Source organism: Tenrec ecaudatus, chromosome 11 (assembly GCF_050624435.1).
Source record: "Tenrec ecaudatus isolate mTenEca1 chromosome 11, mTenEca1.hap1, whole genome shotgun sequence".
Lineage (NCBI taxonomy): Eukaryota > Metazoa > Chordata > Mammalia > Afrosoricida > Tenrecidae > Tenrec > Tenrec ecaudatus.
This window is the reverse complement of record NC_134540.1, coordinates 55,019,766-55,091,854: the sequence shown is the minus strand read 5'-3', so window position 1 is coordinate 55,091,854 and position 72,089 is coordinate 55,019,766.

The following is a 72,089-nucleotide window of genomic DNA, read 5'->3' as shown; positions in this document are numbered from 1 at the left end:
AACTAACATAGTGACTCGAATTGATACTTTTGATACTTATACATCAGACTCAAGTAGATTTATTTAATGTATATGTGATATGCTTATTACATACTTAGTACAAGAGAAAATACTGTGATATACATTATATGTTATGCATATGTGTACTATGAGAACAGAAACTTTGTTATAATTACACATAGTAGGAGCTCCAAAAATATTTGTTCAATGAATTATAAATGAATTATGTAAGTTGAAAATATATTTAATTATATTTTATCTAGATAGAAAGAACAAGATAAATAGAAGAGATAAAGATGTTAAAGGATGGAGAAGGAGGAAGGAATGGAGGAAACAAAGATATCCCTAAGAAAGGAACAAAGCAAATTTGGAAGAGAGGAAAGCAATCAGTAGGTATCTATGCATTTGGACAAAAATGTACGAAGAAACAAAAAGATGGTGATTGAAAGAAAATACAATAATTTATTTGATTTATTTCAGTTATCAATAGTTCCTCAAAGAAATAATTCCCATACACACCAGAAAATATATTTTTTCCTCTTTGTTCTACTACTGCTTTTTATTTAAATTTGAAATTGACCTAGAAATATTGATGGCTGAAAGACTGAGAAACAATGTATTTGTGACATGAGCACGTCTTCCGGCCTTGAAGAGTGGACACAGCTTCATTTGGCAGACATGTCACAGTGTGGAGTCTTTAGTAAAAGTGGATCACTATTAGCATGAGAACATATATTTCTGAAAGCAGTCAGCTACACATAGTTCAAATATAGTCAATCTTCTATTACAGGAATTGTGTATACGAGTGTGATTTTCTAGACACATCGGCCCAGCAAGGAAACATACATCAACGATTTGGGTAAAGTGGGAACACTTATTCTGCCTTCCTTGGTGATTTACCATTAGTTTGATTTGTAGTGCGCTGGAGTGCAAACCATAGCAGTGCAATTTCGAACTATCATCAAAACCCCCACCTTCCTAAATCACCGTCATCAAATCTTTCTAAAACCTTTGATAGGATGATTTGATATCAATAGAATTTCAGACAGTATCTTGTCTTACTTCCTCATATTATGTGTGAAAATACAAGAGGAAAAAAAAGAAAAGAAAAAGCTACTGTAAATTGCCAGACCTCATCTTTTATTTTATTGTGTTTGAGAGACGGAGGGAGGAGAGAGGATGTGAATGGAAGACAGGAGTATTCACTTAGTGATCACATAGATCAATACACATGCAGTGTTTGCCATTGAACTCCACGTTACTGAAGTGACTTTGATCCCTCTCCCCAAGATTTTGTTTTCTTTCATAATGGGTCATAATAAAGCTCTCATAACTTGGAGGAATTATTTTTTTTAAATCAAATCTTTCCTAATGGAAAATTATGCTTAAGATCTTGCCCTTTTTAAGCGAATGGAATCCGTCAAGTTCTGCTGTGGGTTGAGTTATGACTGGTGAGAAAGCAAAGAGACCACTAGAGATTCAGGAGATCATGAGAGGTCTGAACAGGGCGCTTGAGGAAACCACGTAAGTGGCTAAGGAAGACCAGATTTGGAAAAATGGCGGAACCAGGGTCTCTGGGAAGGGATAATTGAACTTAGCAGATAATATTTTTACAGAACACTTCACATTTATATTTTCATAAAATATTCTAGAATAAATTATAGTTTTTCATGTATACGTGTCCATTTTCCTTTCAAATCAAAGATCTGGGTCTATTTGACTGTGTGTTCATAGCTCCTGGTAAACTAGATGGCCTTAGGATGGCCCAGCTCTTTGTTGATTGAAGAAAGGTAAGGAAGTAGAAAAATGAATGATGACAATACAAAATGAAAACAAAAACAAAACAACTTTGGCATATCATGTGGAATTAGGAACATTTCTTCTAAGGAAGTAGTTTCTTCTTTTTTCGCCTTCAAGTTTATTGTCAGTCGGGAGTGTTGTGATTATTTCCATATTTCCCTGACATAATGAAACAGATTTATAATACACTCTGTTTGAGGAAAGTCTCTGTGACATTTAATGAACAAGTTGCCTGTTGAGTAAGGTCAAGGATCCTAGTCATTCACAGCTGGGGATATCTCTTAGGGAATTATCACAACCCAGCATGTAATTAGAAAGAAATATTACCAATGTTTGCCTGGTGCTTACTAATTATGAAGCTTATTAGCTTATGAAGTCGTTATTAAAAGCAGTCTTAGTAAAGTTGATTCTGGCTCAGGGTGACCCTGAATATATCAGCATATAGTTGATCTCCATAGAGCTTTCAATGGCTAATTATTTAGGAAGTTGATCACCAAAATTTTTAACAAATGTGCCTCTTGGTGGACTTGAACCTCTCAACTTTCACTATAAATAGATCTATTCAATTGTTTGAACCACATAGAGATGCCAAAAGACATTTGAGTGTGTGTGTGGGTGTGGGTGTGTGGGTGGGTGGGTGTGTGTGCGCGTGCGTGTGCGCGTGTTGAAAGTGGGTTTGGTGATAGGAAATCTACGATGAACATTTGGGCTTTAACTTGTCAACCTCATTTCTCCTTCCTCCTAAATATGCTGTTGTTTGGCGCTGTGGGGTCGGTTCCTCCTCACAGTGTGCAACATAATTAAACACTGCCTGCCCCCGTGCCCTCCTCACAGTGGTCCTTAGGTTTGAGCCGATAACATTTGCAGCCACCTATGAACCCATCTTGTGGAGGGCCTCCCTCTTTGTCGCTGCCCCTCCCCTTTATTAAGCATGTTGGTCTTCTTAAGGGACTGTATTCTCCTGATAACATTCCCAAAGTACAGGCGAAGTTATCTTCCCATCCTTGCCTCTAAGGAACATCCTGGCTCTACTTCTTTCAGGATTTCTCTGTTCTTTTGGCAGGATCTGGTACTTTCAGGGATCTACACCCACAGCATAGTTCAAGTGCATCTATTTTTCCCTTTGGTCTTCCTCATTCAATATCCCACGTTCACATGTATATGAGAAGATTGAAATATCATGGTTTTGCTCAGACATATCTTAGCCCTCAGAGTTACATCCTTGGTTTTCAGCCCTCTAATGAGGTTTCATGCTCAGATTTACCTCGTTCAAGGTGTTTGATCTCTTCACTACTGTGATCTATCATTCCCTACTATAGATAGTTTCCCACATTTCCTGACAATATCACAGTACACTTATGTTTATGTGTAGGTGAAATTTTCACCAACACCATTGGGGTTAAACCAATTGGTGTACCCATCTCCCATCTATTATGCAAGTAAAGATAGTTCAAGGTAAGGGAAGTGAGATATTTTAAACCAAAAAGGTTGATGGAAGTCTTCACTTGGATTTTGAAATGGAAACCACTGGATTTAGAGGGATGGGTGGGTTTAAAAGGCTGGAGTTCCAGCAGCCAAGTGGCTGTCATCAAGGGATGCAGCTTGATAATGGAAGCCAGAGGCAGAGGAAAGGAAAGCAGGGGACCTAGTCAGAGCCTTGCCATCAACTTAAGTTGTTTCTATCCCCTTTCTTTGCAGTTCTGGGAACCAACAGATTTCTTTTTGTTCAAGCAAGCACGGGTCAGAGTTTCTCCCCATTACAGCCCCAAAGCCTCCTTAATGTTTCAGTGAGTGAAGTGGGAATTAGAACACCACGATTTAAGTCGATGGTCTTGCTACTGATGCACCGCACTTGTCAGCAATTCCAGCTGAGTACACTAACTCCAGAAAAGAGTGTTCTGCCTGCTTCAAAACAGGACGGTGAGTCTTCATAGAGAAATGTACTTGAAAATACCTTTTAAGTAGTTAATAAGCCACACATTAAGTAAGTTAATTATCAAGATACTATCTTATGAACCAAAAATAGGATGAGAGTCCCCCCACCCCACCCACTTACTGTTAGAAAAACTGAGGTACAAAAATTAGTTAGTGGAAAGTTAAATGAAGACTTTCACTTTTAGTTCCAAAATCTATACCGGGCATCCTGTGCTACTTATTCATTTTTGTATTATTTTAAAAGAATATTTTTCATCACTGGTAAATGTGAAATTATGTCTCAAAATTATATTTATTAATGTTGATAATTTTGGATCCAAGGGTATGTGCTGCTCTTTGTATTCCTGTGTCCTTACCGGCATCTGGTCCACAGGCGTGGCTTTGTGTTTTAAAATCGCCATGTCTTCAGTTACAGACGTACAGGGTTTGAAGCAGCCCATATCCTTTTTCACACACAGTAATTCACATTCAGGCTTTTGGGAATACTCTTGGGATTAGCACATCAAGAAGGCATTATCCCAAGATTAAACACTAGTAACTGCTTGCAAAATGCTTGCAAATATCGAATATTTGCTAGGAGGCTGAGCAGACGCATTTGTGGTATGCTTCAGAGATTTAAGGCACCCTTAGGAGTGGAACATGTTAAAAGAGGGTATTTCACTGCTAACTTCTGCCTGCCTTAGGTCAGAGTTAAATTTATTTATCAAATGACATCATGCTAGAATCTTGGCTATACTGTAAAACAAAAGGTTGGTTCCACATTTGGAGCTTGTACATTCTCGCCTTGTCCTCTCCACCCACTCACCTTTCATTACTTTTACTCTGGAGATAATCAAATATTGAGTGCATGGACCTATTTAAGAATAATATCAATGCAAAGGAGGATTTCTGCTTGTGAGATTCAGGGCCACATGGCCAGTCTCTAAAATGGTAAGTAGCAGACACTGTTATACTTAGGGAAGGACTGGAGTTGAGGCAAATGGTAGGGCTCACACCATGTGAACTTATTCTTAAAAAATATATCTATAAACGAAGAAATGCAAGGTGACAGCATAGCTTCCGGATCTTAACTGGTATCCCCTTGTCAGTAGTCAAGTGCTTTTAAAAGATAAAGATTTTTTTCCTTCAATTCAATCCTGTCTTTCAAGCATCCTGTTTCACCTGGTTGTGATTCTCCTATGGTTGCTTTAAGGAATGCATCACTAAAGTGGGTGTGTTGGAAACAATCGGAGAAAACAAGGCTCCATGATCAAATGGTCGTCTTAACCTGGGGCAAGGTGTAAACAAAAGTGGTATGGCTTTAAGTCTCCACTCTTCTTCCATTGTTAGGCTGACTCTGTTAGGGACACAATGACTATCAAGTTTGTAGGACAGACTTCCAATGGATACTTTCGTGAGGGCAAGGGCATGGAAGGTGAATAAAGAAAGGCCTGGACACAACCCTATTCCACCTTTTCTTAATATCCACTTCAAAAGTAATCTGTTTCCTGTGTCCTTGTAGCATTTTAATAACACACAGCAAGGTGTAGCTATCTGATAACGTGTTGCCCTGTGGGTCCAGCTCACCAGCTGATGTGTAAGAGAAGGATGAGGCTGTTTGCTCTCATCAAGAGTTCCAACATGCTGACCTCACTGCCACTGAGTTTTTCCACTCTCAGCAACCCCATTGTCTTGAAAACCATACACAGCAGCATTTCTATGAGTGGGGATCTGCTGGAAGGTAGTGCATTTTTATTTTGTTTTTTGGTTTTTGGCATGCTGTGATTTATACTTATTATGTGTATGCTTTATTTGCTGGTGGATTATAATATCTTTAAAAACAAGATTCATGTCTTGTCCATTTAGTACATAACACAAATATATTGCCACTCCATGTGATGATCACTCCACCTTGTAGGACTGAGTGATGTAGCCCTGTAGCACTTCTGGAAGCCCAGTATAATTTCTCCTACAGAGCAGCTGAGACATGCCTACCACCAGCCTTTTCGCTTCCAGTGAAATGTTTAACCACTGTGTCACCATGGATAAGTTATCTGACCATAGGGCTTTCCATGTAGTAAGTTGACAATGAATGGTTGTTGAGTAGGATTGAACCCAACACGAATACCTTGATGTGTTCTCCTTACTTATTTTTGAATAGTAAGGGTCTGAATAACAAAATCAACTTCAGAGATTATAAGAAATATACAGAACCAGTATATCCATTAGAGATTAAGACACAGTTTTTATAGTTCTCCAGATAACAATGATCTTTAGCCCTGGCCGAGAACCACTATCTCGTGAGTGGGGAAGAACGGTCTTACTTTATAACATCTATATCCCTACTATGAATACCAGTTTGACCAAATTTTTATGAGCTCCTGCCTTCTTAGTCAACATTTCTCTTCTTTTGCACACCCCCTGCTCAGTGGACCTTCCCAGAGGACCGATCGTCCTTAATTAGCTGCCTGCCAGATCGGAAAGCAATCCCGATCAGGTGTTAGTAGATGGCTCCTCTGGTGCCATCCTGGAAGCACTTTCAGTTTAATAGGGAAATGTGAGGACCACACTCTAGAGTTTAAGAGATCTAATAGGGGCGTCAAGTACTAGTGTGGGAGTCATTTCAGAGTAGGAAGATCTCTCTCATAGACCTTCAAATTCAAAAGAGAAGTGGTTCCTTGTTCTTGTGGCCTATGGCTGGACCCAGTTCCCAAAATATCAGACCTCAGTGAATCTGACCTGAAAACGTGTCTGGGGACTACAATTCTATTCATTTTAAAGTTAAAAACATGCACTTTTGCATAACTCTTTTATCTAATAGCTTTTTAAATCTATGGGAATGATAGTATGTTATTGAATCATTTTATCTATATACATATTATTTTATAAGTAACTACAAAAATCACAATGTATGAAAGAAGTTTAGTGGTGAGAGGCTGATTAATTCAAGCAGTATCCTTACAGGAAGCGAGTATAGTTTTCTTTGTGGGGAAGCTTGCCTTCTTTCCTTGCTATGGGGTGGAACGGGACAGGAGGGGCAGGCTGGCCCTCACGAAATAAGGACTGCACCAGGAGGATACAGAAATACTTTTCTCCCTCTGTTTCACTCAGGGAGAGATTCTTCTTCTTCTTCTTCTTTAACATTTACATCCAACTCTAATTTAGAATTGCTGTAGAAAAGGGGTAAAATGGAGCTAGGTCAGGAGAATAGTTTATGAAGCTTGGGATATCATTTTGAAGTCTACTAGATCTTCCTTAAAATAGTTTTACCATTTTCCCCCCTTATGTATAGGCATTTGATTGTGTGGATCATATCAAATTATGGATAACATTACAAAGGATGGAGATTCTAGAATTGTGCTCATTCAGATCCTGCAACTAGAGTCAATGGACTCCACAGGGTTTCCTAGGCTGGAACTGTTATGGGTTCAGATTTCCAGATATCTCCCTGACAGCTTTGCAGAGTGGCTGGTAGTTTTCAACTGTAGCTTTGTATAGGCAGCTGGGTGCCTAACTGTCATGGCACCAATGAACTTTCTATTATATATCTATCTATCTACCTATCATATATCTGTCATCTATATATCTATAATATATTTCCATATATATACATAAACACACATATACCCAAACATACAAATATGTTCACCTTATGAAAATATGGAACCAAATACAAATATTGCTACCAAATAATTCAAACATTTTCAATTAAAAACATCCAGATGTACAATTGTTATTTCACAACTTATCTTCCACCTAGGTGTATATATTCTGAAGGCAGTGCGTCCCTTCCGGGAAGCAGTCCTGGAAGGAATCTGTGCTGTCACTGTAGACCCGGGGAAATGACGTTGTGCATCTTCTTGACGAACTCTAATTGTGTTCCTTTTCAATGTGCTTTAAATTTGCCGATTCAAAAGCATTCAGAAGGGGCAAGATGAGAGTTGTGGGGTAAGATTCCCATAAGAAATTCTCTTAGGACATCCCCTCCTACCTAGAAAATATGAGCAGGTGCATTGTCATGGGGTAAAATAACAACAACAACAAACAAACTTAGAAACACCATTCTGGGTTCATTTTCACCATAAGTGCAGTTTCTGATTTTCTTAAAGCATTGTCTTAATAATTTTATTCCCTGTCATTCAAGAAAATCCATGATTTCCCCTTGGGAATCAGAGAACAGTCACTGTCACCTTCTGAACTAACCGCTTGGTCTTGAATTTAAATGGCTTCTCAGCAGAGCTTCTCCAAAGTCTATGGCTTTGTTTTAAAAAGGTACCTCATGATAGTTCATCGCCTTGTCTTGAGTCAGGAAGAAGCCTTGGTGACATCATGGATTTCAAATTGAGTTGCTAATCACTAGCTCAACAGTTCAAAACCACCAGTCGGAGAAATATAGGACTTTGTATTTCTATAAAGATTTTCAGTTCCTAGGAAGGACACCATGCTTGGTAAAGTAGAGGAATGGCACAAATAGAGGAAGACCTTAGACAAGATGGATGGACACATTGGCTCTGAAAAGAGGCTTAACTACAACAACAATTGTGAGGATGGCCCATGTCCCTTCTGTTGTGTATATTGGGCCCTCTGCGTAGGCACTGACTTGATGGTCCCTAAGGAGAGCAACAATTATCCATCTGGGAAACCCACCGGGGAAGTCCTACCTTCCCTTGTAAGGCCATTGTGACTGAATTGAGTTGATGGCAGTGAGTATTTTTGGAGTTTAACAAAGATAAGAGAAACATGTTTGCAACAGAATTGTCTTCACCCATACACTGATAGCAGAGACATATTTAAGCAGGTTTATTTTGGAAAATACTTATGCATATAGCAATACTTTTTATATCCAATCAAATGTCCTATATATGAGGGGGCTTCAAAAATACGTGAAAAGTTCATTGCTTTTTAATTCTCCTTTTCCACAAATTCTATTAGATATTCTTGGACTTATAATCAGTTTATTCTGGGGGAGACTTTTAGGTTTACACAAACAGGGCTCACAAAGTACAGAATTCTCCCCTGCACCATTAGAGGGTTAGTGATTCATTATGTCCTTCCTCATTGCAGTATATTAATTGTAATGGATGAAACAATGTTGATATGTCATAACTTACTCATCGTAGTTTACATTTGGGCCATTATCTGGTCCTGATTGCAGGGTGGCGTTTGAAAATTGCATGTGTGCGTGCCCATCTTACATTACTTTGCAGAAGACTTCACATATGGCCCGTGTCTCTGGGATTCATCCCTCTCACCGTCCCCAAACCTCTAGAATATACTGATATTGTTTCTTTCTCTTACCATAGCCACTTATCTTAATAATAAGCATTTGAGATCCCTCATGTCATTTTGTAACATGATAGCTCAATTATTTTTCTTATTGATTGATATCTGATGGTTTAGATGTAACATCAATTTTCTTATTCAAAGGCATCTTGAATGCATTTATCTATCTATCTGTCTATCTATCTAAATTTTAAGAGTAAAGACAGAAGACATTATTTTCTAATAATAATTTAAAAAATCTAGGTGGTACTGTTACTTTATATCAGAGACTCTTAATATACAAGGAAAATACTAAACCAAACTCATTGTCACCTAGTCAACACCAACTCATAGGAGCCCTGCGGGACAGAGTAGAATTGCTTCTGTGGGTTTCCTAGACTGTAACCCTTTAAGAGAGTAAACGGCCTGGTCTTTCACCCTTGGAGTGGCTGGTGGTTTCAAACTGCCGAATTTGCTGCTAGCAGCCCAGTGCATTACCACGAAGCCACCAGGGCTTCGGGTTCACATGCACAGCTCACCTTGAAAACCTTGTCGGAAAGTTTCATTATCTTTTCATTCAATTATTCCAGGAAATTACTGCATTTAATTTAACTTTTAAACAAAATATTTTGGCTTTTATGTTTCCTTAATTACCTTTATAAAAATGCAACAGTATGTTTTAATAAAGAAAACCAAAAAAATCCAAAATATTTGGTAGAAAATTATATTTAAATGGTTAGATGGAAACAAGTCTACTTTTTAGGTAGAAAATTGTTCAATTATAATTTATTCTTAAGAAGTGAAATTTACTAGTAAACACATGCAATTTATTATATATTTTATTAAGTGGTTATTTAATTGATATTCTTTTTAATCAAAATATTTATGAAGCATATTCTATAGAGTTTCTATGACTTGAAATGGACTCAATAGACATTTTGAAATATAATGTCTGCATTGGAAATCAGTTGCTAGCATACATGAAATATGTTTTGTTTTTTAAATAGTTTCATTCTAATGATGTATGTGGAGAAAGAACACCTTGCTATGCCTGGGATGTTTAGAGGATTCTGGAAATACAGGAAACTAATGGTTAATTAGGATAGAAATGATAATCAGTAGGTTGGTAATTGTAATTACATATTTTTACGTGCAAACACACAATGAGAATTATTTCTGAACAGATTTTAGGAAATTGAGAAAAAAATTTTATTGTATTTCTTTGGGATTAAATTCTAAATTTAACAGATAGATAAAACCTTAATTAGTGGGAGCACCAGTGAATCACCAAATTCATATTGGGATTTATGTCTTGATTTTATCTATAAAAATTAAAATCTGGGTAAATAGTTCAATCATGGTAAATATTGAGTGATTAACAAAGATTGTTAACTTGGGGAATGAGCCTCAGTGGCAGATGTGCTAGAGGACTATCCATAGTGTGCACTGCAGCGGCTGCACTCTGAAAAAACAACCGAAGACAGCAGAAGATCATTCCCATGGGGGCTGGATTAACAAATTCAAATAGAAAACATTAGAGATAAAAATGGACTTTTAAGAGAGAAAATGTTTACTGGAAATTACCTTTGCTAATAAGAATGAATACATTTCTGAATGCTTATTGCCAAAGAGATCTATGTGTGCCTTTTCAATGGTTTGCAAATTTCCTTCCAAAATTCTTCTTAAAATAATGGGAAAGGCCATGGGTTTGGACCAAAATGAAATAAAACAAAAAACCAAAATATGAAACAAAAACAAACAACAACAATAGAACAACCCGAGTGTTAGTCATTATTCTCTCCCCCATGCCCTTCTATGGTCAGTTGCACTGGCGGCATAGTGGACTTCCCATTAAACTGCTGACAGTTCTAACCCATCAGTCACTTTGCAGGAGAACCAGGGGTGTGTCTGATTCTTTAAAGATTTACAATGTTGCTATGAGTCTGAATTGACTTAATAGCAGTAGATTTGTTTCTTGGTGTTGGCGTCTTCAAAAGCTATATCCAGATACAAAATAATTCATTAAAGCACAATCTAGAAAGGGTTTGGGTAAGAATGTTCAAAGATCATTTTAGGTATGTAAATAGCCTTATGAGTGATAATTGGGGAGAATTGTATTTAACTATGAATGCTACCACTGCCAAAATCTTTACTAACAGATGACTGAAAGACTGAATGAACAAATAAACTAATAAACAGGCCAAACAAAACACATAAGAATGAAAACTGAAAAAAAATTCCTTCAATTTTGTACAAAACTTAATCTCCAGCCTCCAGAGTATTTTGAGTTTAGAATCAATGCATGCAGTTATTAGTTCTTACGTTCTTCAGTGCTCACAAATCACTTCCAACTCAGAGTGATCTTATGAACAACCAAATAAAACATTACACAGCCTTCCATCATCCTCACGTTCAGTGTCATGTTTGAGAACCTTGTTGGAGACACTGCATCAGTCCTTCTCCACGAGAGTCTTTCTCTCTCTCTCTTTTTAAAACTTTTATTGGGGGCTCTTACATCTCTTATACCAATCCATACATTTATGCAGTGTGTCCGTCACATTTTCACATATGCCACCATCATCATTGTCAAAGCATTCTCTTCCCACTTGAACCCCTGAGACCGGCGCCCCATTTCTTCTCCCTCCCTCCCAACCCACCATCCCTCATGAATCCTTGATAAGTTATAGATTATTTCTTCCATATCTTACATTGCCCTCTGTCACCCCTCACCCACTTTTCTGTTATTCTTCCCCCTGGGAGGGGGTTCTAATTAAACCTTGTGATCGATTTCCCCTTTCTCTTGTGGCTGCACCTCTACTTTACTAAGGAGCTCTGGTGACACTATGGATGGACGTTGGGCTGCTAACTTTTAAGTTGGGAATTCAAACCCACCAGTCTTTCTATGGGAGAATGATGTGGCCATCAGTTACTATAAACATTGACAGCCTCAGAAACCTTACACAGGTTTATTACATGTCAGAATTGACTCAATGGTACTGGGTTTGCTGGGTTTGTTTGTTTGTTTTTGGCTTAGATATCCTTCTCCAAGGACTGTCATTGTTTTTAAGTGGTATCAAGTTGGTGGGGACTCAGAGTGCCCCGATATATAACAGAACAAACACTTTCTGATCTGTGTCAATCCCACAACTGTTCTTATCTTTGATCCCATCAATGTAGCTGCTGTGCCAATCTTAAGACTAGTAATTCCTAATAACATGCCCAAAGACCTGAGATAGTCTTACAGCCTCATATGTAGTGAGCCTCATGCTGTGCTGCTTTCAAGACAAAATTATGATATCTTCTTAAACACCACAAATATCATAATTTAAAATGATCAATTTTGGTACTCTCTTCTTTGTTCCTTGTCCAGCGTTCTCTTGCCTAGGAGGCAATTGACAACATCCTCATTTGAGTCAGGAATAACTCTATCTTTGCATAAGACAAAATGAGTTATTTGATTTATATAGCCTTTTATTTTTCTTTTCCACTTAAGGTTGTCCTGGTGACTTCCTCAATTGCTCTTAAATAGTGCCACAGAATATCAACCTACATATATATTTTTCCATGATGAATACCCAAAAGCAAGCAGGACGAATTCAATTCTGTGTGAGATTTTCTTGGTAGGATTTACTCTTAATTACAAGTGAATTCAATAATACAGGTCTAAGGAATAAATTCTTCCTCTACAATTAGAAATTATCTATTTAAAAGATTGGCTTTATTGACCAACTTTACAGTATTTAACTTCTTTGGATATGCATCAGCAACCTGCTCAAGGAAAATTTATTTCTCCCTAGGCAAAAGGCAGTATGTTTTCGTTGCTATTTCCTATTAGAAAGGAAAAGCCTATTCATGGATAATCATAGGTTTTTTGTTTTTGTTTTAAATACAAGAGTATACTATTCTAGAATAAAACAACAAGAGCAAAATACAACAACCAAAACCTCATTGTCATTGAATCAATTACAACTCATCGTGACCCTGTAAGTCTAGGTAGAACTGCCCCTCTGAATTTCCCAGACTGTAACTCTTTATAAAAGTTGAAAGCCTCATCCTTCTTCCAAAGCAACACTAGTGGGCTCAAAGCTGACCTTGTGGTTACTACCCCAACATGTAACCACTATACCACATCTCATACATAATCTGTGACTTTAGAGCATGGGGAATTTTTCTGTTGTATTTTATTTCACCTAAAGTTAAAATGGTCCTTCAAGACACTGCTGGAGTTTAATTAATATACTGACCATCAGCAGTCACAATGATCATTGTATTATTATTTAATGGTAATGTTTGCTTTGTTACTAGCCTTAAATAACATTACAAGCATCTATGTATGAAAGGCCTTACTAAAGAACCTTGTCTATATTAACTGGTTGGTGTAGTAATAGGCTAATAGAGTCTCCCAGTTTTATTTTTGGTCCCAAATATAGACCTTAATTATAGATAGATAACTGTTTTCTGATTTCCTTGACTTTTTTTTCTTTGTTTGCCAGTAGAGGCAAAAAGATACTATGGCATATATCAGTTTAATCAAACATGAGCTATATTGTTAATATATCATTGTTCATTAATGTCTTCTTCCATGTCCTCATCTATTTTCATTTGGGACTGCACATGTTTTGTTATAAAGAAGTCATGGAAATATGGTAGAAATAAGTATTGAAAAAAACAATGGAAACAAATCAAGAAGAGGAACGTGTTAACGAGGGTGAAACTTATATAAAGGAATAGTCTTGTTCATTCCTTCTGTTGAATAATCCTAGGAGCGCCATGGGAGACAGGCTAGATAGGTGAGAGTGGAACTTGAAGCCCTGACAAACTGTCAAATACCCCTTCCCCACCTTAGGTCTACTTACCAAGTACAGCTGCCAGTAAGTCCCCTGTGTCCCAGGCGCAGTTCCAGGAGAACATTGCTGAAAGTGTGTAACTGTGCACTAACTATCTAACAGAAACAGGTGCTAGGTAAATGAAGAATAAAAGGAAGGAATTTGAGGAAATGGCATTGGAAATGACAGGTGATGTTGATGAAAAAAGAGCATTCCCCTGTTTCACATTGTAGTGATGTTCAAAGTCTCAGTGATAAGCTACATTCCTTGAAATTTATGCTGTGTAGGTCAACATGGTTTTGTAGGGTTAGATGGTAAGAGGTGGATCCCTTCACTAAAAGCCTTGATCTTTACCAGGTTCAGGAGCTTGCCCCAGCCTCCAAACCAGGCTTGATTGGTACAGAGGTAATGTTTTTACTGGGCTTTATATAATTCCCAGACGGGAAGCCAAATCAAAATGAGCATTTTGGCCATAAATCAAAGTAAATTGTATTAATTTCGCTGCAATTAGAGTGAGACTGATAAGTGGAAGCTTTCAGCTTCAACATCTGTGAAAGCTGAGTTTTTATATGACTTTTTAAATTGCATTCTAAGTGTAATTTGAATCCTGGCTTACACCTGCTATTTAGTACAGTTGATTGCAGTGTGTTTAAAAAAGTTTATAAATTTCCCTTAAAAAATGATACTATCACATTCACTAAGAGTGTAAAAGTTCAATCATCTAAAAAGAGGGGAGGAAAGGGTTATTAAAATGAATTAGAAACATTCTATTCTGGCTAACAACATTTCCAAATAGTGAACTAAAATGCTATTTATTTATTAATGTATTACTTATAGTCCATGCAGTTACCTATTTAGACACCCCCTGTTGCCATTTTAATTAGTTTTCTCACTATTCCTGTGAGATCGGCAGATAACAACATTTAAAGTTAGCTGAATAGGCCTGTGGCTTACCTGATTTTCCTAGGCATCAGGAGATTGTGATGGGGTTGAAAGAAAATTCTAAAGCCCTCCAGTCCATTTGCTAACTCACTAAGTGGAGGCACTCAGAGGGCAACCTGGTACTGTGATATACACAGGCAGCTGAAAAACCTGCTCCTATATACTCCCAGCGCTTTCTGCCCTTCAAAGCCTTTTTTATTTCCCTCTTTAAGCACACTTAAATGCATTAAATATTTTTCTTGTTCTTAAAAGATTTAAATGCATCTGGGTTACACATAATTTTCTGAAATGTAATGCTCAATAGGGAAAAAACCTCTAAGCATAAAAAATTAAAAAAATAAATAAAGGATTATAGTATTACCAAAGTAAAATGCTGAAACATCAAATTGAATGAAACTCGTTGCTTATATTAAATAGCAGCAGCTGTGAGAAAGAGCGAGCTGATGGGGAAATTAGAGATGGGAACAACTGAAGAGCATACATTCTCTCCCAGCACACAATTACAATATGTTTCAGATTTGCTTTTCATTCCTATAAATTAGTTATGTGACTATATTTCAGGGTTTATTGTTAGATAAGAAACAGAGTTATCATCTTGCATGTTCTCCAAACAAAAGCTGATCTAAGGAGCATTCTGGTATATAAAACAATAAGTTAGCACAAGAAGAGTATTGTCTTATTTATCCAGGAAAACCAAACTATGATCGAACTGATTCATGTCAAATATCAAGATGGAGCCTTTAAGACAATAGCAATAAAGCAGTTGAATTTTATTTGTCTACAATATATTAAAGTTATTTTAAAAACTCATAGAAAAATAGGATATTTCTCCATCATATTGGGTATAAAATAAAATCTTTCCACCAAAGAATGAAATGTTTTCATTCTTTTCAAATATATCTGTTTTTCATATACGTGGAAGGAAACAATGACATAATGGGCTACTGTGATGAAATTTTAAATAGAATGTTCGAAAAAAGGTTTACCAAGCACTGAGATACTTTGATAGTTAAGAGAATTGACCATTCAAATATTGTAGAACAGTAGTTCTCAAATATCAATGTGCATGAAAATGTATTGAAGAACTTCTTAAATCACATGTTCTTGAGTACAATCCCCAGAAGTTCTGATTTTGGAGATTAGAGACTGAGTCCAAGTGTTTGTACATAGATAATTCAAGAACTCAACCACCATCGAGGCAAATGTCCCCATAGGATGGGGAAGAAGCATTTCTATCAGTTTCTGAAGCTGTGACCTCACGGGAGAAGAAAGCCTGTCATTCTCCCACAGATTGGCTGGTGGATACATAGTGCTGATCTTGCAGTTAGCAGCCAATGCCAACAGGAACAAGAATGAAGAAAATGTTCTAAACTGATTGTGGTATTGAATGCACAACACTATAAACCATGGTTTAAATATATCGAAAATAATTATTTAATTGTTAGATATATAAAATATATTTTAAAGGGTTATATTTAGCTTCCTATTACCCCTCAACCTCCCTTGCCATAACCCTAAAGAACTATTAATCTACTCTATCTATAGATTTACCTATCCTAGATTTGACCGAAACCAAATCATACAAAAGTCTCCAACAAGGAAAACAAATTAAAACAGAGGAACCGCAATCTAAGAGAAAGTCAAAGATAATAGAAAGTAGAACCAATTAAACCTTAGTCAAAAATAAAACAAATCATAACATGTTAATTTTAACCCTACTATATCTGCAGTAATCTACTTTCAGTGCACTCTGAAGGCAAGACTCTTCACATAGCTGGTTGATGGTCTCAGCAAAGGCAACGGAGGCTTTGTCCTCATGGGACTATGAAAATGGGATTTGGATTTACACCGTCCTCCATAAATACCAAGAGCGTGTCCAGGGGCCAGAGAACGCATTTGAAGACTTGCACTAAACCACCAAGTCAGTCAACTTCATCTTTAAAAGTCCAGCAAGGGAAGTTCAACAGTGGTGAGACATGCAGGCGTCATTGCTGTACGCTCCACTCTTTGTGCTATTGTAGAACAGCAGCAGTCGTGCGTGACGTGTAAACAAATGGCCTAATAAGGTTTTATATATGCATAGTGAAATTTCAGATGTGTGTAATTTTAATGCATCATAAAATATTATTCCTTTGAATTTTCCTACCATAAAATATCTTAAAACCACTTTAGCTCCAAAGCCATGAAAAAAGCAGGCACAAAACTACTATTTAAAAGATTCTTTGCAAGAAGAATGGAACAGAAGAAAGGAAGATCCCTGCAGAAGGACTCATTTGTTATGGTCTAACTCTGGGGCCAAGTTCAGAGAGATGAGGAAGGATTAAAGTAGAACACTAAACTAATTTTGTATTCGCAGACTGTGTTCTAATGACAGGTAAACAAATCACCAGATTTTTGGCAGGGAAATGGCATGATTTGATATATGTTTTCAACTCCCTCCCGGGTGCTCTGTAAACATGAGACTAAACAATGGGGAATTTGGCAAAAGCAAAAATCAAGGTGACTATGCAGAGACCTCCTATTATCCAACAGAACACTGTGATATGTAAATTCAGACAGTGGGACACAACTGGTAGAAAATGGTCCACTAGGATATTTTAATCACTCCGATACACTGAATTACCCCTGGCGGTGCAGTGGTTAACGGGTCCGGCTGCTCACTGAAAGGCTGGCAATTCAAACTAATGAGTCCAGTACTAGAGACAGATGTGGCCATCTCTTAAGACTGTAGTTGTTCAGTGTTATCCGGGCAGTCTGACCTCATAGTGAGCCTGCACCCAACAGGACAAACCACTACCAACTCCTACACCATCCGCATGCTCATTCTCCCTTTGAGCTCCTTGTCCCAGCTACTGGGTCAGTATATCTCATTGGGAATCTTTGTCTGTCACCAGAGCCTCCGTGTTACCAAGCAGGATGTCCTCCTTCAGAGACCGGTCCCTCTCGAGGACATGTCCAAAGAGCAGGGCACTAAGTCTCAGGACGTTCACTTCTCATGAGCATTCTGGTTGACCCTCTTCCAAGACCGATCTCCATTCTTTTGGCAACCATAGTATGTTTAATATTCCTCACCCAAACTCAAATGCATCTATATTTCTTTGGTCATCCGAATTCATCATCCAGCGTTTGTAGCATATGAGGCCATTGAGAAAACATAGTCAGGTGCACTGTAGTCCTTAAAGTGATATTAAAAAACTAACAAACACATTTTTAAAGATACCTTTGCAACAGTTTTTCCCAGTGCCGCATATCTCATGATTTTGCAGTATGTCACTTGCTGCTTCTATTGATTGTAGAGTCCAGTAAAATGAACTCCTTGACAACTTCAACTTTTCTCTGGTTATCCTGGTCAATTGGTAAGGACTTTTGCTTCTGTTCTGTTGAGCATTACTTACCTAAATCCTCGTCATTAGTGGTTCAAGTCCACTCTTGAAGTAAGCAGTATTGTGCCGTCTACATATGGAAGATTGGTAAAGCGTCTTACTCCAATTCTGACGCTGCCATCTACTCTGTATGGTCCACCGTCTCATGTTGTTGCATACAGATTGAATAAGTCTGCTGAAAGGATACATCCAATCATACCTTTCTTGATTTTAAAGCATGCAGTATCACTTTTGTTTTTAAATGGATATCTCTTGATCTAGGGATGAGTTCACCATGAGCACCATGAAATTATGATTATCTGCAATATTATTTATTATTCATTATGATCACTCCATTTGAATGTCTCTGCATACTTAATATAATTCAGGTAAACATTTTTCCTCCTTAGAGTAGACTCTGCTTTTAGCCAAGATGCATCTGACTGTAAGACTAACTCTCATTCCATGTCCCCTTCTGAATCTGGCGTGGGTTACTGGCAGCCCTCTGTCAATGTACTGCTATAAAAATGCAAAGCTCCCTGTCTTAGAAATGCTAGGTGCAGTCTGCTCTGCTCTAATGGGCTCCTAGCTGAGCTGATTGGGAAAGCGGTAGATTTGGAATTTGGGTTATATATACACTGATAAATGATCAAGAAAAAAAAATACACGTATGACTGTTACCTGTTTCATTTTTATATTTAAAATTTTACTGGCATATAAGTCATATAGCATACATTCAATAATTCAATAATATTAAAAAAGTGTTGTGCATTCACCACCACTGTCGGTGTTACACTATTTTTTTCTCCCACTTGCAGTTGTTGTTAGCCAACGCCCAACCCCATCTCCAACTTCCTGTGCCACATGCCTAGGTAATTATTTATCCAGTTACTGACTCTATAGATTGTCCTTTCATGGGTTTAATATACAGGGAAAAACATAAAATATAAAATCAACAACCAAACAAAACAACAATGATAAAAAAGCAGAGAGGAACCTCAGTTAAAATCAGAAAATAGTAAAAACTAGAACAAATTTTAAAATGAGTAAAATGGAAGATCAAATGATGAGTTTTACATTTTGACCTAATTGCACCTGAGATTTTGTATCTTACAGTGCTCACTGCCACAGAGCAAGGCTACTTATATCCCTGGACTCTAGTCAAATGTTTACGCCCTCCTGGTCCCAGCAAAAGGATTTTAGAAGTCAATTGTAATTCGTAGCCTGATGTAAACTGAGTATTCAAAATTTAAGCCCTGAGACCATTTACTCCTCCAGATTTGGATTGTATTATTTATAACTTTGAATCACACAAGCTGATGTGCTTCTTCCTTGTTAATTCCATAGATGCAAGTATTACAGTACTTAGAGTGTAGGAAGAGAAGTGATGGATACATGCACACCTAGACGTGCACAAACTTTTGTCAAAAGGAGGAATGGCTAGTTATGCTAGTAGAAAACATTTTCACGTAGCAAAGGTAGAAAAGTATTTTAAAGTTGATGGGATTAATATGCTGAAAGAAAACATAAAGACGATTAAACTTTGGGAATTGAAGATTAACAAAACATTGATCATTCTAGTGGAATCATGGTGCTGGAATGTGATATTGTGGTTTAATTGTACAGGAAATGGAGTATTGTGCTCTCATGAGTCCCGAAGAAATTTGTTAAACAGAGCAGACAATCAGGAATTACAGGGAAAGGTGTTGCAGTGAAGTGGAATTCCTTGGTGTGGCTCTTTTATCCATAGTCTGTATGATCCCCTCCAAAATTGTAGGTAGGACCATTCAAATAGGTTGTGAAACCTTAATAGAGGGTATTCATCAGTCTTGTCATGCTACTGAATATAAAAAGAGCCATTTCAGAAGCAAGACCAGGAAATTCCCTGACCATCAAGGAAAAAGAAGCGGGAGTGAACCCCGTGGGAGATTCCCGCCTGGAGAAGTGTCAGCGAAGCTGTGCGGAGGCTCTCCCACAGAGCACTAGGCTTCTAGGTCCACTGAATGAGTAAACCGAGTGGCTTGCAGAGCGTGGTGCCCTCTGAGCATCACTGAAGGAGTGTTGTAATGCTTGTCCAAAGAGGACTGAGGACTGAAAGATTGACAAACTGAGGACCAGAGAAAGATGTGGCTCCAGCATTGCTGAGAAGAGGCACTGCACACAAACACCCTGTATCTTTAGCACTTTATCGCATGTAAGCTTCCCTAAGAAATCCCATCATCTTGTCTATAATCTGTTAGTTCTGTGGGACCATTGACACACATTATCAAACCCATAGGAGTTGTGGCGTGTCCTGGGAGGGACAGCAGCTCTCAGAATAGGATAAAGGAAGCAGGAGGGTGGAGGCATGTCTGACTTTGCCTCCTCGGCATTACTCTTGGGCAGATGTGGAGCTGGATTCTCTGTGCCCTTTCTGTAGCCAGAGGAAACGATATGTGGCTTCCATGTTATTTCTTTATGTGTAAAGAAAAGGGCTTCCCTCATTTCAATGCAGATTGGGAATATTGCACTGTGTTTCTGTGATCAGGTGGATGAAGCTCGCCAATGGAGAAGAGTTGTTAGCACAGAAATCCTACGAGTGGGTGGTTTTAACAAAGAGATTTGTCTTGTAACGGGTTAGGAGGCTAGAAATCTGGATCTATGGCCCTAGAGCTAGAAGAAGGCTTTCTCATTGTGTCGAATAAGGAGACAATCCTGGTCCTGTTTCTTGATGCCTCATCTTGGCAATGTTTGCATGACGTGGCTTCTCTCCTCCCCCCCCCCACCCCACCCCCCGTCTCTGCTTGTCTCACTAGGTTGTTTAATCTCTTTTATAGCACCAACAAAACCAAATAAAGACTAATCACTACATTGACCTTGTCTCCTTAAGATAAACAAACAAACAAAAAAAACCCATGTGTGATTATAGGCACAGAACAGAGGGTAGATTCCAAAATATGGGGAGGGGCACAATTCAACCCATGAAAATGAAAGTGGTTGAAGTTTAGTTCTGTTTTTGTTAGAATGGATGACCTTGTGTTCATGGACTGAGGCTGGTGTCCTAGAAGAGGATGGCTCATGTGGCAAAGCAGGAGCGAAGTGAGAGTAACGGGTACAGATGTGACTGTGGTTGATGTCACGATGAGAGGATATGCATGTTCTTTTCTGATTGCTTCTATTTTATGTTGTCTGAAATTGGCAAAGAGAAACAGGTCTATCATTCATTGAGTAAGAGAAAATAAAGGAAGACAGCTGGTTCTTAAAAAGATCCGAGGAATTAATTTTATTCAAGGGCAGACTGATTTCATGAAGGAGATATTCAGCAAAGGAATTGAGGAAGTAGTTGATGACATATTTTGAGATCTACATTAAGCTTCTGGAAGAAGGCTCAAGTTAAGCAGTGCATTATGAGACTGTGTACAATTTCAAAGCATTCTTGAGATTTGGGAGTCTGAGGTGGTGACCTTGCGGACGGAGCAAAGAATTGGGCAGCGTTAGCTGCGGTCTCTCGAGTCAGCGCTGAGGTTGGTTCAGGGACTGAGTTCCACTCAGTTTTGTCATCTCCTTTTGAAAACTTACTAAGGGCAGTATCCTGGCAAGCAATGGGCTCTTATGATTATGCTCTGTGTCTGATTGTAAAACCCCTACTCTTTTTAAGAACAATTTTATTGGCATATAATTCATGTAAAATACAATTCCCATTTGTCGATCATTTCCTAGATTAGTATCAGGGAGGTGATATCTTATCCAAATGTTCCGAGATCTGTTCCAATCAAGGCGTCTGACGTAATGGTGTGCACGTTCAATGACTTCTGAGTGCTCACCATAAGGACACGTGACACTTAGAATTTCCAAGGCCCCTTTTAGAGTTAGTGTGTTATCATGCTACAGAGCTGGGACTGTGGTTCAATTTGTGTCTGAGGAACTTGCAAAGTTCAAGTATAGGACTGTAGGAAAGTTACAGAGGTATTTGAGTGTTTGGTTCCTCCATTGTACATGCGTCATAGGATTGAAAAATATAATGAGCACTTAATAACTGACCTAACATTTTGTATAGAACTCTAAAATCCAAACTCTCTGAAAATTGAAACCTATTTCATAATGTCTCATTCAACCTTGACTTGATCTTACATGAGGTACATTTTAACTTTACTTCATTTTTCTCTAAATAATTATGTATACCCCCAAAAAACACTCTGTGTTGATTATAGGTTGTATCTCAGATATATCTAAAGTATAATGCACAATATGTGGGATATGTTTACTTCTATGAAATCTAAAATATTCTGACTTCCTAAACATATCTGCACACACACATTTTAGTGAAGATAATATAGATCTTTTTTCTCATTAAAATGTATTAGTCATATGATATACACGGTGAACTGATGTGATCATATGAAATGACTGCCCTCTTTTTGCAAAAAAATATATATGTTTAAACTATAATACTGGTAAAACATGACAATCACTTCTGTGGGAGTGTTTAGGGTGAAGAAGCAGAGGTTTAAAGAAGGATTCAGTAAAATAGAAGATGCTTCTTTTTCAGTTGATCTCACTGTCTCCCGTGAAGCCTGTATGCACCACACCAGGAATTTGCTGCATTCTGGAGTTGGCCTTGAGCCTTGCAGGCTTAAAACCAGTCAGCACCTCACACTGGGACTTGATTCACCTTAATGAAGCTCATGCGGCTGGTGTGTAAACTACAGTGCCAGTCTGTGCGTTTCCAATGGAGCGATCACTGCCAAGGAAATCACACATCCTTCACACAGCATCTTCCTATAAGCAAGGTCATTGAGAACCCAATTATGTTCTAGTAGGAAAAAAGCCACACAAGCCAATCCCACTGCTACGGGGCTGTTTCTGACTCGTAGAAGTCCTACATAGGGTTTCTGAAGCTGTGTATCTTTTTAGGGACAGAATGCCTTTTCTATCTCCTAGAACAGCCAGTAGGTATGAACAGCAAGCCTTGTGGGTAATAGTGCAATACTCACCTACAGTGACAGAGAATCATATTAGTGACAGATAACAGATCAAATAATTTGGCCGGAACACATCACAAATGAAATGAGCCTGGTAAGGTGTGTCTCCTTTGTACTCTGTGTTCTGTGAACTGCCACCTCCACTTAGATCAATGCGTTTTTCTTTAGAGATGATTTCATCAGGTAATTATTTCATCAAGTGATACTCAGCCTCTTCTGGCCAGTGAGCAATTATCTATTTTAAAAATACCTTTACTTATCACTTTGCTTCTTCATTGTCTTTGGATGTTGACACTTACTACCAAGTGGGAGTTTCAGAGGATTTCCTGCTCCCCCTTTTTCAAAATGTCAAAGGTCAGTACTTCCAGGGTTGACCACATAAGGATTGGCCATAGCAATTGGAGTTAGGGGAGCTGACTTGTAATCTCAATTGTTTTCAGGAGTCTGAGATAGGAGTTTCTCATGCACTTGTTGCACGATAACTATACAAATGGAAATATTTTAGTTATGATATCCCATACTTGGTTTGATAATCATTAAGATAATATATGTAAAACAGACATGGGAAATGAAAAAAAACAGCTTTTTCTGTGTTTGTTATTATTAGCTCCCCACACAGCGTCTTATACACTCTCTACACTATGCCAAGCTCATCTGAATAAATAGGCAAATCCGTTAGTCTATCCGTCTGTCAATCATTCTGCCTGCTGGTTTCGGGGCACAGGTTGAAAGTTCCTGTCACACATTACTGCCTTGAAAGCAAAGGAACGCCTAGCAATGAGAAGATGGCAGCCTGGTACTCTCGACATCCTTTCCTGTTTCCTCTGAGCCATACATAGCCTTTCCTTAGGAAGCATATATTCCCACATTAGTTTCAATTGACCTTGCTGCTCACCATGGTAGCAGCAACAATGCTGCTGAATCACTGTGCTGTTCTTGTTTGTTGCTCAGGAAAACAACTGTTCAGATGGCTCCCGGTCTCATTGGTAAATAGGCTTTTCTGTCAGCAGCGTCACCAGAGAGAAAGCTCTGACACTACTTTTCCTTACATTCTCATAATTTATTATATGTTGTTCTGGCCCGGTATGCAAAAACACAAGGAAACACACTGTAATCTGCCGTATATACTCGAGTGTAAGCCAACCCGAATATCAGCTGAGGCACCTAATATTACCACAAAAACTATGTGAAAAAATGTGCTGGAAAACTCGGCTTATCCACGAGTATATAGAGTATATATGGTAACTTGTAGTTGAAGTGGAGTGAAGGCTTTTTTTTTTCCAGTCGTCTGTATAGACACCACAGTTTGACCAAATTAAGCAGCTTAATTTTTTAAAACTACTCAGTGCTCTGATTTCCAGAAAGGATGAAAATGTTAACTAGGCCAGTCATTTATAAAAGTATAGTTCCAGCATATTTCTGTGTTCTAAACGTGTAAGGCAGGCAAACTGTGGACAGACCAAAATGATGATCACATTTTTAATCAGGAGTGTTTAATTTTACCTGCATCCTCCAGCATCGTCCTATACTGCCAGTGAAGTGTGATATTAATAGGGAAATGACACTTTATGTATATTTGAGATTAAATTCAGATGATTGTTTTATCTTGCCTTAGTCACTAAAGAGAGTGGAAATTAGCTAAACCAAAAAACTATACTGCCTGGGAATATTTGAGCTGACAAATGTTTTTTATTGAGAAATTGTTTTTTTAAAAAAATCATGTACCTACATGCTAGTCTTAGTTTGAAATGGCTTTTTTGTGACAAAGACAGTATCTGATCTGGAAACAAATTCATTAGGGTATAATTTTCACAACAACATATATATATATATAATTTTTTTAAAGAAATGGAGCCTTGGTGCTGGACCGATTATAAGTAGTTCTTGGACATGCAAGGTCACAGGATGAAACCACCAGCTCTTCCGCAGGAGAAAAACAAGAAACTCACAGGAGCCATTCTATGCTGTCATATAGGGCTGCTATGAGTTGGAATCCACCCAATGTAATGAGTTTAGAATTTTATGTAATTTAAAGAAATAAAATAATAATATTTTATTTAGCTCAATAAATAATTTAGTTCATTTTGAATGCTTCAAAAATGAACGTGCCACCCAGAGACCCAGAGGAAGCAACTTTGTTGTGTGTGACATAGTCGGAGATACTGAAAGAGTTTCCGAAGACTGAACTCCGACCTTCTCAGTGGCAACAAAGGGGGCTTTTTCTGTTTTCGGCTTTCCATTCAAGGACTGAAGTGGCAGACAAAAGACTTTTCTGCCCACTCGGTTACTTTCAGCTGTCTTTGTTTTCCCCTTGAAGTCAGGACAAACTATGTTATAAGAATTGTGAGCACTCAGGTATTAAACAGGCCCATTTGGTCACACTTGACTCCAACCTTCTAGTGCGCTGACCATGATTCTTAAGAAGTTTGACAGTAATTGTGCTTATTCTCCCTGGGGAGGAAAACGCGCCACTTTGTGATTTCACTGTCTCACAACAATCAAGGTGCAAGGCAAGATTTAACCTTTTTAATAGAAGGTAAGATTGTAAGTTGAAAAAGAAAGTAAATCTAGTTTTGTCCTTTAACATCAATGCAGAGAGAAGCAAAACATCTTTTTTTTCTATTGTGCATCATATTGTGCTCTGCTAAACTGTTTTGGTTTTTTTATCCAAGAAGGCAGGCTATAATTTTCCATTAAATTAATAAATCACAAATTTGGAAGTAAGCATGAGTCTATAGGTGCATTTATTAGCACACCATAGCATAGTATGTTATAATGAAGAAAATATTATTAAGGTTGTCAAGGCTTTCTACTACTTGGATCCACATTCGATGATCGTGTTGTAGTTGTTGTTTTCAGGTGCCCTTGAGCCGTACACAGCAGAAGGACACACTGCCCAGTCCTGTACCACCTTGCTAGTGGTTCTGAGTCCTGAGCCACTTTGTCAGTGCATCTCGTGGAGGACCTTCCTCGTTCACTGCCCCTCCACTGTCAGAGCACGATGCCATCCTCCAGGGGCTAGTCTATCCTGACAGGATGTCCAGAGTATGTCAAACACAGTCTTGCCTTTCTTGACTCCAAGCTTGTCTTCTGGCATTATGTAAGAAAAGGTTCTGCTTTATTAGTAAGATTTTCAGTGACAATCATTAGAAGCATACAGCCCCCTTTTTATTCCTAATCTTTCTCAATATGTTTAGTAAACTCTGCTAAAACCAGTCTGCCTTGGTTGATCTTGCTGGCATTTAAAATACCAGAAGTAGAGTTTCCAGCATCACAGCCACATGCAAACCACCACAGTTAAGCAAATCAGAAGCTGAAACAATATTGAAAAACCCTTCTATATGTTTCTGTGTCCCCTGAGCTTCTTCACCTATGTTGCTCTTCACACTGTATTTCCCCAATCTGTGTCATGTCTATGTCATACACTACAATTTTCATCAGGTTTACATTTTATTCTATCTCTGGCACAGAGATTTAAAATTGCTTACAGCATGTGCGCTGGTAAACGATGAGCAAGACTACAAACCAGTATGGATTACAACTAAACACCACCAGAAATCCTCAAATTGGACCAATAGACAGCAAAATAGGACACAGATAAAGTGTTGAAATAGTAATAATATAAATTTATTTTAATCAAAAATCAGCACTAATAGATTAATTGTCTTACACTGGGTAAACATGCTATGAGAATTTGTCTTAAATTGCTAAAAATAAAACGGGGAGCCAATTTTAGGACTAAAGTATGCACAGACAGAGCAGTTTGTCATTTTAGCAGTCCATGGTATTTCAATATTTTTCTTCAGCATTATAATTCAAATGTATCAATGCTTCTCATGTCTTCCTTAATCAATGCATACGCATAGGAAGCCATGTAAAATACTGTGACTTGGGTCAGGTTCAACTTAGTCCTCAAGGTAACATCCACACTTTTCAATATTCAGCAAAGGCCTTGTGTAGCAAAGTTACCTAACTCCAAGCATCTTCTGATATCTTCTTGACTGCTGCAGGCATGTGCATTGATGTGGATCCAAGTCAAACAACATCCTTGACAACTTCAACCTTTCTTCATTTATCATGATCTTACCTATTGGTCCAGTTGTGAGGATTTTGGTCTTCTTCCATTTGAGTTGTACTCCATCCTGAAGCTGCAAAACTTGATTTTCCTCAGCAATGCTTCAAGTCCTCCTCACTTTCAGCAAGCAAGGCTGTTTCATCTGCATACTGCAGGTTGTTATTAAGCCTCCCGCCAATCCCGATGCCACATTCTTCTTCATGTAATTTACTCAACATACAGATTTAATAAGTATGGTGAGAGGCTGCAACCCTGGCACATACCTTTCCTGATTTTTAAACCAGGAAGGAATCCCTTGTTCTGTTCTCAAAACTGCCTCTTAATCCATGCACATGTTCTACTTGAGCACAGTGACATGTTCTGTTATCTCCGTTCTTCTCAAGAACTTATCCATAGTGTCTTATGATCCACACAGTGGAATGCCTTGGCATAGTCAATAAGACACAAGTAAACAGCTTTCTGATTTGTCTGCTTTCAGTCAAGATCCATGTGACCTCAGCTGCTACACGGGCTCCACACTCTCTGTGGTATGTAGCCTGAACCCTTGTCAATGTACTACTGCAACTGATGTTGGCTGAGCTTCAGAACATGTTACTCTCCTGTGATAGCAATGATAGAGTGCGACAGTCTGAGCGTTTTGTGGGGTCATCTTCCTTACCCTTCAAGAAACCCAAGGGCATATTGCATGATGCACTTTGACACTAGGCTCCATATGGCCTACGAGTGGCATTTCTGGATGCCTATGAAAGTTGGGCAATTAATCAGATAATAAATGTGGACTAGAGAATGATACCTCTGGAGTCTGGTATTGGTGAGGAATGTTGCATATCACATGGTATGCAGGAAGAAGGACAAAAAATTCTGTAATGGAAGAGGTTCAGAGAGAATAATTCTTAGAAGCAATGTTGGTAATATTTAATCTCAATATTTTAAACATGTTTTGGGAAAGGCCATGTTTGGCAAACATTGGCAGGGATGAAAACCATCTGTGAGATGAATTGACAGAGTGGGTGAAAATTAGGAAGAAAACTATCGAGGATTGTAAAGATGGCTTGGGCCTGGCAGTGCATCAGGTTAGCCCAGGACCTATCTTGCATAAGGTTGCTATGTGATGGGACTGACTTAAGGGCACTTATCAATAATTCTATTTTATGTTGAATTCTGTCTTGATTGCCTTTCTGCTTCTAAAAAATTCAGGGATTCATTTTCCTTTTATTTACAAATTAAAAAGGAAAATAATCAGTATGGCTTTAGTTTTCACTCCAAAATAATGTGTGTGGGTGTATGTGTTTAAAGGTATTTGCTTTTAATGAATATATTGTTAGAATATTCCCTTTGGAGGAGATATGGATAGTTGAGTGATAACAGTGACATAGGTTAGTCCAATTATTTCCATGGGCAACCCCAGAAAGAATCGAGTCAAGGATGTTTCTTCTTCCTAGCTATTTTATCCCATTGCTCCGAGCTCCCTGAATATGGAGTGATTGTGCCTTGCTACCTTCTCGGTGGCATTTCCAGAAACATCCAAAGAGAGATCTAGAACTTTGAGGACATCCCTCACCAAACAGAATCTTAACTGATTTCAGTTGGATGTGGCCACAATTTTTCTTACTCTTCCATTTACTGGATCAGGTGGTTCTAAAATAGACTTGATACAGATTATATTAAGGGGTTCCTAACAAGGTAATTCCATTCTCTCTCTCTTGTTTTCCCCTCTAAATGAAAGTATGTCTGAGGAGTGTATTTGAATTCTTTTCTATTTATTTAGTCAGCAGCACCATACACTGCTTTTTTTGTTGTTGAAAGCATATGGCTACTTTTCCATAAAGTTCCATTTCAATTGAATTAAGCAGAGATCCCCTGGACTTTCAAAACATGATGTTCTCCTTCCCTACTAATGGTGTGGGTATACATTTTCTCCGATTTTCTTTTTTTTTCACTTTTATATTTCTTTATTTTAGTCAGCCTCTAATTGGGGGCGGGGAAGGAGGGAACACAGTTGTAGATGCTTACTCTGAAATCATCACGATCCTCTGAAAATCCACCAGTATGATATGCAGTTAAGTTACTATATCCGGAATGGTCATACTAGTAGTTAAGTGTCAGTAGCCAATACAGAAGAATTGAATAATCAAAAGGTGTAGTATACTAAACCCCCGGTTTTATTTATTTTTACTTTAATTCCATTTTAACATCATTCTGGGGATATAAAATGGTCCATTATTGGTTAAAAAAATAAGACAACTTTTAGGAAGTAAAATACATGAATAAGAAATAAATATCTTGGGAAAAGAGGAATTGATTTATTGGATTTTAATAAATACAGCTTATAAGGGAATGCATTTACTGCATTGCATGTTTTCTAGAGTAAAGGGGGTTATATAAACTACATTTACTTATTCTGTCATTCACTTAACAAACATTTAACAGCTACAGTATGCTGAGCTGTGTGTAGGCATTCTGGGAGATATAGAGATGAATTAAGCACGGCTCTACCTGTAAAAATCTTAGGAGAGACCAGAAATGAGCACAAATAGCTAGAGTGCAAGCTTGAAAAATGATGAATTCCACATAGGACAGATTAATATACTTCTATGGATTTTTGCATCTATGAGAATATTATTCTTTCTAGGGGCAAAGTGGAATTCACATGCATAGATGCCTGCACTGATGGGTGTATTACAAAACCTACCGAGCCCAATTGGACTGACAAACAAGGGGGAAGCCATGAGTTAGAATTGATTAGACAGCAACGGGTTTGCATTAGTGGTTTTAATATAACCACACATTCAGAGATATACGTGGTATGCTAATCAGTCTTTAAAATGGATAAAGTATACTGGCGCTTTTAACAAATGAACCAACAAAATGAAGCATGATTTGATAATAAAATCTAAGTCTTTAAAAACAGTGTCTTCATTTTGTTGTGCATAGAAGTGTTTACAGATATTAACTAGAAGACATAAAACATATGAAATGATTGATAATGAGCTAAATTAACTCCTTTTCTCTTGGCAAATGTTATAAGACGCATCTATTTTATATTTCATATTTGAAAAATGGGAAAATATGAAAACTAAATATGTAAGGGAATAATTTGAGAACAGCTGATGTAATACTAAAATGAATATTAAAAGAATGCTGAAGTATCAAATGCTTTGCAATTTAAAATTTAGATTAAAATGAACCCATCTCCAATGAACCTGAAGCCCAGTGCCTTTTTGGAAATGACTGGTCCCGTATGTCTGTATGTTGTGAATTAGTACTGGGGAAATGGTGGGGAGCCCTTTGACTGCTTACTGCAAAATGAGTGGTTCAACCCCAAAGCTTCTCCAAAGGACAAGGATGAGACTTACTGTTCTTGGAAAGATTTGAAGTCTTAGAAACCCTACAAAATGTCATCATGCTCAGAATCGACTTGAGAGCAATGGGTCTGACATTTTCTTTTGATATCTCTATAGAAACCTATATTTATTTTATTTAAATAATTATTTTATTTAAAATTGTACTGTATTTAAAATTATATTAAAATTGAACTAACATAATTCGACAAACAAGAATCTCTATGAATCATAATTATCTAGACAGTATCTCAGGCCATTAACTCTCCCCTCAAAGCAAAACCATAACCTAAAACTTGCATACATGTATATAAAGTATACACCAATATACATAAAACAAAAATGATGCCAACAGGGGTAAAAAGCATATATATATCCATATATATGAATATAGTTATATTACTGGAGATATATATGCATTTATACTTCTAAAAGACAGTCATGTACTACTATATGTGTATTATATTTAGAGGTATATATATATATGCAAATGTATATATGTTTGTATACACACATATATAATTATGTTTATATACAATTCCAAAAAATAAAATAAAACCCATGATTGTGCTGGGAAGAAAGGAGCTTTTGTAGTATACACTTTTCCCACTAGGTTAGCAACAAGCAACTCGCTCTTTGTGCACCCAGTGGTATTGCCTGGGAAGGTTCTCTCTGATTACAAGGATTCTTTTCATAAAACCTCATATTTTGTGATGGCCCATTTAAGAGAATAGCATGAGACTGTGAATCTTTGTTGAATTCTTGAGAAAAATGCTGCAGAAACCGTTGTGATATTGAACACAGTTTACAAGGACATCGCTATGGGAAAATTCAAGTGTATGAGTGGTTTTCTGATTTCAGAAAAAGTGAATGTTGATTGAGAACAAATCTAGTTCTGGACGCCTGTCAATTTCCTGAATGGACAAAATGTCAACTCGCTGTCTGTTTGTTCCACTTGCTCAGAATGTTAATCAAGCTTTCTATTTAGAAGTCTGAAAATTGCTTAACTGTGTGTGACCAAAAGGGCCTGATTAGATGGAGGACAGGTTTTTGCCACCATGACAGTACAGCTGCTCAGGCAGTCATCTGAGTGCACCAGTTTTGGACAAAAAACCAGCATGCCTCTCTTGTTCCATGCACCTTACTCATCTGATCTTACACAGTGCGACTTCTTTTTTCGTTCTCACAAATTAAGGGGACATGCAGGAGAAGACGGTGATTTGAAGATGTAGAAGAGCTGAAAAAAAATGAGAGCGATGCTGTCAGCCATCCAAGCAGATGAGTTTGAAAAGTTTTTCCAATAAAGGAGTCACAGATTTGACAAATGTGTTAAGTGTAATGGAGAGTACTTTGAATGTGATAAGGTTATTTTTTAATAAATGTGTAGCTTTGAAAAAAAATGATCCTTTTTTGGGCGGGCACCTTTCTCGTATATACACTTCTAATCGTGTGGTTGTTTACTTAACTCCACGAGAAGCTGTTTGCAAAGTGTTAAAACAAAATGAAGACAAAATAAATTTACACTAAATTAAAAAAAAATTTGATGTCATTCTGGATGTAAATTTACATCTGTTTTTTCTTGATTTAAACTTTTTCAGTTATATTATATCAAATATACTCCTATATAAGCGGGTTTATAATGCAAATATAATGGAATTTTTCCAGGAACTTTTTGTCTTCTTGGCTTTCACCAAGAAAGAATGTGTCACTTACCTACTGCAGAATCTTTTATTAATTTTTCAATGGATGTTGAAAATGACTTTTGAGGAAAATCATATATTCTGTGCAGTTTCAAATCGAGTGACATCAGAAAGCAAAAATGATATGCCTCCCCCTAATCCTAGAAACAAAAAGGTTATAAAATTCCTTTTGAATTTTTGACACATAGACGTTTGGCACCAGCATCCAAAATGAACAAATAAGGGGATAAAAGCATTTACTGTGTATTACAGAAGCCTTTAGTTGGGGTTCCCCCCTTCTCCTACTGATCTTTCTTCTTTCAGTCCACGGTAACACAATAGTGAAAACCAGAAGATAGATAGATAGATAGATAGATAGATAGATAGATAGATAGATAGATAGATAGATAGATAGATAGATAGATAGACAGACCGACCTAGTGGGGGCTGTAAGTGGGAAGGTGCCTCCGTTTTCTCCTGTGCAGGTATTCCTAGAATCTGTTTGCTGAAAAAATCGCTGACATTTTCCTTTCGCACACACTCCAGAATCTTAATGAGCTTTCTAGAATTGGAACCACGTTCTACTTTATATAGTACACTTCATCAGGTTATTTTCTCAGTTTACAAGTGGAATAAGCATGGTGAAAGAATGCAACACAGACACACACCAGTCCTGATTGTATAGCATGAAATTTCTTCTTGATTATTGGAACAACCTACGTAGAGGTCCTGCATGGGTACAATTAAGTGTCCTGAAATCCTCATCATTCATAATAATGTCCGCAGTTTATTACAATCCAAATAGTGAATACTTTTGTATAGATAATAAGACATAACTATTTCTGTTATTTTCTCTACATGGCAGCCAAATCCATCTGAAGTAGGCAGTGGTGTCCCTCAGACCATGTCCTCTTCTGCATTCAGCATGACCTTCAGGCAGCTTCCCATTAGTGCACTCCTGAATTCTTTTAAAAAGTATAATCAACAAAAATCATGTGGTATTCATTGTACATGGCATTAATGATTTTCTTACATAATTTCCAAATTATTGGGGTCACCTTTCTCTGGATTAGGCACCTTTCTCTGGATTACCAAGTATCTATTTGCCAACGGTCATGGCATAGACCTCTGGGTGCTTCCCAGGCTAGAACCATTTTTGAAACATTTAACAGGTTTAGTGCATTCCTGCATTCCTGCAGCTATGGTTATTCACTAATGTCTTAATAGAGCTGGGCTTGTTCCTTCAGGATCATGTTCTTGATCTTACACTACCTCTTAAAGTGTTGGAAAAATGAACCAATTATTTTTGGTAAAATGACTGTGTAGTCCTTCCATTTCCCCATTTTTTCCCTTTTTTTCCTTTCCATCTTATCCCAATGCTTCCTGCATTTTCTAGTATTTTGTTCATAGAATTGGTCAGTATTGCAGCTCATGACTTGAATAAATAAAGGTCACTCAGTTAAATTAGACTTTGACATAATAAATGATGGTTTTATTATAATTAGTTTACATTTCTGTTCATTATATATACTAATTGTCTGTAATATATTTGTATTAAAGAAAATTCTGTATTTATCTGAAGTTGAAAGTGACCTGGCTCTACTGAATTTTAATTTGCTAAATTTTCAGGTGTAGATCTTAGAGATCACCCAATGTCCCCAAACAGAAGCGAGCTAACTAATCATGCAACAAGGACATGCTACTTTTTCCCTTCCCTTACTCATCCCCGCATTAATTGCCACTTCTCAGTGTTTCCCAACATGAGGGTAACTGTCCCTTGGGGTGCACTGGAATGATTCCCATGTTGGGCAAAAGCAGGCGCCTTCACTCTATTTTGGTTTGGGGCTATAGTACAAAGGTTTTAATTGCTGGGGGGGGTAGTATATTTTTTTTTCTGGAGATGGGAGCTGAAGTGGGCTGGAGGTAGGCCAAATAAGCATAGGTTTCCAAATGTATGTGTTCAACTGCCCTCTTTCTGACCCTAATATTTACAAATTACTCCCAAATACTCCCTGTTTTATTTTTAATCTAAATCTTCTAATGTAACAATGTAGTTGTTTCAAGCAGTCTGATCACAGCAACTTGCCTGGTTAAAAAAATCATTAATAGCTACTCAGAGTCCTATGGATAGAATGGAAATGCTTCCAGAATTAATGTAAGGAAAGCTTGCTTGCTCTGGTATCCGCCTTGCACCCTTTTTATAGGCTGTAATTAAACACCAGCTATAGGGAGGCTCATTCTATCTCGACTGAACTCAAAAAATCTACTCAAATCACATCTACCTCTTCCCATTGCTAAGGCATCATTTTGAGTTAGTTTCCTTTTTGATTATTTTCCTTTTCTTGGATCACAGAATGTGATTCTTTAGAATTTTATAACATTTATTACATAATACAGCAATAGCTTTTAGTCTTCCATCTAATAGATTGCTCTTGGAGGAAAGGGACTGTATCTTAGTAATTTTATAACAAACACTTTGGCATATGTATATTTTAAAAAATCAGTTAGTAAGTAAAAAGGATGTCCTTATTGTACTTAGACAACAAAATGAGAGTACCTAATAATTTTGATACTTAATAAGATAAAATTAAAGTTTATTTATAAAAATATAGCAAGAAAACTAAATTAAGACTTAGCCAGCATATACATAGACAAGTAAATGCGTGCAAACAGGTGTGTTTGGATGGATAATTAAATATTGAACCTATTAAATGATAAAACTTTCATCTGAACTATGCAAGCAGTGGATATCAAGAGAATATAGTTTTATCTTGTTTTCAGAGTGTTTATCTGTAAGTTATACATTAATGTCAAGAGATATTGGAATAGTTTTTATTGCACATTTCAAGGTGTCTTTTATTTTAGCAGACTGCCTCTTAAAATTTATATTTTCCCTTTTTCAGCTTTATAAAACTTTTTGAGTTGCAATTATTTTAATTTCTCTAACAATCTTTGTATTTACTCTCAAAATTCAGATTAGTAAAAACTAAAATAGAATAGTTTTGAAGGCATGGAGAGAATATACATTAATTAAAATAGTAACATATACAAATTCATTTCTGCAAACATGACAATTATTTTCCTTGTACAAGATGCAAAATTGTATCTCCTAATAGACAATTTGTCTTTTTAATTTAAAAATCATATTTCTATAATTTACTTGATTTAAAATATATATCATTTATGAGGTATTTTTAACTTATTGAAACTGTTTGTACTTCAAAGTTTTTAATATGTAAAGAGTATTATAAGTCCTGATATATACAATAGGGATCAAAGACAATGCATGTCATATTGGAACATGTATGTTTATGCATGTGGGCATGTATATTATTTAAATAATATGAAGACCCAGGATTGCAGCCTTAAATGTGGATTGCAACTCGGTGTAAAGGAAAATAAAATCCTTACAACTGGATCCATAGGTAACATTACGATACATGGAAAAATATTGAAGTTGTCAAGGATTTTTTTGGATCCACAATCAATGCTCCTGTAAACAGCAGGAAACAGATCAAAGGGCACAGCATTTGGGTAAACCTGTTGCACAATATCGCTTCAAAATGTTGAAGCCTCAGGTACATTTGACTCAAGCCTGGTATTTCCAGTTGCCTCCTGTGCATGTGAAATTTGAACCCTGAATCAGAAAGGCCGAAGAAGAATCTGGCAAAGTATTAAAAAGACCACGGACTGACAAAAGAAAAAAACAGCTGTTTTCAGTGAAGTACAACCAGAACGCTCCTCAGAAAAGAGGGTGGTGAGTCTCTTCTCATGCACTTTGGTTTCCTGGAAAGGACATCAGGCTTGGTGAAATATAAGGACAGTGAGAAAAACAAATAGGAAGAGCCTTGATGAAATGCATTGACACACTGGCTTCAACAATGGACTGAAGTGTAAAAACTGAATGGCTCAGTACAGGCAGTGCTGAGAGGGTCTCTACATAGCTGAACTGACTGGAAGCACCTCACAAGACGAAGAACAACAAATATGCATTATTTCACACAGCAACATTCTGGAGGTGTTATATGCAACTTATATGAAAACAGCACAAATATGAGTAAATATTAAATAAGAGATACCTTTTGAAGAGAAGATGTTCAGAGTCTAAGAACTAATAGTTTTACTACACAATATTGCTTTTTACTAAAGTATTTTATAACAATATTGCATATTAATTAGTTTCTCGTTTTCTTTCTTTTTCTATCTGTAGTCAACAGCTTATACACATTTTGTTTGGTGACACTGATTGCAATTTTTCAATTTAACAGCCCTCATTTCACTTCCTCCCAAATTTCCCCATTTCCATTTATCTTTCTTTCCTTTTATACTGCCTTCTGAAATTCGTTTTAGGCCAATGCTGCTTTGAGATCTCATAATACGTGAGTGTAAGGCATCCTGTAGACAGTTTTTTTGCATTGGGTCACTAACAGCAAGGTCAGAGGTTTGAGAAAGACAGGCCTTTCTCGTCCTTAAATTCCAGAAACTACTGAGGGAGAGCCTCCGCTGCCCTAGAGGGTGCTAAGTGTTAGCATGGTGCTAGATCGCATTAATTTAGGAGTGCATCTCTCCACTTTACAAGTCTAGCTTTTGTTTGACCGAAAGACCATTCTTTTACGTGGGTTCAGTTTTAGGCTTCAAGGATGTTTCAGGCCCCAGCCTTGTGGCTTCCACCAATCTCTATAAACTAGGAAACTAACTAACTAACTAACCAACAAAGCAGAGCAAAACTAACAACAAAACAAAGCAAAACAAAACAAGACATAAATCCACTGGCATAGAGTTCATATCAACCCATGGTCCCTGTGAGTTTCTAAGACTGTAATTATTTTCAAGAGCAAAAAGGCCCATTTTTCTCTAGATTGGACAAATAGGTCTTATTCATTCTTATTTTGAATTATGTATATTCCACAATTTTTACCCGTGCTCTAAGATTTTATACTGTGATCAAGAAAATAATGACTGGTAGTAGTGGTCAGGTAATATCTACATTTCCTGGTCCCACGGCAGTACAGCTGTGGATCATGTGCTCCATTAGTTCTTTGGACATGTTGTTGCTGCTGTTGTTTTCCCACTTCTATTGTTCATTACACTTTGTTCTGGATAAGGAGAGGCTAAGAGTTGTATCTTAGATAACTAATATCAAGTTTTAGAAACCCCTGTCATGACTTGGCAAAGTAGTATATAAAATATTACCTTTGTGTAATAGGTTTTGAAAATTGATTTAGACATCCCTTCAGATTGTGGTCTTAAGTCCAAAGTACAGCTACTCATCCCTTCAAAATGTTAAGTTATAGTCAGGACGCTTCCAGAACTTTCCTGCCCCACCCCCTCCCCATTGTGCGCTGCAATCTCTTTGGCTATATGGGGATGCCTCAAATCTTGGAAAGTTTCTGTCCTTGTCTGTGACCAGGTAAGACCCCTGACAGTGTAATGAGTATTTGTTGGCTTGATAACCACAAGGTCAAAGAATTTTTTCTCCCATAAATATTTACCTTCAGTCAGCAGAGATCAATCCATGGACAATGACATCGTTTGTGCTTGATAAAGTAATTGAGCATCCAAAAAATGGAAGACCTTTGTGCTAACCTGGGTAGACTAGAGAAACAAATTCATTGACACTCATGTATATAAGAGAGAGTTTTATATAAAGGATAATTGTACATTAAAAAACTTCCCAACACAATCTAATCTAAACCCGTAAATCTGACATTAGCCCACATGTACTATACTAATCTATAAAGTCCTCTCCAGACTCACGAAATGCATGCAATGATGCCGAATGCAGAAGAATCACAGGCCAGTGGATACAAAGTCTTTGGGATCCAGTAGCTATAGAAGCATCTCAGTGCAGACAGGATTTTCCATGTGGTTCCTCCAGTTACCAGGACATGTGGTCTATCAGCATAGCGACACCTGTTTTATCAGTAGAGTGTCTCTTAGGGAGTGAACCGAGAGTCTCTCCTGTCTCCAAGGAGGGAAAAAATAGATTTCCCAGAATTCTCAGGAGAAAGACATGCTCACACAGAGGCCTCATTGGCTATGATCTGATTGATAGACTAGACTCCACCCCTTCACTCTTAATCCTCAAATTGACAAATGATTATATAACTGCCACAACCTTCAAAAGATGGATTGACACAAGGTCTGCATCAACGGGATCAATCCAAAGAACAATTTCAATCGTGGTACAGTGACTCAACAACATCTATCAACAATAGAGATTTAATTCCAATATTTTGTACAAGATCGTTGTAAGTCAGAATCAACTTGATGGTAGTGAGTGTGCAGTTTTGAGTCTTTATTCCTGATTTTTCTTCTATATTTTATAGTTACTGGTTTTATATTTAGGTATTTCCTTTTGAGTTAGTATTAGTGTATTTTCAAGTATGTGTTGTGTCATTTTTATGCAAACAGATATCCAGTTTTATCAACTTTAATTCTTTTTTTAAATCATTTTATTAGGGGCTCATACAACTCTTATCACAATCCATACATACGTCAACTGTGTCCATCACATATGTTGCCATAATCATTCTCAAAACACCTGCTTTCTACTTGAGCCCTTGGTATCAGCTCCCCCTTATTTTTAACCTCCCTTCCCACTCCCCCTTCCCCTGAACCCTTAATAATTTATAAATTATTATTATTTTGTCATATCTTATAAAGTGACTATGTATTTCCATTGGTTTAAATGTTTTTCACAGTACTATTTTGATTATTATGTTGATGGCTAGTTTTTGCGTCTCTTTAAAGAATGACAACAAGTAGGGTTTTATAGTTGCATTATGTTTATAAATTGCTTTGGGTAGCATTGTCATTTTTACAATATTAAGTCTTCCTATCCATAAGCATAGCATGTTCTTTCAATTATATAGGTCTCAGTTTCATGTAGTACTATTTTGTAATTTTCTTTGTATAAATCTTTTGTACTTCTAGTTAAGTTTCAGCCTGTGTGTTATACTTTTTGTATACCTATTGTAAATTATATTCTCCTGAGTTCCTTTCCAGAGTTCTCTTTGTTAATGTACATAAGTCAAAATGATTTTTACATATTGATTTTGTACTCTATCACTTTGTGTGTTAATATTGTACTCTGCTGCATCTTTCTAATTAGTTTCAATGGCGTCATATTATATGCATAGTATTTTCTATGTCAAGTATGATATCATCTATAAATAAATATAATTTTACTTATTCCTTAAAAATTTAATTGTATTTTATTTTCCTTTATTGCCTCATTGCTTTGACTAGCACATCTAATAAAATACTGAATAGGACTGAGGACAAAGGACGTGCTTGTCTGGCTCCCATTGCAAGGAGGTTGATTTCAATCTCTTCCATATAGATTAATGGTTTATTGTATCTTGTATGTAAATCCATCCTCTGCCTTATTCTCACTACATTGTCTGAAGTATAGCCTACCTTAAAGAATAAAACAAAATAAGAAGATTATGATAAACACAGTTTTGTGCATTCAGTTGTATTTGCCTTTGAATTGAAAGTATTTGCACAAACAACAGGGGGATGCGTTTCCCTGTGAACTATAACCTTAATATTAAAATGAATGTTTAAGATTATTGTTATTCTTTGCTGTAAAACAACATCGTGTCTTAACTATTGTCCCTTACCTTTATATCTAAGTTATAATAGTCATTGCAATGGTTTCACAGAACTCAAAGACAAAATTCATGAATAAAGAAGTGGTTTATGAAGGAAGTTAACTTGTTATGTAAATGAGAAGTGATCAGGATACAGTTGTTCAATAGAACATATTTCAAAGTTTTTTTTCAGGGCTTCTAGTCAGTGTCCAAAGGTCAGACCACTCTGTTGTAAGTCTCAATCTGCAGGCCTTCAGCTCCAGCTCCATAGGTCATCAAACCCAGATCCCTGAATTAAGTGCCCAGTTGACCTATTCCAGGAAGTCTCATTCTAAAGACACTAATCTCTACTCATATTTCACTGTGTCAGCATGCACCATTTCTTCAACTGAGTGCCCAGAAGCATCCCACTCCACAAGTTAGCCTCATCTTTGCCGACTCCATGGGCTGGGAAGTCCATCACTCTACTCCATGCTCTGGATTCCAATTGTGCTGCTGCTCCTCTAGCGTTACAGCTGCTTTCTGGGCCCAGCAGTTTTACTGCCCAGGATTCTAAGGATCCAGAGGGCACACTCCATGCCTGGCTTTGCTAGTAGTGAAATCCACCCTCCTGCTTCTTAGAGACTCATTTTTTTTCCAGCAGGACAGTGTTCCACTGTTAATAAGTCCAGATGAATTCTTTCAGTAGCTTTCCCCACTTTCTTACCAGACCCTGAGAGGAAAGGGTTGTCTTGGGGGAGTTGGCAACTTTGGCAAGAAGAACCACATGAAATAACGAATGCCCCGGCAATGATTGCACAATTCTTTCTATGTGGTAAGCTTGCCATGTGCTCTGTATTGAATGACTCCTATGTATTTGTGACATATAAGGAGCCCTCCTGATCAGGCAATGGAGAGAATAAATAAAGTTATTGCATTTTATGGCTTTCCTCCTAAACTGTGTGCCACATAAACTCATCACTGGGTTCACAGACCTAGACCTGTCCCTAGAACAGGGGTTATCAAACTTTTAAAAGAGGGGGCCAGTTCACTGTCCCTCAGACCCGTTGGAGTGCCGGACTATAGTAAAAAAAACTATGGAAAAACTCCTATGCACAGTGCACATATCTTATTTTGAAGTAAAAAAAATGGGGCAAAACCCCCCAGTAGGCTGGATAAATGTCCTCAGCGGTCCGCATGTGGCCTGCAGGCCATAGTTTGAGGATGCCTGCAAGTCTAGAACATATAAAGGGATTGAGAAATACGAGGAAAAAAATAGTTGGAAATCATTTCTTTAACTCCTGATTTCTGGGTGATGGTTTAAAGGAGGGTTTGTGCCTCATTGGGATCAATTCACCTCAACTCAGTGTGGTTGGGTCCCTTCCAACTTGAAGTGACTTGGTCATACTTGGTTACGTGCCTAAGCCCTTTCCTGCTGACTGAAAGGTCAGCACTACCAACCCACCAACTACTATGTGGGGAAAGATTTACAGCCTTGGGAAGTTTATGAGGGCATTCAACTCTATCTTAAAGTGTCATTATGACTCAGAATTGATTCCTATAGTGGACTTGATATTGTTTATCACAAACCACAAAAGTGTCTTTTGACATAGATATTTTGTGAATAAAGTACTATAATTCCCCTTGTCATGGTACTCCAGGAGATAAATTTATATTATCAATTCATTTTGGCAACCTGAAAACATGTTCACATTTATCAGTATAAAAATATCACATATTTAAAAATATTTCCCCTATATAAACAAGAAGCTGATGAATAAATAATTATCTGATAATCACCTCTCTGAAATGACCCACTTATTTTTATAAATTTGTAAAATTTTATCAATGTATAACATTTTATGGCCATTACAGGAAATATTTATTTTCCAATATCTAATTTTTTATAAAATCTAAATTTCCATGGGGCTGCTTAATATGTTTTTATTTATAGGAAAGTGGGTATCTTAATTGGTGTTTATAACACAAAAATTATAATTTATGAGATTTTTCCATTCACAATGGCACTTTAAATTCGAAAAATCTGAGATGGGTTTTACTTCAATCAAAGAAACTCTGACTACCTTTGGTATGTCAGTCACAGTTTTGAATATCTCATATAGAGAAATATGCCAGGCTTATCATTATGATATCTGTGTGCCATCTAATATACTTTGTGACCTTGAAAAAGTGACCAAATATTTCTACACTTGAACTAGATAATATTTATGCTCCAATCTCACTTCAACATTCTATATCAAATCTTTCCGGTGAAGATTAATTTGATTCACCTTTCTATACACACAGATCCTGCATGACTGTTTGCTTTGAGCAGACCCTGACATTATTTTGTTTTTGAAGACTGAAGTTGCAAATCTGACTTTTCCATTCCTGAGGCTGGTCATGTCCCTTACTCTTCCATTACAGTGTCTGGGAGATCAATTTACCGTGCAGCTCTGACCATGGCAGTAACATTAAGTGTGCACCCAGTGATTTGACCAGAGAAAGAACAAAAATCTGATCTTATGCCTGCTCATGAGGAAGAACAAAAACAACTCACAAATACTGTATCATATTTATTTTTGCCCTGTCAGTGAAGTGGTGCATAATAAAAGCTTATGGTCATTTAACATTAGTGATTCCCTATTTAAAAATTCAAGGTGAAGTAATTTTATAACTCTTAGCTCTATGACTTTACTCTTAGACTTTACGTCATTTTTCTTATCAAGTGTAAGTGACTGCCCTCATGGAAAATAGCTTGTCTAGAATTGTGAAGAACCTGAGACATAACCCTGCTTGCAGATAACAGACTGGCCATCCAAGCTGTCACAGATGCCAGCACAAGGGGTCCAAGGAAACTTAAAGAACAGCCAGTAGCTTGAGCTTTCTGTTCGAGCCTGAGTTCTTCTTGCTAACTGCCCCCCCCCCCACCCCACACCACCTCCCTCATCCCCAACACTCCACCAACCCAGGGGTGATGTAGAGCTGTCCAGATTGACAATGGGTTTAACAACTATGGTGCCTTGAGCTTAGAAATCTAAGAAATGCAAGAATTGGTGAGCTTTATGGGAAAAGGTCAGATGCATGGAACATAATCCCAAAGAAGTACTAAAAATTAAACACAAGACAACCAAACACCAACATCTTTGATGCTAGTGTGCTCCTAGAGTTTTTCTACTTTCCTACAGAAGAAGCATACAATTGCTAGGATTAAGCAACTCAAGTTGTTTCTTAGCATCTTTTAGAGGCCTAGCAAATGGCAAGCTTTGAGTAGATGTCAGTGAGTTGTTTTTATTTTAATTGCTCAAGATAGCACCATGTTTTTGTTCGTTGTTATCAGACACATTTGGGTTCAGAACAACCTTCTGTAGAACAAAACAAAACATTGCCTGCTATTGAGTCATTTTTTATTATCATTGGTATGTTCAGTTATTATTTTTGAAGCTATTGAATTTATTCTCAATAGAAAATATAAAAGAACTGATACTTATAAAAAGAATATAACATATCTTGGTAAAAAATCTGTTCTCTGGAAATACTAGCATTTAAATCACATACTTTTTAATGCATTCTGAGGCCTCATATTCTACCACAGTTCATATGTGGCTTTAAAAGAGTGAAAATAATAAACTTTTTGATCATAACACTTCCTTTTGTTTTATTCACTTAGTAAATGTACTGGATATATGTAATCAACTTGTCAAGATGCAGTGATGTTCATTATATAAACGTACTAATATAAAATCCTGTAGAGTCAGGCACGTATGAAATTAGTCACTGTTATTCATTCTACTAAGCTTGCTCATCTCCGATCTCTAAGCATACTTGATTTTCTTCTTGGTTTTTAGTCTTAAACAGCAGTCACCCGTAAGTCAATTTGATGTGGAATCATAACCTGAAACTTTGTCTTAGAAATAATCTGTTTATCCTCCACATCAGATGTTCTAAAATTGTACTGTGCAACATATTGTAAATATATGCTAGATCTTTATTTTTAAAAAGAAAAGAGAATAAAGGAGAATGAAATGTGGTTATTACCTTTATACAGCTGGTATCATTAATGGATGGAAAAAGGTTGAGATTCATATAGTTCCAAAATATGGTTTAATGTTTGTGTTTTGATCACGTGAAGGTATCCGAAAATGTGTTCATTTAATAGCGAGTTCTCAGAAGATGACTCCTATTTTAGCATTCATCAATGCCGCCAGTCAGAGGACAGTGTAATCAGGGAACACAGAATTATACTGCACAAGCGTTTCTAAAGCCAATGGCAGGTAAGAGGATTTGGACTTTAGCAGTGAATCTGCTTTGGAAATCTCTTTGGAGCCACAGTAAACATGACTCTGTTCTCTTGTCTATTGTTAATGTTGTAGCTAGTTGACTGAATGTTGGCTAAGCTCTAAGGATAAAAGGCTGAGAAATATACAGATTGAGTTATTAATAGAGTTTATAAAATCAAATGGGTCATTAAAGTGCAATCTAGGATAGTCTTTTTGAAAAAGTCTATCCTTTATTATCTCTTGATCTGTAGCTCAGGCTTAATTTTTATCCTATGAAGATCCTGCTGTGATTGTTAACTGCTATAAAGCATAGACCAACAATCTAATTTGTTATCTTCCTTAGAGTGTTTCTATTATTTCCTTAAAATTTCTTATCTACACACTCTTCACTCCCTGTGGAATTGAGAGGATTAAATGAATTCCAATAGCGCTGGGAGAGTTATTGGCTCTTTGTAAGTGCATACCACATAAGTATTATGGTTTATGCAATTTTGGCATAGGATATATTATTGTATACATAGCTGTCAACATTAGTACAGATAAATTCCAGTTTCTAACATGATAAAGTCCCAATGCATTCTCTTTAAATCTCAACGTGAGCCTATGAGCTTTAGCTATTTTCCTTCACAAGTGTTTTACCCTATCAAAACGGACTCATTTGCCACAAATAATTCTGTAATTTCTTTCTTTCTTTTGCTGATTTATTTCCCCTTAAACCAATGAAAGCTAAAGACAGATGCTGTTGCTTTTTACTTTAAATTTTATTTTAACTCCTCATTCCTCAGTAATCATTGAATTACTTGAACTAATCGGCTAGTGTTTTAGCAGATCCTTATGTTCTTAACATAATCCTATTTCTGACACTAGTAATAGTCATAGTACAAGAAGTCGTGGTGAGAGAACAACATTTATCAGGAGCTTGATATAGGTCAGATATTGTACAAAATAGATGTATTAGCATATATCCTCAGAACCTTATAATAAGTTATGCCATTTTAAGAACTGTGAGACTGTTTACTTGGACAGTCAAATCGCTTGGACAAGGTCACATGCCTTATCAATGCTGAACTGAGGAAACAAGCCCAGTCTTGTTTGTTTGTTTTTTCCCGATTCCAAAGCTCACATTCTAAACCATCAAACTATTTGTGATATTTTTAGGATGCTTTTATTCTTATTATTATATTAAAGCTTTTCTTAGGAAATAGCTTACACATTTCCAGCTATTTCACTGAATCTTGTACACTTAGGGAAGGATTTTGAGATGTACAGCCTTGGAAATCCCATAGGGGTCACTCTACCTCTGCTCCTAGGGTCACTCTGAGTCAGAATCAGCTCAATTGTAGGGACCCTTTACAGTTTTGGGTAAACATAAGAACATAGATCTTTATTCATTACAGCCATGTATCTATGATATTTCTGTTTGAGCACAACAGAGCAACATTCATTCTCATATGCTAATCACATTGAAAAACATAGGAAACTAATAATAATAATCTGTCTATGTTACCAAAATAATGTGATCCCAATGATATGAAGAGCAGAGACAGCCGTGGTCTGATTTGCAGTTTCTATAGGTCATTACAAGTTCCCTCTTTTGAGGTTATGTTACTTAGAATAATAGAAGGTGATCCTTTAATTTATGTTAAGTGAAATTTTAAACAGAAAATTAAGTTATTTTTTCTATCACAATTTTTATTATTCATTATATTGATTACATTTTTACACTGTATTTCCATTTTATGCATACAATATCAAGAACTATAATTCTTCTATCCTCTTGCTTTTTCACATCCACTCATTCCTTTCTACACAAATGGTTAGGGGAACATCTATCTACCTGCTGCAACAGTACATTGACAGGGAGCTACAGAAGGTTCAGGATCAATTCCAACGAGAATAAGAAACAAAGGATATTATTAATGACATCAGATGGGTGTGGCTTGAAAGAAGAGAACACCAGAAAAAATGTATACTTATGTTTTATTGACAATAGAGGACCATTTGTGCCTCCTTTGGTATCCTTCATTACCTATCCTGATACCAATGGTACCTCCGTGTCACCTTACATCTATGGTAGGTTCCATCATGCATCGACATGATCATACAGAGCTCACAGACAATAAGCACAATTAATGGGAATTATTAGGAAAGCTAATAGGCTACCGCAAGTCAGGATCAACAAATATTAAAGATGTAGTCATTGGTTTCCTAAGCCAGCAGGCAAGTCACTCTTTGGTTCTCTGTCTCTCAGCCTTTGTGTAATCAAGTCTCTCTAGTTTTTAGATTCTTAACCATATGGCCCCATGTCTTTTGCCTCCATGGGCCGGGAAGCCAGCCCACCTGTTACTTGGTCCCACAGTTGGGTAGTCTTGGGCCAGTAAAGATAAAGTTTCCCATAAACTCAGCACTGCTCTCTGAGCATCCTTGCTACAGTTAGTGATGCATCTGGTCTTGGTGGCTATGCCACTTCAGACAGAGATCTTGAACTTGCTTTTCTAAAGTCTTCCAGGTTGTTCCTTTCTGTGCTGCTTCAAAGATATCTTCTTCTTATCTCAGGGGGTGTTGTGAAGCAAGCTGACCCATTCCCTCATGTAGTAATATGAATGCTACATTTTCAGAGTCTAACCCAAGCATTTGTTGGGGTTTTAGGAACTTGGGAAGAAACCCAATGTTAACAATTGTACTCCACCATCACTTACATATATGTAGAAGAGTGTGGTGTCCAGATTGCAGGAAGGCTTATTAACCACCTGCTATGTGCAGATGATACAATCTTGTTTGCTGACTGTGAGGAGGACTTGAGGCACTTGATGATGAAGATCAAAGATTGCAGCTTTCATTATGGATTACAAATCAATGTAAATAAAACAAAGATCCTCAAATGGGCTGGCAGGTCACATCAGGATTAATGGAGAACAGATTGAAGTTGTCAAGAACTTCAGCTTGTTTGGATCCATAGTCAGTGTTCACGGAAGCAGCAGGCAAGAGATCAAAGGATACCTTGCACTGGGGAAAGCTGTTGCACACGAATTCTTTCAAGTGTTGCAAAGCAAGGACCTTACTCTGAGGACTGAGCCGCACCCGACCCAAGCCATTATTCTTTAATTGCTTCATGCGCACGTGGAAGCTGTGCACTGCTAAGGAAGGCTGAAGAATACTTGATGCAATTGACTGACTGTGGTGGTGAAAAATATTGAAAGGACAATGGACTGCCAAGGAACAAACAAATCTGTCTCGGAAGAAGTAAAGAAAAACCCAAACTTTACTATGAGATTACAATGAGGCCAGTTGTAGGTGGACACATGGAAATAGACAGTGACTACACTAAACATAACAAAAGAACATATGCTAACCAAATGGGTAATAAGATGTAAAGAGCAAACATTCTTACAAGGTGATCAATAGCTAAGTGTTGGAAACATTGCAGTTGTCCAAGATGTCTTTGTATTTGAAGCGACTGTTCACATGTGTGGGAAGGAATGCTCCAAACTGGAGAACAGAAAAAGAAACTTCATAAGGGAAATCACATCAATTCAGAGATGACCCACTTCCACCAAGTTGATTTCAAGTCAGCCTTGCGTAAAATTTTAATCATTACATGATCCGAGAGTTTTGTCTTTTTCCCAAGGAGAAGCTGGTGAGCTTGAAGCCTGAAGTGCCATTGGCAGTGCAATGCTAACCCAGCAGCAGCACGGGGGCTGGTGGAGGCAAAGAGCAAGTAGGAGTGAGAAAGATGGAGACAGAGCCCTTGTCATTAAAATAAAAAAATCAAGCGTCAGTTCCCTTTGGCCCATTTTAATGTTGCTCTAGTTTTTAATATTTTCTGTTTTCTTTCCAACTGCTCTTTTGTTCTATTTTATTTTGTTATGGTTGTGAGATATTTTGTCTCCTTGTTTTGTATTTTTCTATGTTTAGTAGTATATTAATTCCAAGATGGGTTAATCTGTAAAAATAGTGAATGGATTAAGGATTCCTTTGTGGTATGACAAAGGAGGTTAGGGACAAAATTGGGAGCTAAAATTTTTTAAAAGATGTTTTATAATTGATTGAAGTAATGATTTTATAACTTCCTTAAAATTATTGAATTGTATGATATTTGGATTGTGAGCTAATAAAATGTTTTATAAAATTTATAGAATGAACATAATTCTAAAAAGTGTACGATTATCAAAAACAGAGCATATAAAATCTACTCCTATAAGGACAAAGTTTAAATTGTTGTTGTAAAGTCCTATCAGTTCTAATTCATAGCCAGCCTGTGTGAAAAAGAAGGAACTCCTGGCTGGTCCTGCATCATCTACACACTTGGGGTGATGCTTGTATCCATTAGTCCAGCCACTAGCCAATCAATCTCATTAAGGGTCTTACTCTTTTTTCCTCTGACCATATCGTTTTCTAAGCATTATACCCTTCTTCAAGGACTTGTATTTCTGTTTAGCATGTCCAAATTACAGCGATAAAATCTCACCATCCTTGCTTCTAAGGCACATTGTGGGTATCAATCATTGATCACAGATGTCTTCCAGCTTCTGGAAGTCCATCACGTCATCCATATTCTTCACCATAACCCACATGCACCATCTCTGTAATGGTCTCCCTACAGAGGAGATGACTGGAAACACCATGACTTCTGTCAGCCTTCCTTGTTCCACACTTCTTAACTTTAGAGACTTCTCTGCCAGCAAATAGTTTAACAGTCTTTAAAAGAGACACCTCTGACACATTGTAATATATGAAGTTTAAATGACAAAGGAAGAAAGATATGTTAAGTACATACAAATTGGAGAATCATTACGTAAAATGTGAAAAAAATAACACTGAGAAAGAGCTCCATTATACATAAAGACAAAAGAGAAAGCTCACGAGGAGTCTAAGGAATCTTGAAAGGTATAATGGTGAACTTTATATCACCTAAAAAGATACAGGCAAGGATCTAAATATTTTACCGCTGTTAGTTATGCCCAGGAGTTATCACAGCCATAAATTAAGGCATGTGGAAAAAAGAAAGGTGACATGTGCTCTCTGAGCTTACACATCAACTCATGAAGAACATCAGATAAGATGCACCAACTTTCAAGTATTCTGGGTGGCACAGACAGCTTATACTTAGTTACTAAAGCGTCCCTAAAGTTTTATTGTTCAGACCCATCCTGTGATGCTTGGAAGAAATCCTTGGTGATTGAATTCCATCAAGGTTCCAGTCAAGTAAACCCTATGAAGCAGTCGTCCTCTGTAAGACATGGTGTTACCACGAGAAAGAAGAAAAAGACTGCTTTTGAGCCTCGTTTCAAACTGAAGTCTGAACAGATCACAAGGAGAGGCTTTCACAATCATTTAAGAACTTCAGCCTCGCCTCTGGGGAGGCACAAATCATCCAAGCCCATATAGAACTGTAAACTACATTTTAAGGGATCCAAGATTATGCAGCGAGTTTCAAAAGTACCCAATGGTTGATGATATCAGGAGCATAATTTCAAACCTCTTAGGAAATTACCCAGAAACAATTATAACCTTGTCAAATATTCTGGACAGACACATTTAACACACACACACACTTCACTTTACATAATTAGTAGCTTTAGAAAGGCCACATCGTGGGAATAATATAAATTTATTCAATTAAAAACACATAGATAATTCTGTGCAATCAACTCTATGCAATGCTTGTTATAAAAGTAACCCTTAAATATATTATTATAAAGAAGATAAACTAACAGGTATGTCCTAAAAATTAAGTGTGCATATGTATGTTCATCAAAAGATATAACAAAACAAGTAAAAATGAGCTTACATACTAAGCAATATAATTTTGGCAACTACATATCTTATAGGTTCTAAACTTTAAATTATATAGGAAACTTCAACACTTCTCAAAAAGAAGACAAATATTACATTAAATAAATGAGCAAAGGCATGGATTTATATTATCAAAGAGAACATTTAACCAGCTAATAAACACATGAAGAGATGACAATCTCATGCCATTTAAGAAAATACAGAAATAAAGCACCACCACCACTACCAACAGCAATAAAAACTCCCTACCAGAGCTGCTTTCTCACTCATAGTGATTCTGTGTTAAACTCGTTGCCAATGAGTTGATTCTGACTTAAGGCAACTCTATAAGACAAAATAGAATTGTCCTTTGTGGACTTTTGGTTTCTGCTACTTTAAATCTTTATGGGAGTAGATATCCTCATCTTTTTTTCCTATAGAGAGATTTTTAAAAAATCATTGAGATAAAGTATCACCACTGAAAATATTGTACTGATTCAAAAAGAGAGAGAGAAAGAAACAGAGAACAAATCATTTTGAGACTGTCATAATATTTGAACTCTCATATGTTGGTGGTGGGATTGTAAAATGATACAATCACTGTTGAAAATGATATGACATTTTCTCAAGAAGTTAGAAACAAAAATACCATTATGATCCAGGAACACTGCTGTTAGATATATATGCCCTATTCAGGAGGTGTCCTCAAACTAAGGCCCGCGGGCCACGTGAGGCCTGCCAAGGACATTTACCCGGCCTGCCGGGTGTTTTTGCCCCATTTGTTTATTTACTTCAAAATAAGATATTTACAGTGTGCATAGGAATTTGTTCATTGTTTTTTTTTTTAAACTATATTCCAGCCCTCCAATGGGTCTGAGGAACAGCGAACTGGCCCCCTGTTTAAAAAGTTTGAGAACCCCTGTGCCTAGAGAAATAAGACCAGTGACTTGAATATACATTCATATAGAGCCATATTAATCGCAGGGCAATTGACAATGAACTTGCTTATTCATTCATGAGCAAACAGGAAAAACAAACTGAAAGTTCCGGTTCCAAGACTTACTACAGTTCTTCTAGGGTACTTTGAGCCTTAGTTACCTCAGGCCCTCAAAGTGATTTCTCATAGTTTAGGGTAGTCCTCACTCACTGGTCTCAATTGGAGTCCTACTCTCAGACCAGGTACCAAAAACTAAATTATTCTCTGCTCACGAATTTGACAGCAGTCATTATTTTAAAAATTCAGAAAACAGCACACTAAACAGGAAATATCAGAATATTCATTTAAAGTGAGAAATAAGAAAATAATGCCACAATTTTTAGAGATACAAGCCAAAATAATAAGAAATATTTTAAAGTAGAAGGTATAAGACAGGACAGAAGAAGTAAAATTACCATTTTCAAAGGCAATCTGCAGAAGAAAATAGTCCATCCAATATTTTAGAGATAAAATTCACTGGTACAGATAGATACCACAAACACAGGGAATCCAGGACAGATGATTCCTTCGGGACCAGTGGTGAGATTGGCTATACAGGAGGATGGAGAGAAGGTGAGGTAAAAAGGGGGAACTGATTACAAGGATCTACATATAATCTTCTCCCTGGGGGATGGTCGACAGAAAAGTGGGTGAAGGGAGGGAGAGGTCGGACAGGGTAAGACATGACAAAATAATAATAATTTATAAATTACCAAGGTTTCATGAGGGAGGAGGAGTGGGGATGGAGGGGAACAATAAGGAGCTGATACCAAGGGCTTAAATGGAGAGAAAATATTTTGAGAATGATGAGGGCAACGAACATATAAATGTGCTTGACACAATTGATGTATGTATGGACTGTGGTAAGAGTTGTATGAGTCCCCAATAATATGATTTTGAAAAAAAATAATTAAAATACTTTAAAAAATATTTTAAAAATACTTAAAAAATCAATAATTATACATGTGTGTGTAAACAATCATCATTGTAGGTGCTGTAGAGTAGGCCCTGAATCGTGTACCTCTGAATACAAAAGAATTATTGCTGGATTCTGTGAAATTATTGTACCTCTGAATACAACAGAATTATTGCTGTATTCTGTGAAATTCTTATAACCCTTGCTATGTTTGAGTGAACTATACAACATTAGAAAATGTTCTTGAAAAATATACACATGTTTTCCAACCCAGTGCTCAGTTCATCAGTCTGCGGGAAAAAGAAATAAGGCCCCTCAGATAAGTGGCTGGTTCTAGGCCTAGAGTAAGAAATAGACACCATGAATTGGGACAGTGTGGTCACTAGGGCACTGTTAGAAGGGATGATGCCAAATGAATCTCTATATATCTTTGTAGGGTGTTTCTATAGAAATTTAAAAGTTTTGTGGAATATCCATAAGGCTACCAGGGAAACACTCTATGCTAACTTACATTTTAAGCCTTTTAGTGCCATGTGGTCAGAGATGTCATTGTTCACCAATTACAATGATCTTCTGTCTTTCATTCATTTTTTGTAGTCAAGCAATATTGTCTTTATTTCTGCCAGTGTTTCTTATTGTCTCAGATCATGGTTATATCTGGAGTTGGAAAAAGAAAGGTTAGCTTGGAAGGTAGAGATTTTGCAAAACTATAATTTTCTTTAAAGTCTTTTCTTGGTTTGTTTGTTTGATTCCTCACTTGAGCCCTTTGTTCACAGAACACCAGGGCAATAGTAGCAAAATCCGAGAGTTTAATTCCCTATAAGGGCTGTGCTTGTTTCTGATATTTTTTTCTAATATAAATGAAAACATTCCTTTTACGTGTGAAATTTGGACAATTAAAAATTCGTATCATTTGAATTTTTTACCAAGTAGTGAGTTTCATTGAGAGATATGAAAAGGTGGATGGAAGAAAGAGTGTATGAATATCTGATATGTATTAAATAACAATATTTTGAAAAAGTTTCAGGAGAAATTTAGGAAAAAGTAATATTTGGACACTTAGAGTTTAGAACAAAAGTAGAGAGATGACTGTGAGCGATTGATATCATCTGATAACGTATCAATGAGGCCTTTCTAGGAACTGAGAATTCCTAGAAAAATAAGAAAATTAATATTCTTTCCAATAAAGAAAATGGGAAACTATTCATTCAACTTTCTGAAATTAACCTTCATAGCAACAAAGCAATAAATGATACAAACTCCTAAGTTTCGGATATTGGATTTGTAATATGTATGTGTATATAAATATTTTGGTCAAGATAACGTCGAGTTCAGAATTTTTACAGCAGTTAAGACTGTCACTACATTTTTATTCAGTAATGTTTAGTAGTCATTGGGATTTATCACTGTGCTGGGGTCATCCTTCCCTGAAGTGTGTGTCGACTCCCAAGCAAACGGACTCCAATGTAAAGCCTTAGATTACCATTTAGTGACCTTCACTTCTAATAGGAAAGATGGCAGCGTCTATGTAAAAATATTAACTTCACTTACACTTAAACATTAAGAGTAGTTATTTAAATTCATTCTGAAGGCTAAATAAGTGGTTTTGCTCATTTGTTTAATAATTTTTGTCTGAATCCTCCCTTGGAGAAATTTATATCAGATTGGAAACCATAGGGAAGTAGGTGGTAGGTATTGAAAACTATATTATTCTTAGTTTATATATGTATTCATTATGGAGAGAGGATGTCCACCTCCTAACTTTATTCCATCCTCTACAAGTCAGCGCCCCATCTCTTTCCACCGCATGTACTTCCCATTGCTTTAGTATTCGCAGGTGTCTCTTGGACATCACATCTCATCCTAATTTGTTTCCTTTTCATATCTGTCCCGCCATACCTGTGGCTGTTTCTTCCTAGGTCACATTTTCTGGTACTCTTTCAAACATGCTAATTTTGTCATGATATTTGATATTTATATGCAGCAGTAGGCACAGCGAGTAGGTAGGGGATACGGATATGGATTTTCCTTTTGTTGCTGATGTTGGGGGTGGGGGAGCGGTACAAAAAGCGCCCTGCTCCTTTTTTCCATTCTGACCCACCTTTCTCCTGTTTAGCTCTCTCGCTGAGGTAGGTTCAACTCCAGTTACAGCATCTAATTTTCTGAAGGGATAAAAACCAGATTTCTTACACTCAGAAAGATTTCCAGACTCCAAAACCCACTGAAGCAGTGCCATCTGGCCCTTGGAAGTCACTATGAGTCAGAAGAAGCTCAGTGGGAGTGAGTTGGTTTGGGGTCATGATATAATTTTCTGGAACTTCCAAGAAGGGGTCATATTCTGAAAGGGCCTGGGGAAAAAAGAAAAGGATTCATTTCTGTGCAATAGGTATGTCCCATATATCCCAAGATTTAAAACCAAGGCTCTTAAACAATCCTGTGTATTACACAATAGAACTGCTGTGTTGGATTTCCTTGGCTGGAATCTATGCAGAAGTCAATTGCCAGGCTTTTCTTCCTGACTTCATGGGGGGATTTAATCGCCGACCTTGAAGGTGAGTAGTCGTGGGCTACCGACCTTGCCTCCAGATAGAGCAGTGATGTTTATCTATCACACCAACCACGGACTTTGATTCTTGGGGCTGATAATATTTCAAAGGTAAAATCCTTTCCTGCAAATTTCCCTAAGTAAAAACTTGACTGTCTATAATCTAAGAATTAAATGTCTTGTCTACTTCTCTCGCCATCTATTTTATTTGTTATTCTTATAGCTAATGTCTTCAGCAATCCTTATTTTACACTTTTCATTACTTGCATTGTTATTTATTTTAAAGGATTATCCATTTATACTATTGTGTTACTTTCAGTGTGTCTTGTTAATTAGAGAGGTTGATATTTGTTGTTGTTTTTCTTATTTTTTGAGGACTGGGAAAAGTTACGTCAGGTTTGGCAAGCTAGTGACTTTTTCCCCCTTCGAATCCCTCCCTAATCTGGTTCATATTATTAGTTGATTTTCTTCCTGACCCTTTTTAGAAAGCCCTTTCTTCCCCGATCCCCACCCACCAGAGGGCATTAAGCTTGTTTCTGCGAACAAGTATATTGTGTTTGACCAGCTGTTCTATTGCACTCATTCTCAGAAAGAATTGAATTTGATTCTGAACTCTGAGCTCACAATGGCTAAGTTTGGCAGAACCTGATTTTTCCTCCTTACCCCAAAAGATCAAGCACACACAATTATTTAATGTAATGTGATTTCCACTTCTGGCCTAAACAGAAATGGAGGCTTAAAGCAGCGACAAGGGCAGATTTCCCGCAGTGCCACAAAGCATGGGGAAGGATGAACAAGTGTTTGTAATTTATTCATCTTTATTGGATCAATACTAATAAAACTGGAGATTTTTTTTTACCAAGACTACTAACCTCTCAACAGTTGGTAATGAAATGACAATGTGTGATTTTTGATTTACAATTAAGGCTTTTAAAAATCACCATTATTTCTCAAATGTGCAGTGAGAGTCCATGTGTGTAATAAAAACCCAATAGTGCTTTTCAAGTCTAGCATTATATATTTACCCCTGAAGTGCCTTACCTAGAAACATGTTCAGAAATCAAGAAAGCTCAGTAAATGGTTTTTAATTAATAAAAACATAACTAGATGAACAACAGCTTGTTTAAGGGTGCTTCTCTGTGTGTGTTGAGCCGATGAACTTTCCAAGGATATTGGTATAGCAGAGTTTGGGAAACTTGAGATCAAATCTCTCTCTCAAGAAGGGGGCACCCTTGTTCTTGATTAGAGTAACACAAAGATAACCGTTTTCCCAGGGCAAAGTTAGACAAATTTTCAAGCAGTCCATTATAATTATGGGATGTCCTAAGCGACTAACTGCAAAGCTGGTGGTTCAACTCATCCACCATTTTGGTTTTGTGAAGAAAAAATGTTGAATCTGTCTGCTCAGGGAAAGAATGTCTGTCTCAGAAACCTATGTACCCCTCCTGCTCTGAGCTGTAGGGTCCCGATGCACCAGAATCAACTTGAAGGCAGTGGGTTCGAGGGTCAATGGTTCTTATCTAAAATCAAACCTACTGCCAATGAGTCCATTTTGACCCACCGCAGTGCTGTATAGGATTTCCAAAATGTAACTCTTTATGGTGCATTGTTTTTCCTCAAAGTGGCTGGAAAGTTCCTTAGCTGTAACACAAATACACTGTGCAGGCCATTTACATCAGCCGTGCAGGTCATGATGAATGCCAGGGGAATTCCTGTAAGCATACAACGCACACTGCTTGTGTTCCCTGGGCTTGAATAGCAGTCTCCTTTGTCTTTAATCTAGGTGTCTTGTGTCCTTCTCTAGTGTGTACTCTGTGGGGACAGGCTAACGGTTAGGTTTCCAGCAGAATAAAATACCCTTTGACTTTTCCAGTTCTTGATCCAGGGAATCAGCATCGAGAACACACTTTAACTTTCTGGGTTGGTAGAGAGGAATATGCTCCTTGGAGGCTCAGGATGTCAATGCTACCCTGATCACTAAAAGTTTGGGAGTTTGTACCCAGCAGACACACTGAGGGAGAAAAACACCACAGTCTGATTTTATGACAATTCACAGCATTAGAAACTATAATGAACAGGTCTACTTTGTCCTGAAGGGTTCTAGGACTCAAAACCGACTCTAAAAAGTGAACCTGGTGCCAGGGAGATGTGTTAGTCCCAGAGGATGACGTTCAGGAGCAGCCTGTGAAGAGAACTGACTGATGAAGGCAGCCCTGAAAAGAATACAGAGAAGTTAAAACACAGGATAGGAACCGGTGACTTGAAGTAGGACAAACACCATTTCACCATTTGTAGTTTGAGAAAGGGGACAAAGGATGCTGGGAAGAAGAAAGATGGATGGTTGTGCAGTGGAAAGAGGAGCAACAATTTTACCGGTAGTCTGGTTTTCTGAGGAGAAGTAGGTAGGATTGAGTGCAACGAAAGTTTAAGGAAAGCAAACACTTTGAAATCAGTAAATACATGGGAGAGTTGATAGTCTAGCTACTGGTAATGGGATTAATAGGTGGGGCTGAGGGTCCGATCTAGTTCAGATGACACAGAATAGTAGGATTGTTAATACATCATTACTTGTAGCAGCACTTAGAGGACTCTAGCAATATCAAATCACTCTGAAGTGAGTGAGATGTTTCATTTTGGCAGTTTTGCTTCCCTGATGGAAAGGAAGAACCATATTCTTTTTTGGATTCCTGAGATAAACCTTAAAGGTATTTCTGGTACCAAATCCTTGATAACTATATATCAATCGATGTCACTGACCCTGGCGATGATTGATGAATGGCATCCCTTCAACAGAGGAGCAATCCTTTAATTCTCCAATAGAAATGGAGACTGGCATACATGGCCTGACACCTTTGTTCTACTCAGTGCACCCTTCTTCCATCCAGCCAACCACATTACAGAGTAAACCCAGTTTATCTTGAAATTGTGTATTCACAAGGACCCCTACATGAAAATCATATTAATTTTCATAGAAACCTCAGTTCCTTTCCCTGCTGAATTCTAGCCCGATCATGTCACCAAAGAGCTGCGAATGATGGAGAACTTCAATGAAACACTTGGCAAATGGTTGTCAGAGACATTCTTAATAATAATAAATCCTCTGACAAGACAAGAGCACTTAAGTCTGATGGTGCCAGCTTAGTTTACAGAAATAAAGGCAATGTTCTCTGCTCCATTTTCAGGGTCTGAATGGTTTTAATCATGCTGTTTGGCAGATAGCTACATCAATCTATCTCTTCATATCTAAATTCTGCCATCTTTGGCTAGTCACCCATAGACATATTTCTAAATGTCAAAAGCAAATCAAAACGTTTCTATTTTTTTTGCCGCCATCACAATGTTCTCTCATTTACAGTTTGAAAATGAAGGAAGCCGCCACGAAATGAAACAATGCTCTCTCCTTCTCCTAGATTAGAAGCATGACGATTACTGTCAAATCAGCTTTCTGAAACTGTTGCTGTGTTCAGGGAATAACATTGCCGGAGCGGGAGTGAACCTACTTAGGTCCCATGGATGGGGATAGATACCTACAATTTTGCAATATTTGTCCTCATTTGCAGCCACCTTGCTATCTAAATTTAATGCCAGAATCTGCCCTGTTGCTCTTAAGGATTAAGTTTAGATTAGCTTCAGCGGAGCTGGGGAGAGGAGGTGCCCCTCTGTGAAATGATATAGACATTGCTTTTTTGGAAAACATATAATTTGGGGGCCTACTGTCTTACCCTCAAACGCTGTTGGCTCCTTGGTCCCAGTTGGCTTGTTTATTCCTGATAGCATGCCAAGATTGTTCAGGAAAAGTTGGATATACACCTCGGAATCATAGATTTCTGGAAAGCACTTATATTATGTACATGACCTTGCCTTAATTAATTAAAGCTGTAACTAAACAAAGATCATTTTCATACCTGTACATTTAGAATCGAGGGCAGAGATTTGCACCTTGAAAATACAGTACTTCATTGCCACTTAGTGGATTCTGTCTCATAGCAACCCTATAGGACTGAGTAGAACCGATCTGTGAGATTTACCAGGATGTAGTGTCTACAGAAGCTGACTACCACATTCTCCATGGTTCAGACAATGAGTTCAAATGAACACCTTGTCAGTTACTTAGTCACTGCACTCCAATTGCATCTGTGTATCTGTGTGTGAGTGTTTATATCCTGCTATAATGTACTTGATTTCAATTCATAGTAGCACAATAGAACAATGTAGAATCGATCTTATAGGTTCCCAAGATACAAATCTCTATGGAAGCGGACAAACAGACAATCTCAGGGTTCTCCCTCAGAGAGTCTAGTAGGTTGGAATGGCCAACCTTTTGGTTAGGAGCCCGGTGTGTAATACACTGCACCATAAAGGCCAGGTTTTCCATTGACAGGGGCCACCTAGATTTTAAGTCAGATGCCATATGTCTCTTAAACTCTCTGAACCCAGATTTTTCATATGTTAACAAAATGTGAAAATGTGTCATGGCTTCTCCTCCTCCTCCTCCTCCTCCTCCTCCTCCTCCTCCTCCTCCTCCTCCTTCTTCTTCTTCTTCTTCTTCTTCTTTTTTAATCCTAACCCGAACCCTACCACCAATCATTTGTTATGGCTTATTTAAAGGACTTAATGAATGGTTCTAAACTAGTGTGTATACAAAGAAAAGATATCTGATCTTTGAAAATTCCAAGGTGAAACAGAATAACAAGAACAAAGCTAAAGAAGGGACTTCAAAGACAAACTTGAATACCAATATTTTCAAATCACATTTGGAAATCACAGTTGAATCACTTAGAGAGAAATAATATTTCCCTCCAGTCCAAATCCAAATTCCTTAGAAAAATAATCAGTCATTTCTGCATCCTCACTAAAGTTGGTGTCACCCAATGGTAACATAGTAACTCACTGTATTTCATAGCCACCCCCCCCCAAGTGGGTGGTGTCCGCTAGTGAAGACTTATCCCACCCTCTCTGGTACATTGCCTATGACTCGCTGCAAATCCTTCCACTCTCTAATTGGTTAACTAAATAGAGCCTCCTCTCCACTCAAGGTCAAGTGCCATGGATTGCACAGTCAGCACTGTGCGTGACAGGGGGGAGGGGGGAGATAGGGAGGAAGGATGGGTCATGCCGCTCTAGTGATGTCTTTGCCTTGCTTGGTCCATCACATGTGGTACTGGCCTACCTATCCTACTGCTGCCTTTTCGGCTCCTGTCGTCATTTTCATGTAGCTCCTCGGACACTAGTGGAGAGTAAGATTACATCCTTCACATCTCACTAATGACATCAACCTGCTGCACCATCTTGGACACATGCGTGCATCTATTCATGGAAAAAGGAGAAAGAGATCACTGACGGGCGCACATAATGGGATCCTGGTTCTTCTAAGCCACCACAGAGGAAGAATTATGAATTAGGATAAAGACCCAGGTTTGAGGCAGTAGGAAACAACACAAACTATAGAACAACATTGTACTAGAAAATATTTATGATAAGGAAATTAAACCCTAAAATACAGCTCTCAAAACACAAAATTCACTGCCAATAAGTCAATTCTAAGTCCCAGCGACTCTGTAATTTGTCCACTCCCCAAAACTGAATGTTCGATTACAATTAATTAGTCAGTTGTGGCTCATGAGCACTGCATTAGATAGTGTAGCTATGGAATCTTGGAGTCAACAAATGAAAACTGCTGGTATGAAGTGATCTGCTTTGTTGAATGAGTATGCAAATGTTTAATGAAAGAATGAGCTCCAAACAAAGGTCAGAGGCCAGACAGTGCATTCACTACCATCTCTTGTGAGAACTAGTCCTGAGGCCTTTACATTTCCTATAATTTTCCATGTTTTTGATTTTGTTTTTGGGAGGCTGGTTGTTTGCTTGTTTTTCAGATACATGAAAAAAAGCAACCATGGAAGTTATCTCTCATCTCCTAGCTATCATTTCTTTGCATCCAGAAAGATAATCATATGGCTTTTATAGTTTCGGGACTTTCTTCTAGTCTCTGCTACCTGGAAACAGAATTATCTTGGTAGTGGTGCATTTGTATTGATCAAAAAGCATATTGGAAATAATTTGGAATATGTTTTCAATATATTTCAATATATTGGAAATCAAAGATTTTCCAAGGGTTTGAGGAATCACATATTAGAGTGGGTAGTGATAGAAGGGAAAGAAAGGAGATATATTAATAATTTTCTTCATTTCAGGATTTCACATGTTGTCTGTCTGTCCAACATTTTTTGGATAGTTACTCAATCTTGGCAGATTACTAGTTAAAACAGAAAATGAAATGTGTACCTATAATTAACCATTTTCAAAGTGGACATAGCATAGTCTTATGAAAGTACCACATGTATCATTTAATGTCCACAATACATTCTTGGAAAGAGTGTGTTACATAACTAGTATATTCGTACTTCACAAAACAAAGCAAAACAACAACCTGACTGGCTTGTCTCCCCCTGTGATATAGTTGTTTGTTTGGGATCTATTGATATCTGATTCCAGATATCTTCTGTAAGGGATGTCCAGTTGTCTAAGATGAGTTTGGGGTCCCAGCTCCACACATTCCCTCCTTCTCAATGATATGATGTTTTGTTCTTTGATGCCTGATACCTTCGACACCTCATGGTCACACAGGCTGGTGTGCTTCTTCCATGTGGACTTTGTTGTTTCTGATTTAGATGGTCACTTGTTTGCTTTCAAGCCAGCCGGGCTCCATCAGCTTTCTTCACCACATTTGCTTATGTACCCGGTTTGTTTTCAGCAATTGTGTCGGGAAGGTGAGCATCATGAAATGTAAGTTTAATAGAACAAAGTGTTCTTGCATTGAGAGAGTACTTGAGTAGAGGCCCAATGTTCATCTGCTACCTTAACATGAAACCTATAAATATATGCACATAGATCTATTTCCTCATAATCATATATAAATATATTTACATATGTACATGCCTGTAATTAGACCTCTATAAATACCCGTTGCCTCCCTGTTCTTTCCTCTATTTCCTTTGACTTTCCTCTTGTCCCACTATCATGCTCAGCCTTCATTTGGGTTAAAGTCATTCCTCTCAGTTACATTGCCCTTGATCAAACCCTACCAGACCTCTTCTACCCTCCTAGCCACTGATTTTGGATCACTTGTTCCCTGTCCCTGGGTTTGTTAACACCACTTCCTTTCCCTAATTTCCCCCTCTCCCATGTCCTCCTATACCCATTGGTCCCATTATTTTCTCCTCCAGATTGTTTATCCAGCCTGTCTTATCTAGGTGATCTCTGTGTGATATTAGCACTGTTTGAATGCCTAGACTATATTCATTGAGGACTCACCAGGACTATATTCATTGAGGACTCACTCCATGAGAGGACACTGAAAATGGATTTGGGGCATATCCTATCATCCATGGCTTCCTCCATCTGAGTATTTGTCATTTAGGCTCTGGTAACCTTTCCTCTGCTGGTTTAGATGTTATTATTTGCCAACCTTGCATCCACAAGTGATATGTTTCTTCTGTGTAGACTTTGCTGACTCTTCATTTAGATGCCTGCTAGTTTTGAGGAAATCCTTTAAAACTCCAGATACTATGTTTTTCGTTACCTGGGTACCTTCTTGTTTCTTCATCACAATTTTCTGTCGCAGCATAACCTGAATGGTTTCCCCACGAGGACAAGTACTGGACGGAACCATGTCACAAGAAGTAACTAGTCCCATATTAGGGCTAGAACTTCATTCACATGTCTAAGGTTTCTATATGTCCCTGGTTATTAGAGACATACTTAGCATTTTCATTGGAGTGCATTTTATATTATTTCCTTGGATCTTAAGATTGTTCTATTTATTTTAACATTATTGTAATCAATGGTATAGTATTGTTGGCAAAGGAATTTATACATGTGTAGAACATCTTATTAGACTCCAATACACAATTTGGTAACTTGTACAACTTCCTATTTTTGGTGATTAGACAGCAGTTACACAAGCTGTGTCAGTAACACTCATTTACAAAGACAGAACCATGCCTGAGAGACCAACACATGTCACAAAAAGGCAGAGAGAGCATGAAAACAGCAAATACATGTTGGTTACTGACTGCTGTTTATCTGACACCCTCAGGAGAATAGGTCAAAACCCACTCAAAGTCCAGTGAGCACCAATTCGCCAACTTTGGAATGAAAATCAAGTTTTTCTCCCACGTGACATTTCAACCTAAAGGGAGTATTTCACTGCCTTAGTTTTGTTTTCTATATGTGGAGCCAACACATAGAAATTTAATAAAATTTCTTATAACTTTTAGGAGTAGTCAGGCTCTGTAAGTTGTACTTCAGAACCTCAAAACCAAATTCAGTGCCATAGTCAATGTCACCTCACAGTGACCCTGTAAAACAGAGTAGAACTGTCTGTGCGTTTCTGAAACTAACTCTTTACAGGGGAAAGTGTCAACTTCTTCCCAGACAGTGACAAATGTTTTCAAACAGTGAACCTTGTGGTTCTCATTCCAGTTTGCACCCCATTATGCTACCAGGCCTAATTGTATAATGATAAACAGAAACAAAATAAAAACAACTTGAACTTGAACTAAAAGACCCCAGAAATAGAATATGAAATAAGACAAGGAGACAATCTAACAACGAAACTTCCAAGAACTTTAATCTGTAATGAGTGAAATAAGGCTGCAAAGACAGAGGAGTTTCATGATGATAGACGGAAACAAGAAATCTGCAATTTTAAGGAAAAGTGAACCACCAACCAAGTTGAACACAAGCGAGATTATAAGTCTGTTTTGCGGATCTGGAAATATCCATTGGCTTCAGGGAAGTTGGTGCAAGCTACTCTGTAGGAGGACAGGAGACGAAGCCAAACTGGATGAAGTGAATGTGTGAGGGGGAGGTACAAGAGTTGAGGTTGACATTTTAAATTATTCTTTTAATAAAATTGGCTATGAAAAGGACACTCATTATATTCAGTTTTGCTCAAATGCCAAAGTTACCTTTTAGAGAGACATCTCAATATGGCACATTTTGTTTTTCTTATATCATAGGACCGTAATTATTGCTCTATGAAGAAGTAGAATTTTCTTTTTGGACTGCAAAACAACAGTATGTAGAAACAATAAATGTATAATATAAATCTCCAGAGTCCAAATACCCTAATGAACTATATGCATGTTTTGTTTCTTCATCTAGTCTTCAGTAAGGCTTTGTATCATTTTAAAATTTAATCTGCTGACATGATATAATGTACTTTTAAATTTTTTCACTTGTTATTACATAAAACGTATCTTTTATAATACTTTTGGACAATCTCCATGAATAGCTCAGTGGAAACATAGTCATCCATCAGGATGCCTGGTGCACTGTTTGGTAAATGTCCCAATGCTAGCTACCATTTTAGAAGTTCAAAATCACTGACCACTTCTTAGGAAAAAGAGTGCAGTCCAATCTGGTAAATATACAACCTCAGAAACACTAAATAGCATCCATATGAGTCAGACTTGAACTCAGTGGCAATGGGTTGATATTGTTTTGTTTGTTTATTACTTGTCTAAATGTTAATTAACTCTAGTAGAAATAAAATCCATGGTATTAAGTATGTGTCCTATTATTTCAAATCTGAGAACCTTCAGATTTTATCTTGTGAATTATATAAAATGCATATGTATTTTATTCCCATGTATTAAATATAAAATGTGTATTTTAATATGCATTAATATAGTAACTTATGTTCATTCTGATTAGTTGCTTCTGATATTAAGACTTTACAATTTAGTACGAAGAAAAACAAACATTTTGATAAATATTTTTAACTTAAATAATTAACTTTATGGCAAAAATCTGTACCTAAGAGAAAAAAAATCTTGAGAGACATATTTGCTACTTTATCACTGAATGTCTTTTTAGTCTTTGAATACATTTACAATCTAATAAACATAGGTAATAAGTGTTTCAGAGTTCACCTGCAGAATTGAGAGGGAGGGAGGGAGGGAGGAAGAAGGAGAGAAGATAGATAGAGAGGGAGAGAGACTTGGATTCATACTCATGGCAACTCTAAGAATTCCAGAATCGACCTGTTCTTTATAGAGTTTCTGAGGGTAATATATCATAAGTGTATCACTAGTTTTCCTTGCTCGGCACCTCGAGGTGGTCTGGAACTTATAGCCTTTTATTTAGCAGACAGATTTGGTAATCCACCACCCAAAGCCTCCACATAGACTAACAGCAGAGTACTATCTTTGATATTCTGGAGATGGAGGTGAATTTTATAATATATGGAAAGTAATTAGATGCTTATAAGATTTTTCTCATTGATTCTGAAGACATCAATATTTCATAAACACTATCTTAGTAAATTGTATTTCACTGCAGGCAATTCTGTTTTAATATGTAGGAGTGAAAAATCTAAGTCTGAATTCTACCCGTGGAAGGATCTTATATTTACCTTTTTTACCTATTTTAAAATAGTATTAGGTTTTTGCATCTCTTTACTGCTTAACTTCTACCTGACGATTTTAGAAGGTTTAGTAAGTAGAGATTTGTTTGGTTCCTGAAAGAGTTGATGGAATCCATCTTAGTAGAATCCTTCCCACTAGAAAGATCAATGTTGGTTTTAAAAGTTGGACTTAAATAAATGTGCTTTGTTTATCTGTTAAGAGGTAGGATTAGGCGATTATTGGGATTTGTTCTACTCTAGTGATTCTCAGAGTGGTGCATTTTCCCGCATGAAGATGACTACAAGGATGACAGCAAAGTAACGGAGGTGGAGCTGGTTACAACGGTGAGCGCATGGTCTCTAGGCTCATTTCAATGCTGGACGCATTGTTAAGACAGTTATTTATCGAATGGATTTAGTTTGACTGCTGTCTTCCTTTGGGGGTACAGGCTGCATCAGAGGCTATTGATTCATTGAGGCCAGAGGGGTGGGGAGAAACTGCTGGAAGATGGGAAAAGCAGAAAAACGAGGCTGTGAACGGGATTGAAGACAATTACAGAGGAAACAATGGGAATCCAGACACTATACATTTAGGGGAGGGTATCTCTGATTTTCATTATGGGTGCTGAACTGCTAGGGAGCTGTGCTTTTAAAATATGTCCAGCTGGAGGTTTGTCTGCAAGTGAGCATTTACACTACTGCTAGTAACACATTCTTTCTAGTTTGGAGTGAGGGCCACAATTTCTTTAAACTCTAATTTTAAAAAAATTACTTTGATTTTGCAGCTATCTCCAAACACAGACCACATATCTCACAGTTTGTTTGAGATCTCAATGTTTAGAGAAGTTTTAAACAAATGTGTTTGGGGGCAGGGCAGGGAGGAGTGACACAGGCTTCTGTTTGGAAGACACCCATGGCACTACAATGTGGCAGGTATGCTGATGTTACCTGCAAAGGCTCCCGGAACCACACAGGGCTAAACACGTTTTTCTTTTTCCTTTTTCGCTAGGCTTGTTTGGCATTTTCTCTTTCTAAATGTATGGTTTATAAAATAAGATTTGCCAATTAAAATTCCCCTTTGGAGATTCAAATTAAGTGTGTGCTTAGAAGACTGAGACGTAATGCATTTATCTTTAGAAATCTGTAACTATGGTAAATCTGGCAATCATATCTGGAATTATATATCACTTGTAATTGATGCTTTCCATTATTCCAAATAAGTACTTTCATTTTTATTTTCGGTTTGAAAATTCTGTTATATAACACATTTAGTTAAAATTCTAAATCATGTTCCTAATATTGTCTTTAGTGGGAGGAGATAAAAACGTACCCAGGCCCTAGCATCCAGTTAGAACTGTGGTCTCCCCATAAGGGATGCGGTTATTTATGGTAAATTGCCCCTTGGTGTTGAGGATCTGATGTTAATGACACAGCATTTAGAAGATCACGTTCCTTAGTCATGTGCTATTTATGTCACAATTCTGAGTCAGAATGGAATTTGGGGCTGGATGCAAAGCTCAGTAAACCACATCAGAATGACAAGACACGAAATGCATGAAATTGAGCACTGCCTGATTCCTTAAAGTACATAAGGGAAATTGCCACCTCTACTCCTATTCCGTAAGATGACAGTAATGATGTCTGGCTTTGTTCCATTCCACTCCATTCCTGTCATTAGGGACAACACTGGAGTCTGTTGATTTGGAGAGGTATGCTGCATTTGGGGGAATACATTTTGCTATTCCTCCTGCTTTTCTATACTAGTAAGTTTCTTCCTTGCCTGTGATCTCCCACTCACTTCTCAATAGTTAGTTTTGAGAGCAGAAAAAAATTGTATAGCCCCTAATACATAATATGAAATTGGAGACATCATATATAGAAAATAGCAATCACAGATAAGTTTACTTTGGATTTTCACTTTAGACATAATAAAAATCTTAAAGACACAAAATAGCATTGTGGTTAAGAACATAAGTCCTGGTATCAAACTGTCTGGCTTCACATTCTATTATTTCCATTTATTGGCTTTGGATAAATTATTTGTCTTCATTCTGTCTCAATACATACATTTAAAATCTAGAAAATGGAAACAGTTAAGAATTTATAAATATTCTGTATCTAACAAATAAAAAATGCATATCCAAAGTAAACCAAGATTTTCTTGCTTTTTAAATTAAGAAATAGGCTCATGAACAACTCTGGGTCATTTTATTGTTTAGATTGACTTTCTAAGTCTAAATTTGCCACCTGTTTTATTTTACTGGATATGAGATGATCATGCATGATTTCGTTATTTGGTTGATCACAAGAGTCTACTTTGTGTAATGATAGGCTCCTCTGGGATAGCAGCTAGATGGAGCCAGTCTCTAGATTTGCATCCTTGCTGTACGAGGAGACACAGGATTGGTTTTAGGGTGGTAACTGAATGGACCGAAGCAACATAGAACACACCAGCCTAAGTCTGTGATTAAAATTCAGGGTTTTCTAATGTCCTCTCCCTGTCTTGTTTCTTTCAAATAAACTGCTTTCAGATACAACATTGTTACATAACATCAGTGGGATTACCTGTGATCAAGATCATTTACTGTGTGCTACTCAGAGTGGTGTGACTCTCGCTTCTGGTGTCCCTGCCACCGAGGGAGACCAGACCAACAACTAGGACTTTCTTCCGGCTAAAGAGTACTGAGCAGAGTTGAGAGGCACGGTGTTGTGATGGTTGGGTAGAGACTCATAGTCCAAACAACCTGGGATTCAGTTGTGTGTGCGATGCTTTGAACAAATTACTTTACCTTTCTTGATCTTGTTTTTCTTATCTGTAGAATAGCAATGGTTGTTGAAATAAAATGGATAAAAATTAACTATTTAAATAAAATTACTTGTGTTTAGTTGATTAATGTGAAAAAGGGTGCAGTTTTCCCAACATCAAGCCTAAACTTCGCTTTATGTTTTCACTAAAAGTAAGTTTAACAAAGGTCTTGCCAGTTGAAATTTTTGGCTTGTATTTATTTTTAATAGTTATTTTATAAATAGTTTGAAAATATCTAAAGCATAGTGAGGTAGTCAGTTTATGTAAAGGATGCATATGTAAATTAGAAAGGTATCCCCAAAGGCAATATAATGTAAAAAGCAGCGGTGCTTTCCTTGAGTGGAACACAGGAGTGAATTAATGGAGGAATATTTTGAGTTGTTGCAGTGCAATATAAAACCATGGGAATAGAATAAAATAATGTTAACATAATCAATAACTGAGTATTAAAGCTTAATATTCCCCATGTTATGCTTGAATTACATTCAGTCCAATTCAATAATATCACAATAGGTTGGCACATTGGAAAGAGTAGAACTCAAAGCTGTAGTTGTGCCTCATTCTTGTCTGGGAAGGAGATACTAGAGAAATCATGTAGCTTCTCTGGCTGGTTTATATATCCAAAAATTTAAACTATATTTACTAGTAGTGTCCTTGAATTTATATCAGATGCATGAATGAGTGGACTGAAATATCAAACTTTTAGGATTAATAAAATAGTTATTGTAATCTCTTTACACACACTTCTATTTCTGAAATTAATAATCATATATAGTGATATTATTTGAAAGAATTTGGATAAGTTCCTATTTACTTAGAGTAGTTAAATTAGAGATTTTAAAATAGATAATAGCCATGAGAGCATGTTGACCTAAGTTAGTTATGATATAATACAATTTTACATAGTAGGATTTTAAAGCAAGGTCTAGAGCACATTTTATATATCAGACACTTTTATACGTTCACTCCCTTTCCTCTCTTAATTCTCCAAACCATCATTGTTGGAGAGAGGTATGAGTGGCCCCGTTTTATAGTTGAAGAAGATGAAACTTAACATAACTCTGTTGCTTGTCTGAGATTACACACTAGTTAATCTAGGATTCACATATTGACCTATGAAAGATCTGTGACTCAAATCTCTAATTTTCCCATCATGCTATTAGTTTCAGAGACTGAAAAAGCTGTCTCACAGGGAACACACTTACAACATGTTTTCTAAGACATAAGAATTGTATGTAAATTGAGATGTGGGATAGGTTCAAGATATAGCAATAAACAAACAAAGGTTCTTGGCTGGTAAGGCGGGGGAAGGAAGGGCTAAAGGGGAGCTGATATCACGGAGTTCAAGAAGAAAGATCATGCTTTGAAACTGATTGTGTTAGCAATTGTGCAACAATGCTTGACGTGAATGAACTGTGGAATGTTAGGATACCTGTCTGAGCTCCCAAAAACATGATTTAAAAGACAAAAAGATATAAGGGAAAAAAACTATGATGTGTCTTTATTTTTTCCAATATATTCAAAATAATGTGGGAAATTAAGGGAATTTGAGAAGACAACTTGTGTAAACAGAATAGTTAATATAATGTGAAGTTAATGAAGAATAGATAAAATAGTATAATCAAAAAAGAATTTTAAACTTTGCTTATTTTGTTTTGTGTGTCTGCATGTGTGTGTGTGATATCTTCTGATGTTTCTTTCTTGTTTATATGAGATAAAGTATTTTATTTTTCTCTTAGTAAAATTTTATTATTATTTGGTGGTTAATACATATTATATAAAACCATTCCACAGTACATTCAAGCAGAATTGTACAATTGCTACTATGATCATCTGCCAAACATCCTTTTTCTTCCCGGTCTCCTTGACACCGTTCCCCTTTTAGTCACCCCCTCCCCACTCTCTGCCTCACTCCCCCAAACCCTTATTCTGCTTACTCTACCTCTGTGTTCATCGGTTCTGGGTTTCTTATATAGAACACAGAAAAACACATGGCACAACTTCAAGAGAGCAACCTCCAATGACACAACGCCTCTGAGAGAACACCCTGAGATGAACGAACAAACACAAAACAAGCCAAAACTACAGAAAATGTTGAAAACCAGAACAGATCCAGCGTGCATCAGAGAAGCGATCAACTGAGTGAATCAAGTTTTAACTGATCAAGTCAGATTCATGCCTCTATCTTTATCTTTCCAGTGCCTCTGTCTAGTAAGCACTTTCAGCCATTCCTCAGTTGTGGATGGGGGACTTCACTAAGGGCTCATTTCCAATGTAGTTTTTACAATGTATCTTGAGCTCCCAGTGTACTCCATAGCCTTCCACAAACCAGATTCTCACATTTAGGCTCTGGTGTTAATCCCTCCTTGACTATGGGTTATAGGATTTATAATTGTTCCATGACTGATGATGGTGTGCTTCTTCCATGCGGACTTAGTTGACATCTCACTTAGATGGCTGCTCTTTTGAAGACAAGCCTTCAAGACCCCAGACATTATCTGATCACCAGTCACCATATAATTTCTTCACCACATATTGCTAGAGCAACCATATCATCTGTGTTCCCATCATGAGGTCAAGTATTGAGCAGGACCATGATGCAAGAACTAATTGTTCTTAAATTAGAGTTAGGATTTAGCATGAGCCCAAACCCATTCCTGGATCTACAGTTTTTTTTTTAATGTATTATTTCTTGGGAGTTAATACAACTGTCATATTCTTTCATAATTCAATCACATCAAGCAGAACTGTAAAATTTCTTCCACAATCAGTCTCCAAACTTACTTGGTATGACTAGACCACTTGATGTGGTCTCCCCTTTCCCCCATGCCCATCCCCCTCCTGTACCACCCTGCCCGGAAACCTTTGTTCTGCTGTCCCTATAGATTTCTCAATTGTGGGTTTCATTTACTAAAAAAACAGAACACATGAACTTTGTTTTATTTTAAAATTAAAGTGAAATCAGTGGTTATCTCAAATGTCCTAGTTTAATAATTAGTTTAGTTAGTGGGGAAAGAGAAAAAAAATGAAATTCCCATCCTTTCAGTGTAACAAATTCAATTGTATTTTCATTCAGAAGTTTAAGATAAAATAGCAAGAATATAAAATTATAATAAAATATATTAATAGATATTTGATCTTTGACTGGAAAAGTCTTGTGCAATAAATAAAAATTAATGTTTATTGCATAATATTGAAATGATGCAATTCAATAAGTCACCACGTTATGAATATCCCACTTATGGGCAATTACCACTTATCTAATGTTATCTAAATATGTGCTCACTTTGAAATGATTAATCTAGTCCTTACAGAAAATTATTCATCACAATCACATTCACTAACTGTGTAGGATGCTTTTAAATAACTGAAAAAGCTTTAAGCCTTCCCTTGCACTCTCTCTCACTGCTTTCGATTTGTGGCCAATTTACAATGATCCTATAGTACAATGTAGAACTGCCGCCTATGAGTTTCCAAGACTGTAACTCTGTATAGGAGTAGATAGCCCCATTTTTCTCCTGCTGAGAGGCTGGTGGTTTCTAACTGCTGACTCTGTGGTTAGCAGTCTAATATGAATAGCTAAATAAGAATCATATGCATCTGTTTTGATTTAAAAGTGTATTCACTAATAAACCTGGTTTGTAACCCAGCACTATTTGTACTAAAAACATATCAAAAGTCAAGATAATGAACTAGCTAATTTTTGTGATTAAAAGAAAATAAAGGGTCAATATAATTAAAATGTGAAATGCTTTTGCTGTTCAGAAGATAAAAGTTTACTCAACAGGGAAAATGGACATAATATATTAAAAAGTAATTTATGCACACATGGAAAAATGGTCAATAAAGGCATTAAATATCTTAACACATAATGTCCTCTAATTTAGTAATTATAAAAATTGTAATTATTAATAGATTGTTACCAATTTCATAAGGTCATGGATGATCTCATTCACTGCTATAGAAGGTATTATATTAGAACAACCATTAAAGAATGAAAATTGTCAAAGCCTACCACCTACTTCATATTCTTTAACAAAGTGACTTTACATCTAGTAATTATCCTATGGATAATAGATTAGAAATGTGGGAGTTACATATAGAAAATAATACTTTAAAAATGGAAGCAACAGAATAGAGCTATTTTTTTAATATAAAACACCATATTGGAAGGAAATAGCTGAAGTTTTTCCACATAAGACAAGTAGGGTAATAATATCATTTGAAAGCAGCAATTTAAATAGGATGCCAATTTTATCTAAAAATGAATATATATGCACATATTGCTCATAAATATGTTAAACATAGAGGAAATGCATTAAAATAACATTCTATTTAAAATAATTTTCAGTTAATGGTGAAATAATTTGGCACTTGGAATGGTTGCATAACATGATGAATGTACTAGATTTCACTGAATTGTACAGGTAAAAATGTCGAGTTGACAACTAGTTTGTTAACTATACTTTGACCAAAATTAATAGAAAAACACAAAATTCTTCTAAGTGTTAAATTCTTTTCTTTTTTACTTCACACCTAAATGTGGATTTTAAGTCCCAATAATATGCATAAATGACTTACAAAAAGATCAAGCTAATTCAATTTATACAATTTAAAAATTAGGAGGACATTTGTTTAAAA